At 37.0% G+C, this 72089-nt stretch overlaps 1 protein-coding gene across 1 annotated transcript; it reads right to left on the bottom strand.

Moving 5' to 3' along the window:
• Positions 1-23739: 23739 nt before the first annotated feature.
• Positions 23740-62633, bottom strand: LOC311170363 (cyclin-Q-like; the record flags this gene model as incomplete). Its single annotated transcript, XM_084232728.1, has 3 exons — positions 23740-23769; positions 23830-24481; positions 62470-62633. The coding sequence occupies 3 exons, from the start codon at positions 62631-62633 to the stop codon at positions 23740-23742; spliced, it is 846 nt and encodes a 281-aa protein (XP_084088854.1).
• Between the last annotated feature and the right edge of the window lie 9456 nt (positions 62634-72089).

Raw genomic sequence — 72089 nt, 5'->3', positions numbered from 1 at the left:
GGATAATTTTAAGTATGCAGAAAATCTTGATATTTCAAATAAATCTAAGTTGACCTCAGGGTAACATAGAGGTAGAATGCAAATTTCCCTTTTATTTCTAAGTTCTTCTCAGACTGAAGTAACTAAAACAGCATCAGATTAGTAGGAGAAAAAAGAGCAAGTGAAACTTATTTTTTTGGTACAGGTATTCTATTTGCACAGGGAATACACATAGAATTAACTAGATCAGTCTAATGCCAAAGCTATTTTGAAAATAAATTGTGCATATAGAAGAATATATCAATATTTTGATTGGGGACTATCAAAAATTTTAATAAAGTCATTTTATAAATCATCTTTTTTTTTAATGTTTCTCGCTTAACACCAGATGAATTAAAGAAGATTTTTTTTTATTTGAAAAGGAATTTATTTATAAAGATTCATTGTTGTGCCTCCCCTGGTGGCGCAGGCGGTTGAGCGCTGCGCTGTGAAGCTGCCCGCAGCCTCTGCAGCGCTGGATTAGATCCCAGGCCGCTAGCAGTGTCCCACATGGCGAGGCAGACCTCTTCTGTCTGGCCCGCTGCTCCCCTCAGCAGTGTATTTCGTCAGTCTGCCTGTTCTGTTCCCCGCTCTGTCTCTGGTGAATCCTCTCACCCTCCCGCGCATCTGACCTGTACCCCAATTCTTGTATAAGTAAATAAATAAATCTTTAAAAAAGAAAAAGATTCATTGTTCATTCTGACTCTCAAAAAATCCAGATTCAATATAATAGAAACACTTTTTTAAATAAAACCTCTCAGATTTTATTTTAATTTAAATTTTAATTAATTTAATTTTAATTTTATTTAATTTTTTTTTTCCCCCACCAAGGGAGGCCCGTAATAGAAACACTTTTATATGTTGGAGAACAAGGAAGTTGAAGGTCAAATATTTGGGCACTTTGATCTTAGACTGAACCTGAGCACTACTGAAACACAGAACTGGAAGTTCTGGATGGGTTCGGCATGCTGTCTCTCTTCCTTCTCTGTATTTTCCTAGGCAGGCCAATTGTCTGAAATACAGTGGGCACTCAGTGTAAGTTTGTTTGTTTGTTTGTTTGTTTAATTTATGCATACAAGAACTGGGGTACAGGCCAGATGTGTGGATGGTGAGAGGTTTCACCAGAGACAGAGTGGGGAGTAAAACAGGCAGATGGACTGAAATACACTGCTGAGGGGAGCAGTGGGCTAGTCGGGAGAGGTCTGCTGAGCCATATGGGTTGCTCCCTGGCGGGGCGAGGGATTGAACTAGTGCGTCAGTGGCTGTGGATTGCTTCATAGTGCTCAACCCCTTGCACCACCAGGGAGGCCCCTCAGTGTGAGTTTAAATGAATTAGCAAAAAAAGAAATGAATTTCTCTTTCGTCAAGAGAAGGTGTATTTTCAGAAATAATGGAGATTGTGTATTACCACATTTTACTGTGAAGGACACATACTTGATCAATTTAATCAGGACCACTTTTTGAAGTTTGACCTGTCTGATTCTGTAGGAAAAGCGGTATTAAGGTATTAGGGTGTCGAGTTAGAATTTGTTCAGGTCTCTAGTGAGCATTAAAAAGAAGGTGGTGGGAGGATTTGTAAGAAGATGATTACTTCTCCTTGATACCTTGAAAGAAGAGTTCAAAAGGAAATTGACTTTGATTTTCTTGATTTCTTGAGGGAATAGTGGAGGCCTTTTTCCCCTCTACTATAGTAAAATGAGGTTGCAGAGGTCAAAGACAATGATTTATGAGTGTGGTCTTAGAACGAGGTGTGTTGAATTTTTTTAAAAGTACTGTATTTCATGGTCTTTCTTGATAAACTATAGCAAGAAATGTTACTGATTCAACCCAGTGCTTTCAGACAGATTGCTGCCAGAACAGATTGTCCAAAGTAGACTGACTATATCCCAACAGCCGTTGCTGTCTTCTAAAAATTACCATAATTCTTTTAGTCTGTTTTTATTTTTAAGGCCATTTCCTTGGGATGAGGTAATTTATATGGAAAGTGCTATTTTATGTATACTTCTAACGATAGCAAGGTTTATAGTCAAATTTTGTGATCAAGTGTTAATTTTAACTGTTTTTCCCTAATTTATATAATTTAATGAGAACTAAAATAATGCATTTTTATTTTATAAGAGGTAATAATAACAAATTAAAATGATTTGCAAGTAATTTAGACAAATTTTGCCAAGTAGCAACTCAAAGTGCAGTAATGTTTAGATAAAAAGCAAGGTTTTCATTAAGTTGGCAATTTATTAATAACTAGATATCATCTGGTTTTTAAATACAGCATTATTAATATTCAAAATGTTTTCTTTTGTGATGACTTGGAGTCTTACTAAGAGTCTACAAATAGAATGATCTGAAATATTGAAAAATTATGTTTAAACATAGCAATTTGAACTGTTCAGGAATTTCAATACCCTGGAAAAAATTCTATGGGTACCTTAAGTTGTATGTCAGAGAATAAGATGCCCTTCTAGAGGCAGTAATGCAGATTCATTCTCTACAAGCATTCAGCTGAAATTAGCTGTAGGTACTTTCTGCTCTATGTGAGGTTTGTCAGTCTTACAAAACCAGTAATTCACCATTTTAACAATGACCCCAGGTGAAGAATTGGATACATGTTAAAGTTTTTTAGCCCTCTTCTTGACTTTCACCATGTAAAATAAGGTATCCACTGCAGAGGAAGAGTCTAACTCCTGGGAAAGACAATTGTTTGTCATTGCAGGCTTAAGACAGTAAGAAACAATATCATGTCATTGAGTTACTCTAATGACAATTTAAAATCTATTATGAACATATAAGATAACATACTCGAATACCCTATAATCTCACCCTGCAAATTCCTTATATATTTTATCCAACCTTTAGACTTCAAAAAATGTGTACCTATTACTCATTTGCAATATATGATTATGATTGATTATATAAATAACACATAATATACCATTATTTAATGATGACTGTAGAAGAAAATACTGTGGTTTTTGTTTGCAGGACAAGCAAATGTACACAAGAAAATATAATTGCAATGGAGTAAAGATTAGCTGTGAATGATGTTTTCATATGATATGTGATATGAGATGAAGGATGTGTATGTTTTTCTGTTCGTGTATTGTAGAAAGCTTAATTCATAACTTTCATTATAAGTGTACAGTAGAGCATGACTAATTTGAAAGACAAAGAAAAAAATGAATGCATGAGCATATTATTTATAAATATGAGGATGATTCCTAAGGGGAAAGAGATAGAATGGTTGTATCCATTAGAAGTCATTAGACCTCAATCTGCTAAAAACTTTAACTTTTAAATATATTCTTAAAGTTAGAAAAGGAAACAAAAAATAAAACACATCATGATTTATCTTATGGTTCAGAAACCATTCTAAAAAAGAGTGCACATCAGCTGATTTTGAAAATAGCACTTTGTTTTTAACTGACAATTTCAGCTGGGTGACTGGAATATGTTTAGAAGTATAACTAGAGGTGCCTCCCTGGTGGCTTAGAGGTTACCATCACCGATGGCCCACTACTAAGTCCTTAGTTCCATCCCCAGCCAGGGAGCTGGCCCACATGGCTCAGCAGACCTCTCTTGTTCTACCCGCTGCTCCCCTCAGCAGTGTATTTCAGTAGATCAGCCTGTTCTGTTCCCCACTCTGTCTCTGGTGAATCTTCTCACCCCTCCCACCTCTGGCCTGTATCCCAGTTCTTCTACACAAAAATAAATAAAATCTTAAAAAAAAAAAGGTATAACTTGAACTCATTTCCATTCAACACCTTCATAAAGCTCAGATGAGTAAGTGATTGTTTTTGGAGGATTTCCACAATTACCATAATCAAAAATATATTTTTCCAAAAAGAAAACCAGCAAATATGCAAATATTAAAAGCTTTTACTGATTCAGTAGGGGGCAGTAAGATTCCACTGAAATGGAAGCTAGAGCCCTGAGGCAGTCATGACTTATTTGTTCTCTTACTTTAACTTTAAAGGGAAAACATCACAAGTTTTGTTCTTTTTAAACTTTAGTACAACTGGTAGAATGCTTTTTTTAAGGCTTTCTAACAGGTAGATGCATTTAGCAATTTTCTTTTACTGGGAATGTATTTTTGTCTTCTATCTTCATAGCTGCTTTGCTTATCTCGTATTCAGCTTTCAGATGCAATAATTTCCTCATTTTGTCAAAAGTAATTAGGATTTTTAAAAGATATGTGATGATCTAATAAATGACATTCTGCAAGAAGCTCCAAAAAATGAAGCAAAATTGTGTGTATACAACCTGGGACCAAGAAAGACGCTGGAGGAACAAACTTTGCATAATAAACCCTTCTCCCCACCCTCAAAATCATGAAAATATTATTAGACAACTAGGCGCTACAAACTAATATTAATAAGAGAAGAAACCAAAGCTAGATCAATTCTGATTGGCTGTGCAATTTAAATTCAGGGTAAAAGAAAAAATAGTATTATACAGGACACTAGGAAATCAGAAAAAAAATCAACTTGTATAAATCATGAAGGGGTGAAATTATAATTGTATATTTTTGTGTTTTCTTTAATTCTAGTTTTTTTAATTATTAAAAAAACATAAAAAATCCAAATAGACTCTTTTTGAAGAATATTGCTAAAAGGTATTCAATGTAATATTTTGAAACTACCCCTTTATTTTTGTCTTGTATACTTGTGTTCATAACCAAAAAAGGACGATAAAAGAAAAAAAAAAACATTTAAAATGTGGACTTTGGTTTCAGTTATAATGACCATGGCTTTGCTAATTTGTGGATTCCTAATGAATGCCATGAAAAAATGTGGTTCATAATAGATTTACACTGACTTTGATTGTTTGTAGACCTAATAAACCTGCCTAAGGTCATAAAGTAGTAATCAGTGTCCCAATAAGCCTGCTATTTTACAAATGAGAGATCCCTAAGCACGAAAGGCACTCAGAAACCTTTATAAACAGAAGTGAATTATTTGACAGACTGGGAGAGAGTTGCAGATCCTCTGACTCCAATCCAGAGTTTACTTCTCCATGTCATGCAGCCTTTCTGTGTGAAGCATAATCGATTGTCCTTCAGGGCAATAGATTTCTCCAGCAACAATTTGGAGAACAATGTGGACCCTGAGGAAGACAAGAGAGCCTTGATCTTACATGCATTTGGATTAGTCACATTGTATGCATTGATACCTTAAAATAGATTGCCAAGATCATTAAGGAATGGCCCAAAGGAATGAGCATTCCACATATTGAATTATCTTATTGGTGTTCTCTATCGGTACAATTGAAGTACTTTTCCAAAGAAGCCACAGCAGAGATGAGTCATGATATCTAACAGGGGCAGAAACTTTATTTTATTTTATTTTATTTTATTTTAGATTTATTTATGCATACAAGAACTGGGGTGCAGGCCAGAGGTGCAGGGGGTAAGAGGATTCACCAGAGAGAGTGGGGAGCAGAACAGGCGGATCTACTGAAATATACTGCTGAGGGGAGGAGCGGGTAAGGCAGAAGAGGTCTGCTGTGCCATGTGGGTACTCCCTGGCTGGCCAAGGATCAAACTGGTGATGCAGAGGCTGCGGATAGCTTCATAGTGCTGTGCTTATTAACCCCTTGCACCACCAGGAAGGCCCCAGGGGCAGAAATTTTTAAATAAGATTGATGTTGCTAAGCACCATTTAGAACACTAGAAAATCGAGCACAGATGAAAATCACAGCTCCTATCTAAGGCGTATTACCTCCCTTCTGGTAACTCAATTTGAGTTGCTTTCCTTGTTTGCATTTGGCTGACTGTGCTGGTTGAGTCCATCTTCGCCCTCCTTCTCTTCAATATAATTAAATCAAATTTATATGCTGAGTCTGTGATGACTCAGTGTAGCTTTGTAAGCTGCCAGTAAAATGTTTTGCTCTCCACATTTCATGGTGGTTCTCTTTCTATTAACAAAAATGGAATTTTCAGGCTTCATTACAAGATTAAATTCTTGATAGAATTAAAGATGGTGGATCCGTCCTTGTAAGTTGCAAGGCAATTTTCCCCTTGGGAACTACACCCTGAAACTAAAACCTAAACCACTATTTCTCCAGTGATGTATTTTCTCTGCCCACCGGGGCAAAACTTGTCAGAGTATCTCCAAGCCTGGCATAGGAGTTAATACAAAATTTAATTGTTTTAAATGAATGAAGGAATCTTACATAACGATGTGTGTAACCACTTAAAAACCTGAGAGGTATGTGGAACTGTAATACCTGTGACCTCCATATTCACTTGTTTAAGATTTCTATAAAGTAGGGGCCTCCCTGATGGGGCAAGGGGTTAAGTCTCAGCACTATGAAGCTATCCACAGCCACTACAGCATGGGTTCAATCCCCGGGCAGGGAGTTTACCCACATGGCACAGATAGACCACTCCTGTCTCATCCACAGCTCCCCTCAGCAGTGTATTTCAGTGGATCTGCCTGTTTTCCTCCTGACTCTGTCGCTGGTGAATCCTCTAACCACCCCCACTCCCTGCCACACACACACCTCTGGCCTACACCCCAGGTCGTGTATGCATAAATAAATAAGATTTTTATAGTGATGCAAGATGCTATCCAAACTTATAAAGCAGGTTTTTTTTTTCCTCTTGTCTTTTGACATTGAAGATGCACAGAACGTGTTTAAGATGACATGAGACACATTGCTTTATCCCTCATAGCAAATATATATATTTTAAAGATTTATTTATTTATTTTTTTATTTATACAAGAACAGGGTACAGGCCAGATGCGTGGGAGGGTGAGAGGCTTCACCAGAGACAGAGCGGGGAACAGAACAGGCAGACTGATGAAATACATTGCTGAGGGGAGCAGTGGGCAAGACAGGAGAAGTCTGCTCTGCCATGTGGGATAGAACCGGTGCTACAGAGGCTGAGGACAGCTTCACAGAGCAGCGCTTAACCACCTGCACCACCAGGGCAGGCCCTCTCATAGCAAATATATTAAGATAGCATAGATTTTCTTGTTCTCAAATTGAGTTTCCAGTCAACTGTTCTTTTTTCTATTTAAGTTATAGTACATTCCTTGGGTTTCAGATATTCATTGTTGAGAATCAACATGTGTCTATTCTACATTAAGTTCATGACTAAAAGTCCAAATTTGTCCCATACCATATCATTGTCCCCTTTTTCATTATTTGCCAACCTCTACTACCCCCTTCCCTTCTAGTGTCCATGAATTGGTCCTACAGTTCAAAAATTCATTTATATTTTATTTAGTTCATCTCTCTGTTTTCTCTATCCTATGAGTGACCATATTGTAACAGGTGTATCTCCATAGAAAGGGGAGGTTCCCTATTCCCTGCCCCACCTAAACTGAGACAGAGAGGAGAAGTCAAGTGAAGACATAGAACATTGCAGGAAACACAAGGAGATATGTAGAAGTTAAATCAGCAAGAGAGACACAGGCAGAGACACATGAGGAAGAGAGACATGTAAAGGAAGGCGCACTTGTTTCCTGGCTTTGGACTTGCACCAGGGACTTGAGAGACATGAGGACTACCCATCTGCTCGTGGGTAAATGCCCAGGCAAACAGGGTTGGTCTGAAGCAGGGCCACTGAGGACCAAGAAAGAGCTTGCCAAAAGTGTAAGGCACCTTCTAGTGGGGACCCATTAAAAATGGGGCAGAAGGGCCCAGGCAAGTCTGTAGTAAAGAGCAAAGTCAAAGTCAAGATAAAGGCTGCAATTGTCAAACTCCTCATGGGTCTTTCACCCATGTGTGTTTCAAGTGTCAGCCCAAGGCAAGTGCAGCTTCTTCACATGTGTCTTGGCTCCATGTGCCTCCTCCAGGTCTCCTTCCTGATCCCATTCTTCTTTCTTCCTGTCTCTCCAGCTTCTCCCTACCCAGCTCCACCTTTCCTTGCATGGGCAGGGAACCTGAAACCTCTCCTTTCCCTGGGGATTACAATATTATATTTATTTTTATTGTGAGCCAGCCAAGGGGCATTATTGGGTTGGAGGCGGAAAAATTGAACTAGATTGGATGAAATTTGGATTGTAAATATTCTTGGAAACATGAGGCATTCAATAACAAGGCCCTAAAGATAGTGTTGACAATCAGATGAATATAAAACCAATGTCTGGGGAACGTGATGAGACAGAGCAGGAGGGATGCTAAGTTCCAAGTGAACTAAGGTATCACTTAAATCCCCACTGCATGTGCATCTGGGGTTCTGGAGACTAAGCGGGTCAACATTAATTTCTTTAAAAGATCATCAGTATTATATATTATCATCAAAGAAAATAATGTGCTTTCTCCCTTGAAAAAAATGATGTGTCACTCATTGCACGCTATTAAAATTTAGTGAGCCTGGCCTCCCCAGTGGCGCAGCGGTTGAACGCTGGGTTGCGAAGCTGCCCGCGGCCTCTGCAGCGCCAGTTCGATCCCCGGTTGCTCCCCGGCCACTGGAGGAGGGTCCCACATGGCGCGCAGACCTCTCCTGCCGCCCACTGCTCCCCTCAGCAGTGTACTTCAGTCCTTCTGCCTGCTCTGCTCCCCGCTCTGGCTCTGGTGAATTCTCTCACCCTCCCGCGCTTCTGACTGTACCCAGTGCATGTATAAACAAAACAAACAAACAAATAAATAAATAAAACATGCCTCTATAAAAAAAAAATCATCTTTAAAAAAAAAATAAAATAAAATAAAATTTAGTGAGCCTGACCTCTCCATCCCTCAGTCATCAGTTATGAGAGATGGTTTGGTAAGGAATTTTTTTTTTTTTTTTAGTTTTTTAGCTTTTGCACTTGCTCTTCTTTTAGCTGAAATGAGCGATGAAATTTAAATTCTAAAAACATGCACTTCTGTTCCACACAGCAAGTTAATTTTGAAGTTCATCAGATGTGTATTTATATGGTGATTGTATCTGTCACATAAACATTTTGTCAATCACTGCCTGCCTTCTGTTCTGATATGCCATCAGCTCCATCTGACATGTGATGAATGTTTTGCTTGTTCTCAGTGAAAACTAATTATGGCAATGACAAGTGTTTTGCCAAGACGCACACACTCTATTATAATATGGTGTTAACCAAAACAATCATTAAAGTTTTAAATTTAAAAATAAACACGTAGGGCAGAATTAGTTTGTTAATGATTTTGCTCAATTTCTTTAAATTCACTTATCTTTTGAAAGAGAATTTGCCTAAAACTAAAAAATATAAACTAAAAAAATATAAATTAGCCCTTGATCTTAATACCACAACCAGTTGGAATGATCTTAATATTACAACCAGTCCAGAGGATAATATACAAATCAATTTTCTCCTACTATTCTTGCATTGTTATTTTGTTTGGATAGATTGAGAGTGAAAGGGATTTATTTTTTTTTTCTTTTAAAAGATAATGGACCAGGAAAATGAATAACTATAAGAAAGTGAAAATCAAAATCAACAAAAAACTATGAACCAGAGACACTTTTAGGGGGGCGGGGGCGGGAGGGGAGGGATTGGGGTCAGAATGGGGGGCTGCAATTGTATGGGGAATATAACAATAAAATTTATAAAAAAAAAAAAAAAAAAAAAAAAAAAAAAATAAAAGATAAAGGCATAGTACTTGGAATTCACCATAGTGATAATTGCCTTGAACAAAAAGTAACAATGGATAACAAAATTAATGACTGAGAACACATTATTTCTTTGATGTTACTGCCAAAAATATATAACTTCAATCTAATTATGAGGAAACATCAGACAGACCTCCACTGGGAGACAGTCTATAAAAGAGCCTGTAGTCTTCATAAGTATTAAGAAAAGGACTGGAGACCTAGTCTATAATTAAGAGACATGACAATTAAAGGCAATATATGACTATATTAGATCATAAACAGACATATCTATGTACATTTCAGATTTTGATCATCATATATGTATGTAAAAGAATACCCTTGGTTTTAGAAAACATAAAGTGAACATCTAGAGATGAAAGAGAATCATGTTTACAACTTAGGCACAATATTTCCAAGAATAAAAGTGAGAATAAAGCAAATATGGGTTGTTCAAGAAAGATATATGAAAGTTATTTGAATTATTTTTGCAACTTTTCTGATATCAGATACTATTAAAAATGTTGTAAATATAGAAATGACACAAAGAATGAGTAGAAAGATTGAGATGTTATCAAAGGGAAAACTAAATCTACAGATTTTATTTATGTGAACGTAAACAATACAAATGATTTATGTGAAGATGATGTTCTTGCAGTACATTTTATGACAGTAACTATATCTGGAGCTCTACATTTCCTTCTAATTGTAGTCCTAAGAATTCATATATACTTGAGAAGACATTATTCTAAAGACAGCATAATTTGATTGTTTAATGTAGCCAGTTATAACTACATGAGGATAAGTAACTTGAGAATGTTAAATATTCAAGTCTAAGAAAAGCAAGCTTTGCATGAATACTGGGGAAAACACCCTTCTTTTACTGTTGTTTAATTCAAGAAAAAGAAATCACCAGACACTTAAAAAAGAATGCCAAACTTATATTACAGTGAATTGGATCTGGCATGGTCACTCTGTTAGGTATTATTAGTAATACAAGAATCACTGAGATAGTTCATCAGACACTACTCATAGGGGGAAAAGTAGCATTTCAATAATGCAGTAAACATATATTATCTCTAATTTAATTTAGTCTTTAATTTCTAAGCAATTTATATATATATATATATATATATATATATATACAAACACACACAAATATATATCATAGTATATTCTGGCATCTTATGTGAATTACACATTTTTTTAATTTCCTTCATTGGATTTGTAACTATCCATTTTTACCATTTGTCCTTGTGTTGTTTTAATTAGATTAATCACATAATGTTAGAAATCCAAGATTAAGTGGTTTATAATAAGATGGTGACATCGGTGAAATGATGAAATGCCCTCTGCTTTATAAAATCAACTGGAGCACCATACATGTGGTCAAAATAAAGAAAAAAAAAAACCTCTGAAAAGTAGGTAAACTTGCAGCAATTCAGGGAGAGTTTATTAAACAGAATTGCAGAATCTTGATAAAAAATAGAGAACTGGGGCCTTCCTGGTGGCACAAGGGGTTAAGCACCACACTATGAAGCAATCTGTAGCCTCTGCAGCAGGTCTACCAGGGAGAAACCCACATGGTGCAGCAGACCTCTTCCGTCTCGCCCGCTGCTCCCCTCAGCAGTGTACTTCTGTCAGTCCACCTGTTCTGTTCCCCATTCTGTCTCTGGTGAATTCTCTCACCCCCCCACACACACCTCTGGCCTGTACCCCAGCTTTTGTATGCATAAATAAATAAAACTTAAAAAAAAAAAACAAAGAGAGCTTTGCTTTTTTACCTAGTCTGACTCCTGTTCCCTCCTTTGCATTGTGGTTGCTTTGAAAACCAATACACCCCTCACCCCCCAAATCTGCTCTCCTCATCCCCCCATTATAGGGAACACCAGTAGTATAGCAGTGACCAGAGAGGACAAATGGCTTAGAATCCCTTTAAACCAGTATTCCTAATTGTTATCATTATTTGGTTTGTCTAATGACTCCTTGTAAGGTTTCATTTGCCAAAAAAAAAAAAAAAAAAAAAAGGTTTCATTTGCAAGATTATTTGACTGGATTTGTAGTTTTCCCAGCACGAATACCTTTCCAAGGATGATTTTTTTTAAACATATAAAGTCAGTCATTTAACATCATAAGTTTACAGTGGCATATATCAGTTGTAACAAAGTATGACTAACCAAAAAGCTTAAAAATAAAAGTTAGGAATGAGACGCCTGATGGTAGGAAAGATTCCATCTATTGGGGAAATCTGGAAGAAGATTCAGACGGCTGGATGGTGTGCACAGTCCTGAAAGATTTAGCTAATCTTTGGACTTTGTAAAGGCAGGATAGGCAAAGTTAGAAATAGTGTTTACAGTGTTAAAGGCATGTCCTCATATACACAACCTATAACCTAGCCTTCCACCTTAAAAAAAAACAAAAAAATATTAAGAAAGCAAGAAAAATTAAGCCCAGTACAGAGAGAAGCAAAGTGACAATAAAACTCAAGTCCTCACTTAACATTGTTAACAACTGCAGACTTAAAGGGAAACAAGATAAAAGGAAATCAGCATTACCACTAATTGAAATAATCAAGGGTTAAGTTCCACTTGGCACAATTATCATCACAAAAACAACACCAAAAGCTGGACTCAAAACACTTCAAATATTGTGCAATCATTTGTATGTATTCATTCATCTGATTTTTTAAATATATACTTATATATATATATTAAAGAGCTGGGGTGCAGGCCAGATGCACGGGAGGGTGAGAGAGGATTCACCAGAGGCAGGACGGGGAATAGAACAGGCAGACTGAGGAAATACACTGCTGAGGGGAGCAGCGGGAGAGGCAGGAGAGGTCTGCTCGCTGTTTAACTTATGATGTTAAATGACTGACTCTGCTCCAAGGCCAGTGGGACTGATACACAGCGCTGCGCTCAACCGCCTGCTCCACCAGGGAGGCCCAAAAGATTTATTTATTTATACATACAAGAGCTGAGGTGTAGACCATAGGTGCAGGGGGTGAGAGGATTCACCAGAGACAGAGTGGGGAGCAGAGAGGTGGATCTACTGAAATGCACTGCTGAGGGGAGCAGCAGGCGAGTCAGGAGAGGTCTGCTGAGCCATGTGCGTCAGCTCCCTGGCCAGGGATCAAACTGGTGCTGCAGTGTCTGCCAATAGCTTCATAGAGCTGAGATTTAACACCTTGCACCACCAGGAAGGCCCCTTATTGATATGTTTTGCAATCTGCTTTGACTAACAGAAGCTCCGGGCACAGGAGGGACCCACCAGTGGCCAGAACGGCCTTCGATCACAAGGCACCACACATACCCAGTGGGTCAATTGAGACGCCACAATGAACCTAACTGGCACCTCTGTAGCCTGTGGGAGGAAGCCTGAGCAACCACCCCTGCAGACATAGGAACTAAGTTTAAGTTTTTTCTCAACATTGTAACAACAACATGACATCGACATTGAAGAAAGTGACATTACTTAAGGAACTGCTGTTAACATTTGATTGTTTTTTCCAGAATAGAGTGAAACCTGTAACACCCTTCTCAATTAGAGACCCAAAGGAGGCAAGAAAAGCACATAGTCAATAATTCCTGCTTTGTATACAGGAGTATAGGAAAAGTCAGTTTCACTCTTTGCTGGAAGCTATAGATAAAACTCTGTTTCTTGCTCCCATTCTCATCATGAGCAAAGCCAGCTCTGTAGCTTAAGGACATTATCAGCCTGAAGATAAAATCCAAGCATAGCCCAACACTGCAATTGTTAGCATGTATTTCCAACTTTTAGTCCCATGTTAATTCCACTATTTATTGATGTCTTGAAATTTATGATTTACTCTTAAGTGAATATTTTTTTTTTTTTAATTCAGGTATAGGGCCTCCCCGGTGGTGCAGCGGTTGAGCGCTGGGTTGCAAAGCTGCCCGCAACCTTTGCAGCGCCGGTTCGATCCCTGGCTGCTCCCCGGCCACTGGAGGAGGGTCCCACATGGCGCGTAGACCTCTCCTGCCGCCTGCTGCTCCCCTCAGCAGTGTACCTCGGTCCTTCTGCCTGTTCTGTTCCCCGCTCTGGCTCTGGTGAATTCTCTCACCCTCCCGCGCTTCTGACTGTACCCAGTGCTTGTATAAATAAATAAATCTTAAAAATAAAATAAAATAAAATTCAGGTATATTCTGGTGCTGCAGGTAAGATAAACGTTAGGAACTTATGCTTAAACCCATGGCACATGAATTAATTTCATAGTATCTGTCAAGACTTTTAAAAGATATGCATAATTTGTGTGTGTTTACTATGTGTGTTATTCTACAGGAAAAAAAGCTAATAAATGGAAAGTTATAAGCTAAAAATAATGTGCTTAACAGGATGACAGGAAATTTTATAAATAAGTAAATAAGTCTATTATTCTCTAAAGAAAAATTGTGATATTATTCTTGCAATTAGAATCAAACAAAGCATGATTGCTCAGTAAATCTCTAACAAGTCTTGGATATAGAGAACTCTATTTCAAAAACTCAAAAATCTATTTATAAATGGTCACATAAAGCTCATGCATGATCACCCTAGCATGTACACCAGCCACCTAATTTTTATTCTTGTTTCCATGCTTAGCAAGCGATTTTCCAATTGCAATTTAAGCTTCTGTATAAATAGCAATATAAATGGAGACCATATTATTTATAAATATGAGCATGTTATTCCTCTAGCAGTGATCTTCTCAATGTAAATTAACCAATTGACATTTTGGCTCATGGATAATTGTCCTGCAGATTTGGTTACTGTGAACCAGCATCAATGAGCCGTAAGATCAACCTGTAAACCAAAGAGCAGTCTTGATCATGTCAGGCTAATGAAATTGTGAAGCCTGACCAGAGCAGACAGCTGTATTCTCAAGGTGACTTTGTTGTCTCAGTTCTTTCTACTTGGAACACCAGGCATCCAAAGAATCATAAGAACGATTCACAATCTAACAAGCAAATAGAATGTTCTAGGCCTAATAGTTTCTATTTTAACATTCTTTGGTTTTATATTTGATCAAAGTAAAAGGATAAAAAGAGATAGTGAAAATAGATTTATATAAATGTTAAAATATGTATAAATTCATATAACTCATGTTTTTATTATATTTGAGCATGGTTGTTATAAAGACTTAAAGAACTTATGACTTGTGATATTGAAAGATTCCTGGTAGATAAACCAAATATTAATTGAAAACTACTTTGGAAAAACATCATTTATTCTGAAATTTCTCATAGAAATTTCTAGAGAATTATCAGATATCTCTAGGACTCTATAAAATTCTGATCAGATATCTCTAGGACTCTATAAAATTCTGATCATATGTATGTGCACATGTATAATCCTAACCAGCTAAGTGTTCTCATTATTTGAAAAAGAAACATTCCTGGCAGTAGTACAATTTAGTATCCAAGGTTATCATATGCAAATATGCAAACAAAGACAGAAACTCACAGAGACATCTATGTGACAGTAAAGTGAACAGAATAACTACTACATTACTACAGTAAAAGGGTTAAGTTTGTGATGTATCTGGCAGATGACATTTTAACTACATAATGTTTGAGAAAGAAAGAAATTCCTATTTAAAGTATTAGTGATAAAATATGCATCTATCTCAAATTTTAAGAAAACACTTCTCTAATACAGTTTCAAGGATGTCCTAATTTTTTCTGTCATCCAGATTTTGGTTCTTTCAGTTTGGTTTACATAAAAATTCAATGAATGATAAAAGCCAAGGGAGACTTTACAACAACAAATAGGCAAATACAAATCCCATGTCCATTTCTTATGAAACAACTTGCCCATCAATGCCTCACTTTTATTTTTTTTACATTTAATTAAATTTGGAGATGCAATTATGATACAAAGAATGTCAGATAAGGTAAAAATGATGTTTACAGTTTCAATAAGAAGTTGGAGAAATCAATTCTTTACTAGTCTTCATGTTTCCAACATTGATTATTCTTACAGGAGTAACAGTTGCCAATGCTAACTGTTATGAACAGACAACAGACATGCAAAATATCCTTTTACACATATATCCCAGCTCATATCAACTTGATTCCATTACAAATTTATTTGTAACAGATCACAAAAAATATCAAGGTTATATCATTATTCAATATCAAAGAGTGTTGCCTGTTTTATTAATGTATGTGCTTAAGTCCCTGGTACATATTTATTTGGAGGCAAGTTAGGATTGCTATTGGAAGAGAATTCTTTTACACATATATGCGTTAATGAGTTTCTAAGTACTTAGGCATAGTTTAGTCTCAGAGATGATCTTCATCTCCCCCCGAGATTTTTCTACTATTTTTAATTGGTGTGCCAGTCTCAAACACAATTTCTGATTTCTTATTTTGAATTAGTCAGCTAATAGCACAACTTAACATTCTCACTCTACAATTAAAAAGAAATATGCTCCTATTAACATAAGTGAACTTTGAAAGAATGGTTTTTATTAAAGAGTTGGTTAAGAATTCATGGTTCGGCATTAAGATGATCACTTAGTCAATTTCATTTCTAAAATTAAGCTTGCAAACCTCCTTCAACATAATATCTTTTCATATCAAACATTCTTCAAAATTTAAAGATGGCATGACTTTAAAGAGACACATGGTTGATTATATTTTTGTACCTAAGCTTCTGTTTCATATCCTGATTCAGAGAGAGAGGACATTTAGGAATTTAAACTTTAAACTGGCACAATTCTGGCAAGTAAAATGGAAAAAAATCACATCAACTCTTTCCACATTATACAGTACATTGTTAAGATAATTATTGCAGTCTAGCTCAGGAAGGTGCAGAGCTTGGGTGTATGTAGCATTCTAATAAGCAAAATCAAAAGTATCGCTCAGGATGTAAACTTCTTTCAGCAATGCTTTTTAAACTATTCTTTTCTATATTTGCAAAAGCATACATGCAGACCTACAGTCGTTATGGTGATATGAGACAGAAGCCAAATATTGAACTTTAATCTCGTTTTGGTGAGCCAGAACTCAAAAATATTTTCAGTTACATTTCACATAATGACATCTCATCACAGAAAAAACAGACAGCAGTGACATGTGATCCTCACATCACATCACACACAAGAGTGGAGAATTTGAAGGCTATCGAGCACTGAATTTTCCAATTGTGCAGCAATTACAGGAACACCTGTGCTACCTAGCTGTGCACTGAGCCCCGTGAAATGCAGTGTTCCAGACCTGTCAAAATGTCTCATTTCTTGCCTTTGATGCAGACCTAATTGTGCTGGATCTGACACTTGTGTTATGCTTCAGTTATAAGCATCAAGTAGAAGGTCTAATAATTTTTAACTCAACCAAAGTAGCAGTTATAAACATTCAGTTCCATTAAGTAATACTTTAAATAGGTATATTTAAGAGAAATCTACATTTCCCTTAGGTATATTTACAGAGATTTAGGTATATTTACACTGAATAAATATGGTGGTTGTTGAAGTATGTCGATGATTAATGGAGTTACTGATCTGAAATCATATAATGCATATCAACATTTCATTCAGCTACTTAGTTTGCATGTAGTTTGAACTCTGTTACAAAATTCCTAGTCGTTTAGAAACTGAACTCCATTTACTACGTCATGGTCACATTAATGCATTAATGGTTAAATTTTGCATGTCTCAATTCAGGACAACTTTTCCGATAATATTGAAAAGTTACTTATTTAAACAACTTAAGAAGGTTGTTTATATTATTTTATTATTTTTATATTTTTATTATATTGTTACATAGCTAATAATTTATTAATGTTTTGTGTTTAATCAATCAGTTCAACTAAGATGAAAACAAATTTTCCTTAGGATAGATACTTCCTTATAAATCTCTCTAGAAACAGAAGTTCTGCTTTCCTCGTTTGATAAACCAATGGAAGTTTTTTGTTCTTTTTTTTTTTTAAATTGTGGCAGCATTGGTTTCCAACTCTTTATCTGATTTGGGGAAATAGGTTTATACCTTCTCAGATGTGTCACCACACCACCCCCACAAACACAGAAGACTATTTCTTAGAATATATTATTTATTGAACTACAATTATTTTACATCCTTGTTCATTATTTTCACACTGAAGAATTTCTCCCTTCAAGTGTGGTAACCATAGTTCACATAGAAGACTATTTAAAGATAAAATATATGAGTTGATACATACAACAATGGCATTAAGTTTTGAAAAGAGAAATATTTCAATCTGAAGAGGTGAGTTGTGTGAGAAATTGACTCTTGCTATTGGAAGTGTCTAATAAGCTCTGCCTCACTAAAGTCTTATGCTTAATATAAAATTCCAACTGTGTTTGATCTTCAGGAAATGAACTGAGTCTTAGTTGCATCTGTACAAATGTTCTTCCAAGTATCTGCCACATTCTATTATCTCAAATGTATGACAATTTTTGTGACTTGAAATAAACTTATATTTGTTTTTAAAATATTTTCAATGAACACATTTACCTCTGGATTTTTTGATACCTGATTTTAGACATTTTAATAATAAGTTTTCAAAACAAATGTTGAAAAGTATGGAATTGACTAGATTTATATTCAACAAAATTATACAGCTTGAACTTAATCATCCATGAATTCCAGGAGGAAAGTGGGTGGTTAGTATAAAACTAGTACAACATAACTCCTCAGCGCAACATTTAAAACTTTGTGGAGCTCTCTGTAAATATTGTACCTAATCCCCAAAGTAAAATTTAACAAGTTAAATTTACTAGCATCTAAAGGAGCAGTGTTTAAAAGGCCAGTATGGTTTATTCAAATAATGCATAATATTTCATAAATATTTCAACACAATTAATTACACTAATTAATGATAGGAGCAAATGGTCCCATTATATTAACAGATGGCAAAGAAACACTCAAACTTTATTCAAACCCTATTTTTTTAAAATTCACAATAAAAATTCAATTATTAAAATAATTTCTAACATTCAGAGAAAACAGAAAGGATCACCAATTTTATTCCACTAAGTTTTAAAAATTCACTTTTATTAATTTAATATGTATGAACTGGCTATTTACTAGAACTGTTTTTCAGCATTCTAAATCAGAGTTGGCAAATCATGTGGACTAATATGTCTCCACCAAATTAAAATATTGGTATGAGGAAGTAGGATCTTTGGAAGGTGCTTTGGTCATGAAAATCAGCAGTGCCCTTATAAGAGACCAGAGAACTGTCTAATCTTTTCACCATGTGAAGAAACAACTAGATAATGTGGCTGCAACCCAGAAGACCATCCTCACCAGAACCTGATCACACTAGCCCCTCATCAGTATCTTGAGACTCCAGACATGTGAGATAAGTTCTGTTGCCACTAGTCCACGGTTTTCTGTTACAATAGCCCAAACTTACAAAAATAGCAAGGCTTAATATAATGTATATATATGTATATATATGTATATGTATACATAAGTTTTTTAAATAATGCTGTTTCACAACACTGTATATGATTCAGTTATAAGTTCAAACCTCTTCAGATTTATGTTACTATACCACTCTCACCACACCAAGGCACCCATACTCCTCCACCATACCCAATGGGAACCCTCCCCTCTTTAATTTTCACCCCCATGTTCCACCTCTGTTACCCTCAAATCCAGTCATATTTCTAGAATTTGTTTTGGTTTAATTTTAACTGTTCCTTTCTTTTGCTTCTCTATGTTCTACATATATGTGAAATCATCTAGCATTTGTCTTTCTTGACTTATTTTGCATAGCATAATCCTCTCCAGTTTCAGCCATGTTTTTGCAAATGACAAGATTTCATCATTTTTTTTAAGCAAATTCTATTCTCTTGCACCACATCTTTAGTCCACTCATCTTTTGTTGATCATTTAGGTTGCTTCTATACTTTGACTTTATAAATAGTGCTACAGTGAACACAGGTATGTAGCTAGCCCTTCAAGTTGTCCTTTAACTTAATATGGATAAACTATTTAAATCCAAAAAGATCTATGGAATTAAAACCACCAATCAAATTTAGAATCCTTGTGTCTTCTTAAAGCAAATGAGTTTTTCTTGACTCTCTACATTTTCAGATACACAGTAAGACAGAGGCTAATTCTAGAGCAGTGGTTTCCAACCAAGAAATATTTGACAATGTAGGTGCACTTTTAGTTTTCATAACTAGCAACTGGTCTCAGAGGAACACTTGTGTCATCTAGTAAAAATCTGAAGAAACACATCTTCCAGCCCTTTTCTCTGCAACAACTTTCAATTGAACTTCAGTCAGATTCTGTTATTTCAAAATTCCCAAATCTTTGAACAACCTTTGCCAGTGAGATTTGGCCTTGCTAGTTTTCCTGCCTCCCCATATGGTATGTTCGATGACACTCCCCATTCATTTTTCACCCTTAATATATTCTTTCTCTTGTCACCTATGTGATATTTTCTCTGTAAATGTACCCCTCACACCTAAAGTTCAAGTTCGGTGTACCTACATGTCCTCTTCCTCCGAAAGCACCATGTTTCCAGAATGGTGGTGCTCATCACTCTGCGATATCTTAGGCACCTGTTAATTCAACCTCTGTGGGTGTAGGAACCATGTTCTCTCTTTCCTGTTTCCAGGGTTTAGTACAGTTGATGCCTGGCAATTAAAAGCTAATTAATAGATATGCTCAATGAAAAAATTTATTATACCATTAAGCTTATTTAATTTTCTGAATAAGCTCCATGTTGAGTTACACATTCAATTGGATTGAGTTTGGGTTATGGATGAAGTGTCTTTGTGAAATTAATAAACTAAAGCTCTTATCCCTGATGTGACTATGTTTGGAGATAGAGCTTATAAAGAAGTAATTAAGGTTAAATGAGGTCTCTAAGATGGGGCCCTAATCCAGTATGAGTAGTGTTCTTAGAAAAGAAAGGAAAACCATGGGGGGTTAATGCAGAGAGAAGGTCCTGTAAGGCCACAGCAAGAAGGCAGCCATCCTCTAGTCAAGAGAAGCAGCCTCACAAGAAGCACACCTGCTGATTTGAGATCTTCCACAGCTGTGAGGAAATAAATTCCTATTGTTTAGAATTCCTAGAAAACTAATAAAGTTGGTAGGTATTTGATAATGTCTACAAATATGCTTATTTAGGAAAGATTTATGGAGACCCTTTTTAGTTCCGTTTTACGTCAATTGAATATTTATCTTTGAAGTAAGAAAAAATAAATTTACTGAATCTATCATACTTATCTAGCTCCAGTGCTCCTATCAAATGAATAAAGTGCAGGAAGCCATCCACAATCTGTGGGATGTTAAATTTTGACATTAAGAATCTGGTTACTGAAGTACCCACAGGGCTTCTTTATTAAATCATCCAGTCACATAAGGTGACCTCACAAGTTGAGTTGCTCAAAGACTGTGAAGAATAAAGTCTTAAGAGTTCATTTCTTTATTTTATAATACAGAAAATGAATTATTCTCGTCATCTTCCTAGAATATGTTGCCTCCTAAACTTACTTGATCTCAACTGAATATGAATCCTCAAGGGTCGCAGTGGAAAAGATCATATGTGGTCATAATAAAGTCAGAGCATTTGATCCTATTTTGGAAGGTCACCCTGAATTACACATAGATAATAGGGGAAAGTACTATTAAGTGAACTCTTTTAGTTATTTTATCTAATGGTATATAACAGAGCTATAATGGTATATAATAGACCTATATAACCTCACTATAATTGTGAGGTTTATATTTCATATCCTTTCATCTTGTCATGCTTAATCTTAGGGTTGATATTTGTATTGAAAAAATATTTATGATGTGAGCAGTGAATAAAGCAATGGGAAATACCAGAAAATCAACAGGAAGCTATTTCAGAATTCAACAATATAAGAACTGAAACAGTTGCCACTTAAAAATCAATTCTCACTGATGAGCATTGGTTAAAATGTACCAAATTGCCCAGACTGAAGACTACTTAGTAAGTCAAGCACAGTTATGTGAAAATTGATGTTTTTAGTGGAATATATACACTTAGCTTGGATAAAAGTAGATCAGTTTTATATATGGAATAATGAATGTTTCTTGAGATGTGACTGAGACAAATGATGATCTTAAAGAGTGTCAATATGTATTTTGAGAAAAAAGGGGTGGGCTCTTGCACAAATTTGACTGGTAAATGCTGGAAGCTGAATTACTCTCTTGACAATTCAAAGCATTAGAAATATTTAGGCTCTGAGTATTCCAAAAGGAAAAAAAAAATCTTTTAACTGTGGTTACCATGGCATTTCCAAAACTCTTTCTTAAATATTATTTTAAACATTTTTATATTCACTTAGATAAAAATGTTTAAAACTTTACAAATTGTTAAAAGATAAGCGCAACACTTTGTAACAACTACTATGTCAGAAAATACAAATTGCCAACTCCCCACTATGCCCTCCCAATCACAGCCTGGTTTTTGAGTCTTTTTTTTTTAAACTATCATTCTATTGATAATCTTGTATCTTTTTAATTATTTTAAAACCCAGGTGTTCCCCTCGATCTTTTATTTTTTAAAGCTGCAACCTAATTAGCTAAGAAACTGTATCATTTTCTCTAGTTTCCCACAGACCCTCTTTTGCTGATTGGATCACTATGTTGTAGTTCAATATGCTTCTTTCTCATTCATCATTTTTGTTAATTGGTAATTGGATCACTCTGTATAATGAGATTTAGGGTCAATGTTTTGGCAAGATTACTTCATAGACAATATGTTTACTTCAATTAGGAAGAATACAGTATTTAATTATCCCTCTTGTAATATTAGCAGTCATAGATTTTCGATTCATTCAGTGAGGGTTGCAAAATGGATCTGCCTTAGTTCTCAAATTTCTTCTTCAATTAGCCCCTTCCCAAAATTAGAAAAGAGCTTCAGAAAAATATTACTTCATCAATGTGTTAGTTATCTGGTGACATTAATATAGAAAAGCAGAATGCTAAAATTTCCTTCATATATAACTGTCAAAATGGTTGACTTTCTAGATCCTCAAAAGGTAAACATGTGGATTGTTTTTGAAGTCAAATGCTCTATCCCTGAGCTACACCACCCCAAAACATAAGATTTCTTCAAAGCATTATTTTGAACTCCAGTTTAAGTATATTTGATGCAGTTTGATCTATTGCACTTTTTATCTTCTCTGATGTTAAAAGTTTTCTATCTTTTGCTGGTCTACATCTGAACTGAAAGCATGCACATTCATCAAATTATTTCTTTTAGTGGGAAATAGTATCAGGACAACTCAGCCTAGATACAAAGAGTGGCCATTGTTTTCCAGTCTTCCTAGAGAATTAAAACAGGAAATATAAATATGAATTCACATGAATTCTTAGATTGGTCTTTTCCTTTACTGAGATATATATATATATATATATATATATATATATATATATTTAATATTAATATGAATTTCTTTAATTTTAACTTTTATTTTTGTATTTTCCTGCTTTGGTGTTCTATAGAAATGTCTAACTTAATTAGGCTGCACCTTCTTTCACTATTTTTTTTATATTTATCATTTCTCTTTATAACTAAACTAATTCTCTTATGCAGGAGTATTGATTTATTTTCCTTCTCTGCTTTTTGTTGTATATATATTTTATTGAGGTTACAATGGTCTACAACACTGCTGTGACTCACAGCATCTCCACTGTATGTTACCACATCTCACCCACCACCAGGCCTCCCACAGATATTAATACAAGTATTATACACCCTTAAAGTTGTTATGCACTGTATTTGTTTTCCCATTTTGCTACTTCAAAATCCCCACTTTTTACTGTTGAATTGTAGCCTTTTGTTACACAAAATAGGTTTCGATGTTGCACATTTCATACTTGGTATAAATTTGGCTTAAAAAATCGTGTTGCAATCCTATCTTGCTTTTGATGCTCCTTCCAGTGATGTCACATCAATTCTAGTCAGTGGCTCTGAAAGAGCCAAAGCAGGCCCAGGTGCCTCAGATCAGGTGCATGCAGTTAGCCGGCCCGCTGAAGGCAGCTTCTGCCACCCTTTGTATCTGACTGCCAGACACAGGAAAGCGTGCGACTCAAACCGCCGCATGTTGTCTCTGCAGAAGTCAGCTTCCAGCAACACAAACCTCCCAATCTCCCAACTGATTGCCTGGGGACTGGGAGATCTTGCTTCTCTTTGGGTAGATCTGGGCCAGAGCCTTAGGGGAGCTCTGTGTCCATGGTGTAAATCTGAATGAGATCAGACACAATGTTATCCATGACGGGCTTGGTGAGGTCCTCACTAAACACCTGCCACCACGACTTCTCTGCATGCTCCTCAGCAGGCACCTTGATCCCATAAGCCTGCAGGGCCAGGTAGAGCACCGCCTCGGCTATGTGCTGAGCCCAAAAGTGGAGGCACAGCCCCCCATGGTAGCTGTCCCGCAGCAGTGCCCAGGCAGTGACAGAAATGGGGGCCTGCTGCCAGCTGTACCGATTCAGCCAGTTCTTGAGGGAAATCAGGTAGTGGAGCAGATATCTATGCGGATGCTGGCAGGAGACTTGGAACTGCAGAACTCTCAGCACCAGTAGCTCGCACTGGACGATGCTGTCCCGGAGCTCCCAGAAGCGGGAATCCAGCTGCAAAGGCTCGCTGCTGGGGTGGAAGTACGTGTTGGCCACATTTATGATGTCCCGAATGTGCAGGTGCTGCTCTTCCACTTTGCCAGCCAAGTAAAGGGAAGCCAAGGCTACCAAATAGGGGTCATAAGTGTCCAGGTTGGCCTCACAGAAGAACTTATGGTAAATGGTGCAGGCCGTGGCAATGGGAATGGACCTCAGGCCCAGCTTGACGCCTACCTCCATGAGGAAGCGGGTCACTGGGAAGTGCACTCTGGCCCTTGGCACCCTGTGCTCCCTCGCCCCCTCTGAGGCCCTCCAGGCCAGTGGACTCCATGGGGCCCTGCACGGTGAGCCTCAGGGGTCTTGACCAGGAGATGCTTCCCCAGGACGTGGGGGCTGAATCTACTGGTTTTCAGGCAGGCAGTTTTCTGTCTGTTGTTTTAATATCCGTGAGAGTAACTTAAAGAGTTAAAACTTTGTATTCTCTCGTAGGTGGTGCTGTGGGTCCATCTGATTTAGTGTGTGGTGGCCGTTGCTGGCTTCCGTAGGCCCTGAAACTTTACCTTGCACTTGCTGAGTTAGCAGGGAATGGGCGGGCCTGTTCCTGGTGGTAACTGACCGCTTCTCTGCCTTCTCTCTAGGGCTGCAGTCTGTATGTTACCAGTGTGCTCTGTGAGGTCAGCACTAGCCCCAAAGGGTGGGGAAGGTGAATTGCAACCTTTTCTTAGCAGAGACCCAACCTACGCAGGAAACTCAGTTCCTCCAGATGGGTTTCTCTTTTTCAAGAGTGAATGTGTTTCTGTTCTTCCTTTCCCAGGGTCCCTGGCTGATCCCTGCTGCCTGTATCCCCAATCCTGGGCCTGTAGTCTGCAGGTGACTCCCACTATTTCTTGCTCAATGAAGCATGAATCTCCTCTGTGTCCCCTTGTGGAGTCTGTGATGGTCTCCAGTGTTCAAGGGGTGCTTCAGTTTCACCCCATAAGTCGGACTTGGTGCAGGTTAACTGTTAGACGCTCCTCTCAGGTGTAAAGCAAGGACCTTCCTCTCTCAGCATCTTAGTAACATCCCTAAAAATCAGATCTCCAGCTCATTTCATAAGACTAGCATTAACCCATACAACAAAACTAGCCATCACATAAATAATATTACACTAGTGACAATATTACACTAATAAGCTTTATAGATATAGATGAACCAATGTTTTAAAAAATAGTAAATTGAATCCAGCAGTCTATAAATATAATAATACATTATAATCAAATGTATAGGAACCTAGAACATAAGACTTGTTCAATGTATGCACAACATGAAAAACTTTATAATTTACCATATTAATAGAAGAGAAAAACTGCATGGCCTTCTTAATAAAGGCAGTAAAACACCTGACAGAATTATCCACTCACTAGCTAATAGTAATAATAAAACACTGCTCAAACTATGAATAGGAAAAAAAATACTCCCTCATACTGATAAAAATATCAGGAAAAAACTGCAATTAACATCATACTTGAGAACTCTCCCGTATTTGTTTCCTCGGGCTGTCATAACAAAGTCCCACAAACAGGTGTTTTTTCTCTCAGTTCTAGCAGCAGTAAGTCCAGACTCAAGGTTTTGGCAGGACCACCTCTACTCTGAGGGCTTTAGAGAATAATCTTTTGTTTCTTTTTACAGTGTCTGGAGGCCCCTGGCATTGCAGCATAATTAGGCTCTCTGCCTGGATGGTCACAAGGCCTGTCTCCAAATCTCTCCTTTCTTGTAGGAACATCAATTATTGGATATAGAATTAACCCTAATCCAGGAAGGTATTATCTTAATGTAAATTAATGGGATACAATTCCACATTTGTTAAAATAACTAATATGAAAAAAAAAAAAAACCACACTCTGGCAAAAGCACAAACCAACAGACACCAGCATACATTGCTGGGGTATATGCCGAACTACCCAGCCACTTTGGAAAATATTCCAGTTTATTTTAAACTTAAATATATACTTATATCACCTGGAAAGCCAAAATTTATAATTTTATCCCAAAGTACTATATTGTGTTCTGAGCCGACTGGATGAGATCAGGCTTGTATTTGCATAGAAAAAGTGGGATACTCTTCACTCTGATCAGCTATGTAAATTAAGGTTAGAAGTCCACCAGGCTTTGATTTGTGGCCCATTATGCAAATTAAGATAAAAGTCTGTGGAGTTCCCATTGGTATAATAACATGCAAATCAGATGAAAGCAATGAATGGTTGAATTTCAATCCTGGGTCATCTGTGGTAGATTGCTTTGTTTCAGTGCCTTCCTGGAGGTAGACATGCCTGGTCATGTCTGGGGCCTGATTCTCAACAGCCTCCCTACTCTGTTTTACTTACCCAGACTCAAATGACCCTAAAATATTTATTACTTGTCAGTATTGATGATGACAGGTACTCTTAAGAGTACTGAAACTGTGGAGACCAAGACAGACAATTTTTTTTCTGTCTGAATGCGTGTGCTCTTTATATGAACACAGACTATAAATTAATGTGTACAAACTCAACAATGTGATTTTAAGTATTTCTGATTACTAAGAAAATGACAGCAGGGCCTCCCAGGTGGCACAGTGGTTGAGCGCTGGGTTGCGAAGCTGCCCACAGCCTCTGCAGCGCCGGTTCGATCCCAGGCCGCTGGGTGAGGGTCCCACATGGCTCGTAGACCTCTCCTGCCGCCCGCTGCTCCCCTCAGCAGTGTACTTCGTCAGTCTGCCTGCTCTGCTCTCCCCTCTGGCTCTGGTGAATTCTCTCATCCTCCCACACTTCTGACTGTACCCAGTGCTTGTATAAATAAATAAATGAATCTTTAAAAAAAATAAATAAGGCAATCACTTTCTTTAAAAAAAAAAAAAAGAAAATGACAGCAGGAATTGCCTGGCTGCTTTGAAGATACAGAATCAGATACCCTCACCCCCCAAAAAAAAAAGGTCAAATGTGATCAGAGTGATAAGAAGTGATATTTTGCACAAAAAGAAACTAGGGTTTCTATGAAAAAATACCAAACCGGAGCATGGGAAATACAAGATGAACTTGGACCGTCACATTCAAGGTTTTCAAAATTATTTTTAAACAATGAGTATATACAATTTTTTTTTTTTTTTCTTGTGGGACTCTCGCTGGTGGCCGGGGATCGAACTGACGCTGCAGAAGCTGCAGGCAGCCTCGCAAACCAGCGCTCAACCGCTGCACCACCAGGGGAGGACCTATACAAAATTTTTTAAACAATGAGTGGAGCCAATCTGAAAGAGCTCCTAAACTAGAAAAAATTAAGCAAAAAAATAAATAATTTAGTATTGGGTTGAAATCCAAAGTAATAAAGTAACAATTCACTTTATGAAAGGTTGAATAAATAAAGAACATATTTTTCTTACAGAATCCAAATAATTAATAGATAGGTAGATGGATATATAGTTTTGGACTATGTCACTTCAAAATTCATGTACTGAAGCCTTATCTTACAGTATCTCAGAGAGTGACTATTTAGGGATAGGCCTTTGAAGAGGTGATTTTAGAAAGGAAGTAAAAAAAAAAATCTCTTTATCATTCTGAGAACCATACCATTAAGAGACTGAATGGGTGTGGGCAGAAGTAACATATACTTACCTGGGAGTACAAAAGGGAAAATGTAAGGTAGGCTTCAGATGATTGACGTTTACCTGCCCTCTTAGGCTAAACAAAGGGAAAAGGGCATTTTGAGTTTCTGTGGAGGTGAGGAAATTTATGGAAACTGAGGGGAAGAAATGTAGGGTAAATAAAAGTAGTGTTGTCATTCAAATAAGTTTCAGGTGATAAATATTTCTGGGGTTGCTCTCTTCCTGCAGTATAAATATTTTTATAAAGGGAATTTTCCTTGATAAATAAATGTAAGTTTATAACGCAAAGATTTATTATTTATTTTTAGGCAATTAGGAATAGGAAAGAAATTTTGTTGGTATCCGCTGGTTCTCAATTACTTTCAGCCCCAATAATCTAAGGCCAATTTATTTTTGTGTGGTACTTTCTGGTAATTGATTAAATTAAAATGAGGCCTTTAGTGTAGAAGCCTAATCCAGTCTTTGTAAGAAAAAAAAAACAAAACAGAAAACAAAACCTCAGCAGCAACAGAAAGTGCCTCAGGGACGTGTGAACCTAGAGGGACAATTATGGCAGAGGCATCCAGGACAGGGTTCCCTTCTGAAGCCAAGGAGAGATGCTTTAGAGGAAACCAACCCTGCTCGAACCTTCATCTTGGACTTCTACTCTCCAGAACTGTGAGAACATACATTTTGCTTGTTAAGTTCACTCAATCTGTGTAATTTTGTTATGGCAGCAGTAGAAAACTAATATACTAGTATACACTCATATATGTTAGCTGAGATAACCAGTTAGATAACTAGTATATAGCTAGAGATCACCAGAGCCTCCAGTAGGGAGAGTTTAATCTTAAACCTTGAATATGGGCAGAACTTAATGATTTGGTCCCAATATAGAATATGGAATGAAAAAATATGGAAATGGAAAATAGAATAAGGAGAGAAGAAACCTGGCAAGCAGTACTTTAACCAAGTGACTGAGTTTACCATCACTGATGTTATTAGGTTGATGTTGTGTGTCTGCTACTGCTACATGTCATCAGAAAGGCATTTCATCTCTATGTTGATTGTTGCTCCAAACTCCAAAACACCTCTATGATAATGAGAAAGACATCAGATAAATGCAAAGTGAGACACAACCTACCTGATCAGAACTTAAAAACTTCAAGTTCATCAAAAACAATGAAATCTGAGAAATGCCATAGGCCAGAGGAGGCTAATGAGACATGATGAATAAATGCAATATGGAATCCTCAATTTGAATTCTGGAACAAAAAGGGGAATCAGAGGATGGACTAGTGAAATCTGAATAAATGTTTAAGTTTACTTTATAGCAATGTATCAATGTTGACTCCTTAGCAGCAATACACATAACCACAGACAAAGCAACAGGCAAGGACCCAACCTAGGGAAAATCTGAAGGCCACCAAATGAAACTGAAAAATTGTGGCTATGTTTGAGCTGGTGATAATTTAGAAGAGCATAGCATTTACTGCTAATTTATGGTGGATGATGCTTAGCTTTGTTTTTTTTTTTTAAATTTTGTTGAGAAAAATTATAACAGTGAATGTCTTACTTTCTAAGAACCGTCTATTAAACAAACCATCACTAGGTTCATTGAATTTTTTTGTGATATACTTCCACACTGAAGAATATATAATATGTTTTCTTAAATAATCATGTAGCTAAAAAGCAAATATTATACTTTTCATGCATGATCAATACAACTGCATTGCCTTTTTTTTTTTAGATTTATTTATGCATACAACAGCTGGGGTGCAGGCCAGAGGTGTGGGGGATTCACCAGAGAGGAGATTCGCCAGAGACAGAGTGGGGAACAGAAAAGACAGACTGAGTGAAACACACTGCTGTGGGGAGCAGCGGGCGAGTCAGGAGAGGTTTGCTGTGCAATGTGGGTAGCTCCCTGGGCAGGGATCGAACTCATGCTGCAGATAGCTTCATAGATTGCATCTCAACCCTTTGTGCCATGCCGCCAGGAGTCCCTGCAATGCCTTTTAAGAAATACGATAAAGTGTCAAGACTTAAGGGTGTCTCAATATTATGGTACTGATAATAATAATATAGTGATACAGTGATGCAAAGTTATGTTGGCAGATGCAGTTATCTCAAATTAGCAAATTAACAAACTGAATTAGTATCAAGACTGCAAAAATACCACTTAACCCCAGAAACCCCACAGTAGTTCTGTATTTTTTTTTATTAGAAAAGGGTTGCACAGTTTTTGTTAATGTGTGAGAACTGGTCATATACACACAATGATAGATAGATAGAAAGATAGATAGATAGATAGATAGATAGATAGATAGATAGATAGATAGATAGATAGATAGATAGATGCTAGATTTAGATAAACTGAGAAAAATCAAAGGAGTGACTTTAAATTGAATTTAAAATCTCTAAAATTTGAACAAGGGAAAGATCATATTTCCTTATTCCTCCAGTTTTAGATCAAGTACACATGAAAATGCCAGAAATAAAAATGATTGAATTAGTCATGTAAGTGTGATCTGATGTTTGCTATATAAGTATCAGCACATATACAGATGATTCATACCATGGAGTAGATGTCTGTGTAGCGTCCTCCCAAACTCCCCTGCCCCCAAAATAAAAGGAATCCTATGAAGTCCTATCCCACAATGTGATGGTGTTTGCAAGTGAGATCTTGGGGAAGTAATTAAGTTTAGATAAGGATAGAGTCCCCATGATGAGATTAGTGTCCTTATAAAAGGAAGAGTTCAGGGACTTCTCTGTCTCTGTCTTGTAAGGATACAGCAAGAAAGATGCCAATTGCAAGCCAAGAAGAGAACTCCAACAGATAGCAAATTGTCTGGCATGTGGACATTAAACTCAACATCCAAAACTCTGAGAAACAGAAGTCTTTGGGTTTGGCCTCCCAGTCACTGGGGTTTTGTTGCAGCAATCTGCTTCTGTGCAGTGAGGACCTAAGTGGCAACAATGAGAGACTCTCATTGCCTTCACTTCAAACTTGATGACAGTATTTCTCTGGGAGAATGGAGAGGTCCTAAGTTGAGAAAGATGGAGCCTGCTGGGTGAATCATGCTGGGAAAGACAAGACTTGGAGCAGGAGGAAAGATGTTGCCCAGAATTATGGGCGCCATAATGACCATGAATAGTTCTGTGAATTAGAACTCTGCAAAATGAATGATCATCTCTGCTTTTCTATAAATTTCTCTTTGTTATGGTTTTAAACATAAACCAATAGTTGTAAGACTATATAAGGATATTACAAAAAAATTCCCATCTATACCTTACCCCAATTCAACAGTTGTTTACATTTTGCTTTAATTATTTCTATACTGTAATTTATCCATTCTGATACATACAACTTCTGGGGAGCAGAGGGAAGCAGGAGGGTCTTTGTGTTAAGTCAAACAAATAAGAATCAGATGGAGAACACCAGAAAGCTGATGAAGGAAGTATTGAACTCCTGATAAAGGTGCAGTTCTTAAATATAAATCTGAAATGTGGAGAAATGCTTGAAATTCTGATGGGGAAATGTAAACTGTGTTGTTCATAAAGGAGAAGCACATTGTCACAGCATTGCACTCCCACAATCATCCTTGGCACAATTACTACCAACTGTGTATCAGGTCATCTGAATTGAAATAAAATGCAATATTAATAATTACTGGGCTTTCCACTAATATAAGGAATTATAAAACATTGGATTAACTTTTCTACATTGGTCGTTAATGAAAATTAACTTTAGTTTGCTCAACAAATGTTTATCAATCATTTACCATAGGAGATAGAGCATTTAATTTCATTTACAAAGATCCTCAGAAGCTCTCTTGATGACAACAGTTATAATATTAATATAATTTGACTGTTAATATTAAGAAAAAACAAATTTAGGACTTTATTCAAACTCAAAATTTGCTAAGGCCTTCCAGTAATACAGCCACACCTTCTCAAACCCGTATGCACTTACTCTTTAAGTCAGTACTGCTGATACGGCTAATTGACTTTACATAATGAAGAGTCAATATAACATCTGATTTTCCCGAAGTTAATAGTGTGTTTCTTATGATGATCTTTACTTCACTTTTATGCAGTCATTTAGAATTTTAAGCACAGTCATATAAGCCAGGCTTTGTGGAAACTTACTTATTGTTGGTAGCATGCAATTGTAATAGTATAATCTGTTCTAGCAAAGAAAACTTCCGTATGGCATTTATAATCATTAATGAATGAAAAATTCATTTTATGCTGTCAAGTTGTATTAATGCTTTTCTGGCTATTTCCAATTGTTCCATGATCAAAAAGCAATTGTTAGAACCACATTATATCTGTCTGTTACCCATCAAATTGGTCTCATTATTACCATGTATCAAAACTACCAAACAGCTCCAGAAATTTTTAAAGTCATAGTAATAGCTATTCAATATTCAATGTACAAGGACTTTGTAGCAGTGTCTGTCATAAATAATCAAAATTGCAAATCCCTACAATGAACTGAGATTTCTAGAAGGCAAAATTAGATATAAAATATTTGGATTCTAAAAATGTGCTGGGCCTCCCTGGTGGCGTAAGGGGTTAAGCAATCAGGCCAGAGAGAAGCCCACATGGCGCAGCAGACCTCTCCTGTCTTGCCAGCTACTCCCTTCAGCTGAGTATTTCATCAGTCTGCCTGTTCTGTTCCCCACTCTGTCTCTGGTGAATCCTCTCATCCCCCCGCATCCCTGGCCTGTACCCCAGCTCTTGTATGCATAAATAAATAAATCTTTAAAAAATAAGTAAAAATGTGTGTTGTCCATCAAATAACTAATATTTAAATTTAATTTATTGAGTGTTTCTCTCATGTATTAAGTAAATTTTATTTTATTTTATTTTTTTATTTTTATTTTTTTTAAATAATAAATTTTATTTTTATATTCCCCATACAATTGCAGCCCCCCCATTCTGATCCCAATCCTTCCCCTCCCGCCCCTGCCCCCCTAAAAGTGTCTCTGGTTCATAGTTTTTTGTTGATTTTGATTTTCACTTTCTTATAGTTATTCATTTTCCTGGTCCCTTATTTAAGTTTTCTAGATTCCTGCTATGAGTGAGACCATCCGGTATTTTTCTTTTTCTTTCTGGCTTATTTCGCTGAGCATGATCCCTTCCAGCGCCATCCATGTTGCTGCAAATTGCATGTGTTTATCTTTTTTGAATGCTGAGTAATATTCCATGGTATTTTAAAATATCAACACTGCAAGGTTGTTTTAGCGTCAAATGTTTCATGTCTTCATGTGAAGATATCAGCTATAAGACACCATGCTTAAGGTATCATTAATTCTTTCTGTGTGGGGGTTAATTTTTTTTTTTAAAGATTTATTTAATTATTTATACAAGAACCAGGGTACAGGCCAGATGCACGGGAGGGTGAGAGGATTCACCAGAGACAAAGCAGGTTGCAGAACAGGCAGACGACTGAAGACACTGCTGAGGGGAGCAGTGGGTGAGACAGGAGAGGTCTGCCAGGCCATGTGGGACCCTCGCCGGCCAGCCGGGATCCAACGGGTGCTGTAGTGGCTGTGGACAGCTTCACAGCGCTGTGCTCAACCGCCTGCACCACCAGGGGAGGCTCTGGGGGTTAAATTTACAATTTCTGTTAATTGATTATATCTGTATCATTTCAAACTGTTTTATTTGAAATTTGTATTATCTTAGGGGCAAAATTGTAAAAGGTAAAGTAAAATTCCTCAAAACAGTAAAATTCCATAGGTACTAATCAAAATACACTGACAACTGAATATTCTACTTATAGGAATATTCTGATAAACTAAAAACACACAATGTGTCTTTGGGGATTAGTGATTTGTGATTTTTTCAGGTAAATATTTCACTGTGCATAAGGTACTGCAGATGCTGGACTAGGCATTTCTTCTAGGTTTGAAATTCTTATGACACCTCAAACCCATTTCTCACTTGAAGAGGAGAATGAGAAATTGCAAAAGATTTTAAATTCAGACTGTGCCTGGGGCAAAGATGGAACTGAGCTCAGCTGGTCCTATTACTCATGGTAGACAAAGCTAAAAATTGAAGTTGGATTTTTATTAGAGTGCATTAACTTTTCTCAATAAAAAAAAATGTCTAACTGGGGAAACAAATTTCATCTATTTCAGACTGTCCACTATAGTCATGAAAGAATACTAATGATGAGTCAAATCTTAATGAAAAATGCATTGTCCTAAGTTCTACATGAAAATTTTAAATATAATATTCTTTTATAACTAATTCTCAGTAAGAATAATCATATCTGGGTTGTAAACTCTTGTCATTTCAGGAAGAAAAAATGAGTCTTCCATAATTAAAGATGAAAAATAGAGAAAATCCTAGAAACTGTTTGATAAAGATTTTAACTAATAATAAGAAAATCGGTTGAAGGTATTACAAGAATATCTTAGAAACTTAAGAGTTTTCATAGCATGGCATTTAAAGGGCAAAGGACTTTAAATGTCATAAAGAATTGTTGTTTTGGGGAGATCAACACGCTAAGAAATTTACCTGTACTCCCTTATTTCCTCATTATCCTTTAGGCTCAGGGGAATGTTCCCCCGGACCCCCCACCCTCCAGACTCTTCATCCCCTGGTAGAAGAATCAAAACAACATCGCAAGTGTTAGCAAAGGAGAAATTCAATTTAATAATAGAAGCAAAATCAAGTTTACTATAATCACGCACATCCCATCATCATCAACAAAGAGATGAATCTATAAATCTATAACCTGAGTTAAAGAATGGGGTAAAGGATAAGGGATGCCTTGATGAGAGGCTAGGAAACCACCTTAGAGAAGGGTGCTAAAGAGTGGTGATCATTTCTTCCTTGTTAGGGGAGGAAGAGACATAAGGTAAGGTGATTAATTCTTCCTTGATTAAGGAAAACGTGAAAGGATTAAGGTAAGGTTAAGATCTGGACTTAATCTTCTAGAGCTTTCATTGTCCTCAATTCAAAATAAACCGTACAGGAGAGCTGAACTTCTTGAGGTCAACTCTGAGAATCTTGGGGTGGTCTGATTTGAGAAACTTCATTCACAAAAAAAAAAAATAATAATTTATCATTATTAGAGTGAACAGTTTATTTTGTTCTTATGGTGATGCTGGCCTTAGAGCCTGGAATTCTAGAACCTGTGTTCCACACTGCCTTCCTGTTCTGTTCCATCTGTGCCCTTACTTCCACACTTATTTTCAACACTCAGTCTTCTGTACAAGCTCAAGTTTGCAATGCTCAGTCTACAGATACACAATTCTGTTTTTAGGTCTATATCTTACTTTTTATAGCCTTGTGTACTATTTATCAGACTTCCATAGGCTTCTTTTTTTATAACCTTTTTCCTTTTCAATAAGCTCATTTTCATCGAACACATCGGATTATAGGTAGGAAACCCCAATTCCCATCAGCAACCCTTTTTCACCAAAGAAAATGCCACCAATGCTACATATATTAGCAACTTTATTTTTATTACAATGATGAAATTGTATTTATTCACTTCATCACTTGGCTAACATGTTGAGTTTTATCATGCACTGTGGAAAGTAGGTGAAGTACAAAAATTATGATTGGAAACCTATGGAGACACAACTTATGGATCTCATTACTGGCACTTTCTTCAACATTGACTTACTGTAGAATATCACAGGTTAAATCAATTATGATAGATATATAATAGTTTCGTGGTTTGACCCATGTTCCCAAATGAATATTTGGAAGTCTACCTAGTGAACAACTTTGTCACACATTTTTTATTTATATACTTGTTCATTCGCATATTAAACTCTTTTTGAGCAATTACTAAATGCCAGGTCCTGTTTTGAACATTGTGACTCTATCATTGAACAAAACAAACAAAAATACTTGCCTTCTTGAGGGAATGAGTTAATCGGGATGAATTGACAGTGAGTGAATTGAAAGGAAAATAATTTGAACTTAGATGATCTAGGTTGCACTGTGATTGCAATGTGGTATGATCACAAGTCATGGCTTTCTTTTTAATGTCATTGGTTGTGTATTGAGAGTAATTTGGGTGATAATGATGGGAGATAAACCCTGTTTAGAAGATGTATAAGAAAAAACAGAAAAAGAAGAGTAGCAATTAGTTGCAATAGAAAGATCTTTGTTGGTATGTTGCAAAGGAGGAAAGAGTTGAGGAAATACCTAAATAGGTGAGTGGGTGAAGAGAGCTTTTTCTATTATGGTGAAAAAAAAAAATATATATATATGGGGTGTGTGTGTGTGTGTATGTGTATTTAATTTATGATGATGGAAACTGTCTACTAGAGAAGAAAAATGATAATGGAAAATTTCTAAGATAATAGTCTTAAATAATAGAAAAAAATAGAACCAGATTTATAAAGGAGGAAGTGGCTTTATATGGGTGTATGGGTAGTTTCATCAACAAAATGTGTGGTAAAGATGATGCGTATGTTTAGAGGTAGATGTACAGTGTTACATAGAATTTCTTTTTAGTCTGAGTGAAGTATGAAGTTTACTTTTTTTTGCAAATTTAAAATAATGTTTTATTGCATATCCTCGCTTTGCTCCCAAATATGTTTCTGTTTAATGATCACTGGGTTAATATTGGTTTGAACCTTGCTTCTTCTTAAGAGCTTGAGTTCAAAATAAAATGTAGACAAGCATAATAGCTAAGTATGTGGATTTTTGATTAGGTTACTTCATTTTGAAAAGTTTTCTTTGTCATTAATTATGATGCTGAGCAAACAATTTAAAATCCATTAGCTTCCATTGCTTCATTTGTAAAATGTAATAAAAATTAAAAGATAATAAATATAAGGTTGCTGTAAAGAACCAATATTTTATGAAGGTATGGACTAAAAAATGTCTTTTACTGTGTCTAATAATAGTCATTCATTTTAATTAATTTAAATGCAAAAATATTAATATTGATTGGTAATTAGTTAGGTAAAAATTATACTACCTTCAGCTCTTTACCTATTTTATCCATGTCTTTGTTTTAGTGATAAAATTGTGATTGTAGGATTGAAAGCCCACATATTCAGCTCTTGATATCTATACTTTCTTTCATTTTTCTGCATTGTTTGACTTAGTCACATTGCATGTCAAAGAACTTTCTCCCCCGGCTTCAAAGTTATTTTTCTACTTCAGTTAATAAACTGTAACTACTTCTTAATCATCATTTTGTATATGTATTTATTTATATAATTAATATGTAACATATTTTAATGATCTGTACTATATATATTTTAATTATATATATTTAATTTTATATATATATATATTCCTCATTTTGGAGAGGTAAATTTTACCTGCAACCAAATACATAAATCTTTAAAATAAAATAAAACATGGAAAAAATGTTTGGAAAAATGCTTTCTTAAAGAAATGCTTTATTTCTTTCCTGTTATCGCTCATTTTGTTTTAAATCCTAATATTTACATTCAAAATATTAAGTTCAATTTTGTTTATATTTAGATTTTGCTTGATTCTCAAAGTCCCATTCCTAGTTGCTTTTCTCTTGTTTTACCAAACTTTTCCTCTTCCAGGTAGCAGGAAGAACTAATTAAGAGTATGACAAAGAGACTGCCATTTTACTCTCAATTCCCTTGGTCTAAAATTTGTTTTTTTCCCTCTCTCCACAAGGAAAGATTTTTAAAAAGACACACTACTTGGGAATATAAGGCCTACCATCTAAATTTCTGGCAGTTTCCTATTTCACTTCATCTTTGTATCTTTGCTCAATTTTTCCTTCCCAGGAAGCTACTTTTTTGTACTTAGGGTATCTCACTTAAAATCACTTTCCTTTTTGAAATGATCTTTTAGCAAACTTCTTATTCCCTTAGCAACACCCCTGGCAACTTCAGATAAAAATCACATTGCCTGTTTTATAACAGTTTTCCAAACCTCATTTAAAAGCACAAAATGCAGACATGAAATGATTTGAACTACAAGTTAATATCTAATTCAGCAGTTATATTTGTGGCAAAAAAAGGTGTTTGCTTTAAATATAACTTCAGTGGAAGAGCTGATTAAGGCTTATTATTTGTTTAAATAAATTTTTGCAGGTAGAAGTAGGGAAAATACTCTTGTCAGTTTTACATGCAAACTTAAAAATACACAGGGAGGCAGTAAGTTCTTCACATATAAGTTTAAAGAAGGCTTCATTATGGAAGGATATTTTCATGAGCCTTTGAAAAAACAGGGAGAATAGAGCTGGCAGGCAGTGGATTTGAGGACAAAGGATCCTTTTCACATGCAGTGTCTTAGCGGTTATGAAGGTGGGAATGGATTGAACTGCAACAAAACTTTCCATGATGTTGTTGAACAATTTCCAAAGAAAGGACACACTTGATAGAGAGATCTAGGTAAACACACATATATGCACAGCATGTGTGTACATGCAGGCATAATAAGAAAGAAATACCATGCTGCTTTGTAACCATTGACATACTAGATAGATTGTGGATCATACTGAAATTACTGCCAATCAGTAACAATGCATCCTTGAAAAAAGAGCTGAAAAATCAAAAGGTAAAGAGCTGAAAAGTCAAAAGCGAGAAACAGGTAATCAAAAAACACAGAGAGAAATACACAAAATGAAAGAAAAAGTACAATGAAATAAGGATACTAAAAAAAATGATGATTATGTTGCCATGTCTTTATATAACAGTAGAAACTGCTGGCAGAACATGATAAATGTCCAGTACATGATAAACTCTGCATATGTGGGGATAGATGCCAAGACTGAGCCTGGAGGAAGCTTAGGATTATTTCACTAGTTGTAAACTGGAGTGAATATATCATCAGCAAATTTTGTGATTCTGGAACGTTCCTGTGGAAGAAGGAATCTGTCAATGCAGGATCCAGAGGTCAAGGAACAGACCACTTTCCCTGACACAGAGTAACACTCCCCGGCTTGATGAGAAAATATTAATCATACATGCTGGGCACCCATCCTCAGTCAGCTCATTGCCTTCTGCCATATTGTTTTGCAGGGATTTACAAAACATGGCAAAGGTGATGAATCTGCAGCAGATGGAGGCGTTGCCAACCCCCCACAGGTTTGCTTGTCTCTGTGTTAACAGATGATGGCAGGGGAAAAGACGCCAAAAACAATCAGACTGTTCTTAAGACAGGAAAGAAAAACACAGAGAGAAAACTGTATCTTGCCAGAACAGATGATAGAGAAATTAAAACATCTGATGATAAAATGTTTTGTCCAGATGGCATTTATCTCTGACTTCTCAAGGAAAAAGAATAATGATGGGTAGAAGAAGGACAAAAAAAAAAAACAAAAAAAAACACTAAACAAACAACTACCATTTCCAGAGATAATTTAGTTGACTATGAAATCAAAGGAGATAGTCAGTGCAGGTAAATAGAAACCAAAAGCTTCAAAGAAACTTACCAGGAAATAATATGAAAAGCTTAGCATTTATGAACCCTTCTGCCTAAATCATCATAACATTGTTTATATTTACTATGTATTAGCAGCATATAAGATAATGGCCAAAGTTTAGCCGTGCCTACTTAGATATTATTTTTCCTCTATAGTGAAATATTAAATATTATCATAGCGATTATCAGTGGTTTCCATCAACTATTTCTAGTTCTGTACCTGATACAAGACAGAGATTTTTTTTTTTTTCCCTTCCCATCCTTTTGAAGTTCGTTGGGAGAGAATAATTCACCTGCCACAAACTTACTGATAGAGGAATTAATGCCAGGGGTGTCTCAACTGGGACAGGACTCATGGAGGATTGTCTAGTGTCCTCAGGATTTTGACTTTGCTGCTCTTTTGCTGATTTTGCTTGTATCCTTTTGCTGTAATTAATCACTACTATACGCTGAGTCCTGTGACTACTAGCAAATCACTGACCCTTGGGGGTGGTCTTATGAGCCTTGATACCATGTCACTGCGGGTTGGAGGCATGTGTTTTATGAATGAATGAGTTGCAGTGACCTTGAACTTGGGAATGTAAATAAGGGTGATATAAAGCAGAGTGAAGCTCTCTAGTGAAGTGTGATAACACTTCATTGTTTTAAGTCATGGAGATTCTGGTGCTATTAAGTCAGTGTAAATATCTTATCTGATTCATTATTAAGCAATAAAGTGAGGAAATTCATAGCACACACAGTTCTACAAGTTAATTGTTTCTAGGACATAGTAAGCTAATTATTTAAAGCACTGTAGAAAAGACTAAGCACCCAATGAGAGAGAAGTAAATACAATATTTGTGGTATATAGATATATGGTGGAATCTATTCAGCAATAAAATATTTTAAAAAAGAGATGAAACCTTAACCTTTTCAACAACATGCATGGAACTGGAGAGAATTGAACTAAGTGAAATAAATACAAAGGAGATCATGGGGCTTGGAAGAAATGAAAAGGAAAATCAGAACAGGAATGGTCCTCCCTGCAGGGTCCGTACAAATCAGAAAAAGGAGAAAAGAAAAGACCACAACTGAGATGCTTAAAAACACAATTAAAAAAATTAGTTGCTTGAGGGGTACTGCTTCTTTTATTTTCCCTTCCTCCTGCCATCATGATTCAATGTCACATTTGAAAAATTTTTAAATTCAAAGCAGTGACTAAATATAAGACCATGTAGTGTTCCTACAAATACAGCTCTTTAAACTCCCCTTCACCCAAGTCACTTATTTAATAATTACTCATCTGATAAATATGGTAGGTGCCTAGTAGGTACCAGAGAATGCTTTAGATGACAGAATTATGGCCTTATTATGGCCTAACATTCCATTTCTTGGAAAGTTCCTGAACACTAATTTCTGAACACTAAACAGCTCACACATCACTTCCCAGTAGGACCTAACACATTTTAAGTGTGAAACCTGCCTATGATAACCTGCATCCACCTTTTCCTACTTAAACTCTTTAAACATCTAAAACACTAAGTAATATATTTACCTTTTTTTAAAATTAATTTTTAAACATATTTCTGCCTCATAAAATGCAAGTCCCATCACTTCAGGCATTTGTTTTTGTTGTTAGAGAATACAGTATGTTATTGGAAGATCTTTTTACTATTGAGTAAGACTTCAATTTCTATGTCTAAGAGTAACTGAGCTTACTAGGCTGTGGAGAGCAAGAAGGAAACGGATGGTGGATAAGGGACAGGGGAGTGGGACAGATTAGGAACTCTGCTCCAATGCCTGCTTTTCCTTCTTTGCTCATGGACTTCATCAAATAATAGAAAGCTTTAAAAAGAAAATTTCTTTTGCTCAAAATAATTTTCTCCTCTTTTCTTGGAAATCCCTGTGGACTTTAGAATCAGAATCAGGAAGCAAAAGAAGTTCTATTTTGCACTGTAGTAACTGAATTAGACTCCAGTTCAAGAATTACCTTTTGTTCAAGCTTTTTTCCCTTTGGTGACACATAAGTCTTCTGAAATTGCATGAAACATTGTGAATTTCATCTCCAGGGCCTTTCCTTATTATACCAAGCTTCATGGCTTAAATTTTGTGCCAATAGTGAACACCCTGTACCTACTTGAGAGTTTTGGTTTTCATATAAAGGTCAAATATTGTAGGAAGAGTAGCTGGTATAATAATTCAGATTTAACTAGGGCAAGTTATTTCCTGTTTGCAAAACTTATATGAATGTCTGGTTTTGCTCTGAATACAGTATATAAAATCACAGAATGAATTTACCACAGTTGTGCAAGGTGTTTTTTGAATAGATGGGAGTATACGCAGTAAAAAGCTGTTTTAGAAATTTATTGTTTAGAAATATCCTTTAGAAAATGATATCCTTAGAGAATAGTTAATTTTGCACATTATAAACTTGGTGTTTATTGTAATATTTTTTCATTTATATTATTTCAGTAGAGTAATATAGACTACTCATATATTTTTCTTTTCAATGACACAGAGAAGATGTGCATCTTTGTGTCAGATGCTTCAAAAGACATTTCATCATGAAGCTTGCTCAGAATAATTTATAGCTTCTAAAGTTTATACACGCATTGCCATGGCACAAATTTTACAAAATTACAATCTCAGGTCACTTAAATATGACCTTAGATTTACTTTATTTTCTTTCTTTTTAAAAGATTTATTTTATTTACTTACCCATATAAGAACTGGGGCCTAGGCCAGAGGTGTGGGGGTGAGAGGATTCACCAGAGACAAAACAAGGAGCAAAACAAGTGGATTTACTGAAATACATTGCTGAGGGGAGCAGTGGGCTGGACAGGAGAGGTCTGCTGTGCCAAGTGGGTCAGCTCCCTGGCAGGGGATCAAACTTATGCCTCAGTGCCTGGTGATAGCTTGATAACACTGCGACTTTAACCTCTGCACCACCAGGGAGGTCCCCAAGATTTATTTTCTTAAAAAACAGGCTATGTTTATTTTAATAAAGGTAGCTAAAAAAGACCAAACCTGTGAGTTCAAGACAGTCAAACTATTTTTGTACATATTTGACTTAGGTCTGCTCTTTCTCTGAGAATTAATCTTAAGTTGAAATTTTGCCCACTAAAAATACATTTGCATCTGTGTTTTTAATAATGTGGAACTTCAGGAGCCTCCTTGGTGGCCCAAGGGGTTAAGCACCGCACTATGAAGCAATTACAGTCTCTGCAGCATGAGTTTGCCCCCAGGCCAGCCAAGGAGAAACCCACATGGCACAGCAGACCTCTCATGTCTTGCCTGCTGCTTCCCTCAGCAGTGTGTTTCAGTCAGTCTGCCTGTTCTGTTCTCCACTTTGTCTCTGTCGAGTTCTATCACCCCCCACCTCCGCATCTCTGGCCTGTACCCAGCTCTTATATGCATAAATAAATCTTAAAAAAAATAATGTGGAACTTCAAATACACAAGATTAAGGCATCTAACTGTTTCATTTTCTTTTCTACTGGAAAGTGGTAATGAATTGTGAAATAATGATGCCTTTGTAATAAGAAAAGCTAAATTTATGCACAGTTCAAAAAGACTCAGTCCTGGGCCTCCCCGGTGGCACAGCGGTTGAGCTCTGGGTTGCGAAGCTGCCCACGGCCTCTGCAGCACCAGTTCAATCCCCAGCCACCAGGCGAGGGTCCCACATGGTGCGCAGACCTCTCCTGCCTCGCCCGCTGCTCCCCTCAGCAGTGTACTTCGCCAGTCTGCCTGTTCTGCTCCCCGCTCTGGCTCTGGTGAATTCTCTCACCCTCCCACGCTTCTGACTGTACCCAATGCTTGTATAAGTAAGTAAGTAAGTAAATAAATAAGTAAATAAATAAATAAACAAAAAAATAAATAAAAGACTCAGTCCTAATTGATTGATTGATTGATTGACTGACACACCCAATATTTATTGAGAATATGCCAGACTTTTACAACATGCTGGATTTGGGACATTTTTCTATGAACAAATCAATAATACTAGAATTCAGGTAGCACCTATAGAGTAATAGAACATGACGAAGATAGTCAAAATAAACATTTCCCAGTTAGTCATGCTCTTGTAAACAATAAATATTTATATTACCTTTATTTTTCTGATTACATAGAAAAGGTATAAACAAAAGACCCTCAGAGCTTACTTTTATATAGCTCGTGATCTACAAACATTTATTAAATTTTTTAATGGTTATATAAGTAACCACATAATATTTCGGACTTTGCCTCTGGTCTCAAGACCCTATTTATTATCATGTCTTTGAAAAAAGAAAAAGTTTGAACCCAAAGATAGAATAAAATATAATTTTTATTTAATAAAATATATGTAATTCCTTCTCTGATGCCAGCCTATTTATCTTCCTTGATCAATATAGATAGGCTGGATAGATCGATAGGCAAATAAATATATATACATATATATGAATTGATAGAGAATATGAGCTAAATATATATTATTACACACCTGTGGGTATCTGTTTATGTGTGATGTAGATCATATTCTGTGTGTTGTGTTGTATGTCTGCCTTTCATTTTATAGGATACTATAAGCATTTTCTCATTTATGTAAACATTCTTACATGATTAGCTGACCATTAGCTGATCTATGGTTATATAAAAATTACCAATCTTATTGTTGACCATTATGCTATTTTCAATTTCTTGCTATTATAAATAACAGTTGAAAAACTTCTTTGCACATACTGACTTTTTTTTTTTAGAAATACTATATTGTATCTTCAGAATAAATAATGATGTGGCTTTTCGTATAAAATCATGAGAGTATTTTTAAGACTTTTGATGATATTTCTGATCATCCTACAGAAATACTATACTAATTTGTAAGAGTAATGAATCTATTTTAAAGCTATTACTTTTGATTCTTAAATCATTGAAAATTTAATTTTCTCTTTCATCTTGGTTGTTGGCATTGTATTGGATATAATTTAGTGCTAGTTTATAACCCTGACTGCATGAAGAAAGCAACATTTTTCTAAAATATTTTCAACCTGAAATGTTCCTTTGGGTGAGTAGCTTACAGGAATAGTTTATAAAGCAACACTGAGCAGTGATTCAGTCATTTCTATACTATCTATCAGTATCAAGCAGATGAATTAAATAGGAATGTGATAGGTATCACTACCCTTGCACATTTCAAGTCTTTTATGGTAAACTAATCTCTGCCTTACTCCCAATATACAGCATTGCTTTTGATAGTATATCTTGATAGGGAAGGGAATACCCACTGGCCCATTCTATCACTCTTTGGGTCAGAAAAGTGGATGGGTATTTTGCAAGTTGCTGAAGAAATCTATTTCAATTACATATTGCAAAGCTAAGGAAATAAACAAAATGAATTCTCAGAATTAATGGACCTATTGCAGTTCAAACTTGGGTCAAAATTAGATTTATCACCCAATCGTGTCTACTTTGATGTACATTAGTAGTTTTGGCATCCACAAGAATTAGTGATTCAGAGGAGATATCCTAAAATCCTTGAAAAATATATATTTTCCCCTTGCTGCAGTGAATAACCACAATAGTAAAGACTCAAAGAGGTTTGATAGCTTGAAAGATGCAAGAAGATAACATATGTCTATAGGAGTATTTCCTGATCATTCTAAGGTAGGCTGGTTTTATCTTCAGTAAAAGACTCCAGAGTGAACTGGCTTAGGCATAAGAACATGACACACAGGCCTCCTTGGTGGCACAGAGGTTAAAGTCTCAGCTCTATCAAGCTAACACCAGCCACTGCACAACGAGTTTGATCCCCAGCCAGGGAGCTGACCCACATGGCACAGCAGATCTTTCCTGTCTCTCCCACCACTCCCCTCAGCAGTGTATTTCAGTTGATTCACCTGTTCTGCTCCCCACTCTGTCTCTGGTGAATCCTCTCACCCCCAGCACTCTGGCCTCGACTCCAGTTCTTATGCGCATAAATAAATAAAATAACTCTTTAAAAAAAAAAAAAAACAACAACACATGACAGGCAACTGCTCACCACTGAAACAGTTTTCAGTCAAGATCTGGCTACCCACCCACCAAACTGGACATTTCTCATGAACACAGTCACTACCACCAAAGATATCTGCTCTGTTCCTGTCACCTTTGTCCCTGTTACATTTTCCTGTTTCAGTTTATGATAAATCTTTGTCCCTGAGGGTTGAACACTTCTTTTGGTTCCTACTACTTTAAGCTCTTCCTTTCCGCTTTTTGAGTCATTTCATGTCTTTGAAAAGCAGAAGCCAACACAGTATTAGAAGTGCAACAGATTTACCTGGCAAAACACCTATGACATATAAAAGGGTGAGGTGGTCAGAGTTGGCACTGAGAACATTCAGACTTGACACAGATGCGAACTCTTCTGAGAGGATAGGTAGTAGCAACAAATATTGCCTAGAAAGAGTCCTAGACTGTACAATAGATCTGAGAACATCTTGGTCAGAATGATGGGTAGCCCTCGAAAAGGATTGTTCATTAGAGGAATTCTACATTGTGTTGGACTGGCTAGTATCTAGCAGTCATTGCCTGGAAGCAACCTGCAAAAATGGTGGTCATGGTGTGAAGTCTGCTTTGGATTCCAAAGTTGTGGAATCTGGAGGCTACCAGCTAATTACACTAATGTAGAGTCTATTTTGAATTGAAATTTCAACAGGTACCTCCTTTGGCAACACCAGTGAAATCAAAGAATATATTTCAGTGTCAGCGCATCTCAGTTTCATACATGGACTAAAGCAGAAATTCAACACACAATCAATTGTCTGTGAGTGTTGGTGCTCCCTTCAGTAATGGAATACTCAGCACAGTCAATTGAGAACTTTCTTCTGGCCTTTGTCAGACATAGTTGGTGGGCATAGGAGTAGACAGAGCTGGTGTTCTACAGACTATTTGTGATAAATTCATTCCAACAATATTTTACTACGTCTTTGCATCCTATATCTACCTTATGCCAAAAAAAAAAAAAAAAAAGGCATTTCAAACCTATTGAATGTAGTGGCCAAAGATCCAAGATTCAGTGCAATAGCCTAGTAAACTTATAAACGCACTTCAAGCGACATGAGCTAATTTATCACTGTTAGAATTTTTGGTCTCTACCCCTATCAGTATATCCCTATCAATCCAGTAAGTGATAAATTCCATCCTCTTTAACACTTCTGGAATATATTCCCACATATATCTCCCAGTTTTATGACAATATAAGTTAGCAAAAGCCTTGTGATTTTTTTAAGTATACACCGATTTTCTCTAGGGACAGATCCCCCCTGAAACAAGCTGACATTTAACCTTAGTGGTCTAGCAATACTAAGGGGTGGTTTTGACGCAACTTGAAAACAATAGGCATGTCCTATTATCTTTTTTCCCCCTTTATGTATTTGCTATATCAACATCTAATTACCCAAATTAAGAGTAATTTTATCTTTTAACCAGAAAAAAAGTAAAACTATTAAAAGCATGTGAAGAAACCCAGTCTATCTTCCTTTTTTTGTAGAAAATATAATTTTCCTTAAATTCCACATTTCAAGTAAATAGTAGGAAAGACAGAAGCGTCAGTTAAATATTGCACCACACACAACACTTTGCATCTAAAATAAGTCGGGGTTTAGTAGAACGATTATAGCTTTTGGAAGAATAATGTAGAAATAAAGGTGATTAACTCATGTATTGCTGTTAAATGGAAGCCATCATTTCTTTTTCTCCCCCAAGCACTTCGAGCAACACTTAATGCTGGCCTATTTTACATGGAGCTCAAATGACCTTTATTTGAATTCTGGCTTTATCACTAAAATGGTAATTTTGTCAAGTTACACACAATCTCTCAGCTTGGCTTTCTTGATCTATTGGAAATAAGGATAATGAAAAAATAAAATAGTTTGAGTATGAACATGTAAGAAGAGAGAAAGAGAAAGAAGAGAGAAGAAAGGGGGAGGCAGGAAGGAAGAAAGAAAAGGAGCGAAAGAGGATGGTGGACCTGGGAATTGATGTGCTCTGAACATACATATGGCCATGACATCAAAAATTCATGTCAGGTTGAGCTTATTTTCACTTATTCCCCTCTCCATTTTGCTATCTTTTTTAGGGAATCATTAAAAAAGAATCAAGTTTCTTTCATAAAGTGATCAATGTAATGATTCAGTTTTTGCATTTTTCAAACTCAGGAGGAAACACTCTCATTTGTTTTCTGAGGTTTTGGAAGCAGAATCTTCCTCTTACCTATTCTTCAATTCAGGTACAGAGTGAGGAAAATGTGGGTCATGAGGAAGGGATGTGGGATTGGTTAGTTCCTGTTTAAACAGCATGTGAATATCTGACTTATAAATTGCTTTAAACAGGAACCATGGCTGGGTTTCCCTCATGGCTCAAGGGGTTAAGTCTCAGCACTATGAAGCTATCCACTGCCACTGCAGCACCAGTTCGATCCCCAGCCAGGGAGCTGACCTGCATGGCGCACCAGACCTCTCCTGTCTTACCTGCTGCTCCCCTCAGCAGTGTATTTTAGTCAGTCTGCCCATTCTGCTTCCCACTCTGTCTCTGGTGAATCCTCTTACTCCCTGTACCTCTGGCCTGTACCCCAGCTCTTGTATGCATAAATAAATCTTTTTTAAAAAAACTAGGAGCCATTGCTGTTCGTGTTGGAGATGCCAGCCAGGTAAAGATTTGCAACTGCAGACATGCCCTAAGCATGATGTACTGCCAATTTTCAACCCACACAAACAACTCTTCTGCTATAATTGAAAAATGCAGGTGAACTTTCATACGTGCCAAAACTCACACGCAGGTTGAACATTAGATGCCCAAGAAGCATCTATGAGAAACTATTTTCATTCTTTCTATTTTCACTCATCATACTTAGAAACAAAACACTGACATCAATATATAACATCAAGAGATTTCGAAGAAAGTGCCAAAATGAACTACAGCTTCACAACATACAATAAATACAAATAACAAAATATAAAATAGTATCTAATGAAATGGCAATCTCCTTTTTATAAGCTTACTTATTCATTGACCTGCCATCAGCTTACATCATTGTTAATATTTTGTAAGTGCAGGACCCCCACTTAGTCACTATAGCACACCCAACCCCAACGCACCCGCAGTCCATCACCATAGTTCACTGTGCTCCCCCGACTTTGTTCTCATACTGCCCCTCCCCCTCCAGATGTCTCAGTTCCAAGGTCATCTTTCCAGGGTTGGGTATTAAGTGTGGCTTTATCTGACCCTTTGTTTGGTTTCCTCTATATTTCACACAAAAGTGAAACATCCAGCATTTGTATTTCTCCTGGCTTCTTTCATATACGCTTATTTTCAAACCTATTTCAAAGTGAAACAAAAAATATTTTATCCTTTGACTCACTTAGATAGAATATTAGAATACATTTTTAAAAATGTCAGTGGTTCTGGTTAGAACTGAGTATTTCATTTTTCCCCTCATCACAGTCTCAAAAAAGCATTCGAAGATTTAAGGTCAGGGACTAGAGTTCATTTTAATTACTCAAAAGATATCTATGACACTTAGAGTAATGACCCAGAAACCTGCTTCAGGGATCAGACTGCACTCCCCTCCCTTACCCCCACTCTGTCCATGTTGTTCTTTAGAACCCATCTTTCCTTAGCTCCAGATCATTGCTAAAGTGGAGGTTCATCCCAAAACATCTTGGTTCCAGGGTGAATACATTCCCTAAACATGGATCACATAACATGATTCAGGACTCTTGCATATTCTTTCTTTTTTTAAAGAAAAAAACTCTGATTTTTTTTTTAAAGATTTATATATTTATACAAGAACCAGGGTACAGGCCATATGCGCGGGAGGGTGAGAGGATTCACCAAAGACAGGGTGGGAAACAGAACAGGCAAAATGACAAAATACACTGCTGAGGGGAGCAGCAGGCGAGACAGGAGAGGTCTGCTGCACCATGTGGGTTGCTCCGGCCGGCGGGGGATGAATTGGTGCTGCAGAGGCTGCGGACAGCTTCACAGCGCTGCACCCAACAGCCTGCACCACCAGGGGAGGCCCTCTTGTATATTTTCTTGGATGAAAATTGGTGGGCATCTATCTTGCACCACGAAGGAAGGGTCTGAGTGATAATGAAGAGCAGAAATGAGCTGAGTCAGGAAATGACAAAGACATGGATGCTGATTATATCATTTTAGCTTTTTATTTTCAGCCATACTTGCAAGTAGCAGGTCTGAGATCCCTGCACTCACCCAGTATATGAGTCAATAAAATTCATTTTTGTTTCATGTGGTTGCAATTAAGATTGCTGTCACTTGCAAGTAAATGAGCCCAACTCATGTATAGCAAAATAAGAGTTTTCTATAACATTGTGTTATTTAAAATATTATCATATTTATACTGGAAACATTTGTAGTGTATAGAAATAGTTCAAATAATAACATACCTCGATGTACAAAAGATAATCCTGAAAGAATTACTACTAGCATCACAATTTAATAAATCTCATCATTATGATTTGTCACATATATCTTAGGAAGTAGTGTTTCTTTTTCTCCCAAATCTGACAGTATGTATTTTTAGTAGGACCTGGAAATCAAGTGGGAGTATATAAATATACTTATTTATAAAAATGTGACTCTTTTATAAACATCTTTGATCTATTCTGTTATTCATAAATAAGGGCACTGAATAGTGCTGACATTTAGACTTATGAAAAGCTTTTAAAGAATGAATAAAATGTAAAAATGGAATTATGTCCTTATGTCTTGACTTACGAATGATGCAAATCTATTAGCTTGTTCATTCATGAGGTCTGAATAATTTCTATCTGCTTCTTCTTTGTTCATTCATGAGGTCAGAATAATTTCTATCTGCTTCTTGTTTTTTTAAGGGCTTTAATAACAAAATAAAATTATGCATTAATATTGGTATATTTAAATTTACTCCAGTGTTCAGAAATTTGTGTTGACTTCATACATTAATATATTGCAATATGATTACCACTGTAGATTAACACCTCTATGTCTCATAACTATCACTTTCCTTTGTGTGTATGTGATGAGAAAATTTAAGATCTAGTCTTTTGGCAACTCTGAAATATATAATACAATATTGTTGACTATAATTACATTGCTGTACATTAGCTCTCCAGAATTTATCCATCGTCTAACTGCAAGTTTGTACCCTTTGACCCACATCTCTCCAATTTCACTTTAATAAATGGAAACTGATTCATTATGTTTGACATAGCCAAAATTAAAAAAAACAGAAGCTATTGGAAAATAAGAAAATGATAGCCATTAAAAATGACAAGAAAACTATACTCATTGTTTGCTCAATAATCTTCTAGTAACTTTAAGGGCAAAATAATTGGATGCATTTAAAACTTTAATATGAAATCAAAATTAGCACTTCTTTGCTCACTACTGAACATAATATTTTTCAAAGCAACCACCCGGAGTGACATTACTGGAAATGAACGCTCTACGTGAAACAGTGAATCAACTTTTTCCCTACCTATAGGTTGGCAAAGTAACTAGAAAAACTTCAGCATCTATTTCTTGTATTAATGCATGAATAAGGCAAAAGTTCACTAGAACTGTTGACTTATCTGCGTTAAAATGTTGAGTGCTATCCAGGAGAGAGTGCTAAATGTTCCACAGCACTGCAAATTTACATAATGAAAAAGAGAGTGCATTTAATTTACCATTAACTTGTTAAACCTCTCTGTAATATTTTCTCTCTGTAATTTATTTTTATATGCATTACAAGGTAATTGAAATCAAAACTGCAATAGGTTAATGTAGTAAAGGAGGGGAAAAAAGGAAACTACGAACTGGATTTGCCCTTAAATTGTTACCATAAAGACCCAGAATATTAGAGTCTCTAAGTATTGAAGGCTACTCACTGAAAACCACCACTGGACTTCCAGATGGCAGGTAAAGCACTTCTTTTTTTTTTATGCTTCAAAAACAGTTTTATTTATTTATTTTATTTTAAGGTAAAGCACTTTTTTAAAAAAGATTTTATTTTATTTATACAAAAGCCGGGGTACAGGCCAGATGCACAGGAGGGATAGAGGATTCAACAGAGACAGAGTGGGGAACAGAACAGACAGACTGAAATACACTGCTGAGGGGAGCAGTGGGCGAGGCAGGAGAAGTCTGCTCACCATGTGGGTTGCTCCGAGGTCAGCAGGGATTGAACCAGAGGCTGTGGACAGCTTCGCAGTGCTGCGTTCAACCCCCTGCGCCACCAGGGAGGCCCCTAAGGTAAAGCACTTCTAATCCATTTTTATTTATACCTTTTGTAGATATTGAGCATAACATGCAAAGAGTACAATCCACTAAAGGCTACTCTCTTACATTTTATGCGATGCTCATAATAAGTGAAAATTCTGAAAAGACCAGATTAACCATCAAATAGGAATGAAGCATGTGGGCAAACACCATTCTCAGCACTGAAATTACATGGATTTAAATATATTAAGGAGGGCCTCCCTGGTGGCCTAAGAGTTAAGTCTCAGTGCTGTGATAGTCCATCCTGGCAGCCTGAGTTTGATCCCTGGCCACAGAGCTGGGAGCTGACCCACAGGGAGCAGCAGACCTCTCCTATCTTGTCCTCTGCTCCCCTCACAGGTGTATTTCAGTAATCTGCCTGTTCTGCTCCCCACTGTCTCTGTTGAATCCTCTCACCAACCCCCAACATTGGGGTGTCTGGCCTATACCCCAGTCTTCTATGCAAAAAAGAATAAATAAAATATTTATAGGAATCATGTTTAAGTGGCTTAGAAATATTATATTAGTGTGTAAGTGATATGTTTTAACATGACCTTCATTATGAATTTAACTCTGTCAAATCCATCCCTGTAAATAAGGATGGGATTACTCATATTTTTATGCTCTGTATATGATATTAAACTCATCTTTGAAAATATACATCCCAGAAAATGCATTTAAACAATAGCTAATGAGAGATCACATTCTGATTATTCTTATTGTGAAGCTAAAGCTTCTTAAAATTCTCCAGAGTGGTGTGAGCAGATTCAACTTATTTCCAAATCTCCTTTTCTTATCTTAAATTCACATTTAAAATATTACATATTTTTCATTTTTCAAAATGGGCATATTTCCAGATAATACCTGCAAATGTCATCAAATAAACATGTTTTTTTGCAGATTAAACTAACCCAAACTAGCAGTCATTATTAAACACCACAGTGCAGGCTCTTTAAATATAGAAACATCTCTTTCCATCTACTCCCAAGTATTTTTTCTTAGTTTAAACACAGCATTTGGTAATTAAAACTACTTCCTGCAGCTCTGTAAAGTTCAGTTATTTTAAGATACATCTTTTCTTTCCCTTTTCTGCCAATTGCCCCTCAATCACCATCCTGTGATTCTTCACCTAACACTAACTTTTAATCCAGTAGATTCAGCCCCTCCAAAACATATTCTATATTTAGGTATAGAAATGAGCTCCTAAATAGTAGAAACAATTTCATATAAGCTGTTTAAAATGTCTATTAAGGGCCTCCCTGGTGATGCAAGAGGTTAAGACTCAACCTATGAAGCTATCTGCAGCCACTGCAGCACCAGTTCGATCCCCGGCCAGGGAGATACCCACATGGTGCAGCGGACCTCTCCTGACTCTCCCGCTGCTCCCCTTGGCAGTGTAGTTCAGTCATTCTGCCTGTTCTGTTCCCTGTTCTGTCTCTGGTGAATCCTCTCAGCCCCTGCACCTTTGGCCTATACCCCAGTTCTTGTATGCATAAATAAATAAATTTTTAAATAAAATAAATAAATAATAAAATGTCTATTAATTAGAGAATATATTTGTTCATAAAGCTTCTGCTAGTCCATACGTTGTCTTCTGACAAATTATTAAAAGTCACCTTCCCCTTCAGCTGCCTGGGTCAATTTAGTCCTGTACTTCCCAAGGGAGCTCTGGGTTGGCTGCTTTTGTAAAGAGAAGAAAGTATTCAGTATACATGGTGCCTCTGCTTGCTTGCTTAAGACCATATAAATCACAACCTACTACTTAAAAAAAAAAGTTAAGAACAATTACTAAAAAGGGTAAGTGAAACCAAACTGGAAGCAAGCCTGTTTTTGCAAATGTTTGATAAATTTTTAAAAAAAATTATTTATTTATGCATACAAGAACTAGGGTACAGGCCAGAGTTTGGGGGATGAAAGGGTTTCCCAGAGACAGAACTGAGAACAGAACAGACAGACTGACTGAAAAACACTGCTGAGGGGAGCAGCAGATGAGAAAGGAGAGGTCTGCTGAGCCATGTGGGTAGCTCCCTGGCCAGGGATTGAACTCAGTCCATCACGGTGGGCCTTCACAGTGGTAGCGCTGAGTCTTAACCCCTAGGCCATCAGGGAGATTCCCCCCATTTTTAATTTTTTAAAATAAATCCAGATTGTTTTCCATAATGGTTTCACCAGTTCACATTCCCACCCACAGTGTAATGGGGTTCCTTTTTCTCCACACAGGACAGGTACTTTATCATGAAACTCAGTGTCTTATTCTCAAGGAATTAAAAAGGATGTATCTTCTCATAGTGTAATGTTATATATATTAAGCATATACTCACAAAATAAAAGCTACAAATGAAAGAAAATAACTCAAGTGAAGATTGTATAACTGAGAACTAAAACAGTGCTGCATTATTTAATATAATCAGCACAAGTTTAAACTTATGAATGCGCAAAGGAATGTATAAAATTATTACTTGATTGAAAATATCCCTATATAAGAGTATAAAGGAAAACACTATTGTCATTTTTTTTATTATAGTATTTCCTGTTTGAAAAAGACTTCTTTCTGAAAGAATTTTTTACACCATGGTCATTGTTTTTGTATTCATAGCATCTGTAAAATTACTGGGACACTTCATCAAAGAAAAATAAATCTAATCCTGTAAACACTGTAGTCATAAAGAGCAACATTTTAGATGTAGATGGATATTTTTAAGCAAGAAGTTCCTTCTTTTACATTTAAAGCTCCTTCTGAACTTGGGGCCTCACTGGTGGTGCAGGCAGTTATGCACAGCTCAACTGTGAAGCTGTCCGCAGTCTCTGCAGTGCGGGTTCGAGCCCACCAGCTGGGGAGATACCCACATGGTGCGGCAGGCCTCTCCTGTCTGGCCCGCTGCTTCCCTCAGTAGTGTATTTCAGTCAGTCTGCCTGTTCTGTTCCCCACTCTGTCTTTGGTGGATCCTCTCACCCTCCCGCACATCTGGCCTGTACCCCGTTTTTTGTATAAATAAATAAATCTTTAAAAAAAAATCCTTCTGAACTTGAAATTGTGGTTCAAACTATTGTAAATGAAAGTTCTTTGTAGCTACAACCAATTGGTTTCATAATCCAAAGAAACCCTTTAACAGATAACCTATTTTTCGCAAAGTGTGTGGTCATATTTCCACAATATAAGGAAAGAACAGAGCGACTGATAAAGCCCAATTTTCTCAATCCTCAGACACTAATAGAAACTAGTTGTAGTTAGATTATAGCAAGGTCACTGCTAACAATACAAGAATGCCTAGTCTTTTGTAAAGAACCAAACATTTGCTTCAATGCTATTATTTCCCACCCTGGTGGCTGAGATATACTCATTACTCTTCAAAATGACAAAATCTTCCATGCTCTAAGCTGTTAGCTTTTCTCCCTGCTAGTAGGAACTTAAACAAGCATGAGTCACCCACTGCTTTCTGAGCAGTCTTATTGCTGAACTTAGGCCCACTCCCTGGTAGCATGAAGCCAAAATCATGCTGTTACCTTTTAAGAAAAACAAAATAGTTTAGTGTAAAGACAACTTGGAAGAGAGTGGAGGCAAGGCTTAAATCAGTAACCCCAAAGATGGGGTTTTGAGAGGTATTTATGGGGTTGAGAAACAACACACAAAAAAGTGCAAGTTGGTAGTGTCTGACTTATTGCTTAATTGAAATTTGGCCCAGAACTGCAACAAACTGTGCACCCACTCACTTCTGAATATTGTCTGTCTGATGATGAGTCCAGCATTTAATTCTGTCTCATAGACTGTTTTTCTGTACCAACAATGAGATGTCATTTCGAGGACAGCAAACACTTGCTGGGCCTGCACGCTGAAAAACAACTTGTAAACTTGTGAAAAATCAGGGACTTTTTTTCCTTATGTAAAGTGGGTATGGGGGACCTCTGTGGTAGTGCAAGAGGTTGACTCAGCACCATGAAGTTATAGGCAACCACTGAAGCATGAGTTCAATCCCCAGCTAGGAGCTACCCACATGGTGCAGTAGACCTCTCCTGTCTCACCAGCTGCTCCGTTCAGCAGTATATTTCAGTAGTTCCACCTGTTCTGCTCCCCACTGTCTCTGATGAATCCTCTCACCACAAACCCACACTCTGTCCTCTACCCCAGTTCATATATGCATAAATAAATAAATATTTTTTTAAAAAGGGGAGGATAAATGCTGATGTCCTTTTATTCCTCTGAAATGATTCCAGATGTCATGGTGAATGATGCAATCCTACCAGCTGGTACTGGGAACATGTGGAATATGCTGTTTATGGGTAGAGTGTGAACCACATAATTCTCTCAAAGTGGGACCATAGGATGAGCAGGGAATTAGACTTAGAATGTCCAGGATAGGTAAAGGAGGCAAGAGATTGAAGGCAGGTATGACTTGGTAACCAGGAGGCACTGTTGAGTCAACTGAAGTCACTCTATGAAACCGAGGGGAAAAAAAAAATCAACCTGAAATTTGAGTATGTAGTTCAGGTGCAGCTCTGGCTCCGGAAGCTATGCTCTCTACCTGGGTCTGAGGAGACCTTCCCTGAGCATTTAGTAGGCTATATGCAAACTCTGCAGAATCAAGTGTTTCCTAAATCTTTGGGGATGAAAATAACCCCATCCATAAAATTATTTCTTTAAGAAAATATGCTGGTGAAAAAGCAGAGGAAAAATTCACCTCAAGGTTTATGTGTCCAACTGCCCAAGTGGCTGGAGAGACCTGGGGAAAAAGCTATTTTCTTAAATTTATACTTTTATTATCTCTATAAAAGGCATCTATAAGTTAAGAACCATGACCCTAATTTTGCCCAAGAGCTCATGTCTTGGAGTGGAAATAGAATCATGAGGGAAGATGAGGAATTAGGTCTACTTAGTCATTTTCCATGGCTTTTGCTCTATTTCAAAGGTTTAAAGGAAAGAAAATGGCAATTTCAGTTCTTCAGTTCTGAGAACAGACTGTATTTCAACACCAGTTGAAATGTTATAGATCAATGTTATTCATATATTTTTCAAAAGGCATGATAGAATTGTTTAACAGTGGAAGCCAGTTTATTTTATATATTACTTGTTATAACCACACCCACACCCACTGCTAAATAAGTAATTACAATCTCTGTGGGTGTGCTAGCTCTTTATGGAAGAGCCAGAGAAATTAGGCTCACCATTTGGGGTTAGTTGCCAAGGAGTAGCCAAGAGAGGAACAAAAGGGACCATTTTTTTCATGTCAAGATATGCAAATTCCAGGGCCTCCTTGGCGACACAAGGGTTAAGTCTCAGCACTTTCAAGCTATTGTCAGCCACTGAGACATGAGCTTGATCCCCAGCCAGGGAGCTGACCCACATGGAGCAGCAGACCTCTCCTGTCTTGCCCACTGCTCCCCTCAGGAGTGTATTTCAGTACATCTGCCTGTTTTGCTCCCCACTCTGTCTCTGGTGAATCCTGTCACCCCCTGCACCTCTGGCCTGCACCCTAGTTCTTGTATGCATAAATAACTAAAAATAAATCCAAGATATGCAAATTCCAGATTTTTTCCATCAAAGATATTTCCATAGCATAAAGAACACCATGACAAATACCTAAAATTTATGGACCAAAATGGGGGTATTGGGCATTTGCAAAGTCTACAGCAGGATCTTTGTGGATAGTATAATTGGCTTTTTTTTATATCTAATCATGAGTAACTTCTTTATATCAAAGTGTTCTCCCCAGTGTTATTTGTGGTGTACTTTTCAGAGCACTAATAGAGAAACAACAGTCTGACAGATTTAGAGGAAGTAGTATCAACTTTTTAAACTACTCCTATGATCCGGAGTAGATAAGAGTGCTCTCTACTGGAGAATAGGCAGAAAGAAGTGCCAAAATACTTGGCTGAAGGCTGGGGTGTAGAATGAACTCTGTAACTATGTTTTCTGGATGCACTGGATCATTTCTAAGAGCCACTGCTGCGGGGTGCCCATCTAACAATGAAAGGAGTGAAGTGTCAAAGCTAAACTAATGCTCTTGTGTTTAAAGATACCATGAAAGTGTGAGGGATGAAATTGGAGAAATGGGCATCATGATGAAATGCCAACTCTCCTGAATTGTCAGGAGCAGTCCAAACTCAATAGAAATTACCTCAGGCGGAAAAGTCCTGTCTACTTGAAGGCATAACTCATTCATATGACTAAAGCCCCTTGTCAACATGCTTTGTTTAACTGTATCCAGTATGGATGACAGAAGACATTCCATATAACTCTATTGTAAGAAAAGAGTAATTTTAAGTTTTTGATGTGTGTACTGTGGTTGGGTTCCCACAAAATGGTGAATTGGTGGATTGGGTCTAAACTATGATCCAGATTCAAAAAAGAAGTTAACTGTCATATTCTCCCAAAAAGGTAGAGCTGACATTTTATTCTTTAATTCTCCCACCTATATTTGCATGACAGCCATTTGCAAGATAATATTGTACTCTATCACAATAAAAGTAAACTAAAAAACGATAGGCATGTGTTTTTCAAAGTGCATGACAGAACTGATTACCCATGGAAGGTAGGTTATTTAGAACATCATATTTTAAATTTTAAACCCGAACCCACCCCCACTTTTTAGTCATATGCCAAAGGAAGAATGATTATTCAATTAGTTTTAGATCATGCAAATTGTCACTAATTAAGTGATTCACCATGTAGTTTAGATATTGAGTGATATTCAGTCAGATGTTTAAAAATATTTGTAGATCTTATTGGCAAATTAATAGCAAGGTTGTTCTGAGATTAAAAAAAAAAGCTTGAAAGAAGTGCGAACAAGTTGAAGTTTAGGTGTTGTGAAACAATAACAAAGCTTGTAAGACGGTTTTATAAACTCAGATAAGGAAGCAAACCCACTGCTACTTAAATTTGGCCTAAGTGAACATGCAGTAATTAATTTTGCCTGTTCAATTTTATTTCGTCTAGTTTTTGATATAGTCTATAATTGACATTTGGGAATTCTTATTTTTTTCTAATTTTAGCAAGTTTCTATATAAATCTTAAAAACAAAATGCATTATGTTGTTCTCTCTCTTCAAACTAGATTACTTGTAAACTTTTGGGAAGATATAATTGCTTTTTTAAGAAAATTGATTGGCTCATTAGACCTCCATTCTGAATAACTTGGTACAATCCAGTTCAAAGAAGAAAATGTTCCACCTTTTAGTTGACAAAAAGGCAGGTAGGCACTCAAATCTCACAATTTTTTGGTGTCCAAGTAATCAAAGTTCAATTGCTTTCAGATCCTTGTTTTGATAGATTTTTTCATTATGTGTTTTGATTAAATGTCTTGCTGATTGGTTGATGGGCATTTTCTTACTGGGCAAATTGATTGTGAAGGTGTTTGTAATAGACACACCATGTTGGGTATTTTGTGAATGGATTTGGCTGTTAGTTCTTTTTATACAATTACAGATCACTTTGGCACTGGGATTTCAAGGTTATATTCCAGTTCCATATTGTTTTCATAATAGTTTACATATAATACTTAAAATATATAGTACATCAAGTGGGAAGTCAATGTTTATGACTATAAAATTACATCAATATTTTTAAACATCTAATTTTTTATGATAACAAATGTTTTATCAATGGGAATCGATCAACACTCACCTAATTCTTCAACCCTGTAAATATAATTTTTTTAAATCTAAAAAATAGAAATAAAACAACTCAACCCAAAAGTTTTCAGTTTTTACTTTGTAGGCAATAAAAGGAGTCCAGATAACCAGAACTGGAAAGCTGGACACATAAACTAGAATCTTCAAAGATGACTCTAGAACAACTGTGAGGGGGGTAAATATTGGCTCCATTTTACAAACCATTCTTGTTTACAAAACCATTCTTGTATGTCAAATTCCTTATCTGTAGAATGGGGATGGAATGATGCTTATATCATATTGCTATCAAGATAAAATATCATGGTTCATTTGGATATTATTAAAGAATTATAAAATTGAACTTTAACAATATTAAGAGAAGGACAGTGAAGTTCAGAGTCCCTTACTCTACCAAGCACTGGATCCAGGTACCTAAGAAATACCCTTACTCAACAGACACGTCTGACTTATGAACAGTCTTAATGGAAAAATTATTAATATATTTTGAGAAAAAAGGGAGAATCCCTGTGATTGCTTAAGTTTTATAACAAGCATTTACAACACTCCTAAAGATTAATGTTGAGAAAGCAGTAAGGGTATAATTATTTTACAGTAGAATTTGGACATTAATTTTTTTTAAGATTTATTTAATTTATTTATTCATACAAGAGCTGGGGTACAGGCCAGAGGTGCGGGGTGGGGAGGGTGAGTGGTGAGAGGATTCACTAGAGAAAGAGTGGGAGCAGAACAGGCAAACTGACTGAAATACACTGCTGAGGGGAGCACAGGGCAAGACAGGAAAGGTCTGTTGTGCCACAACAGGGTCAGCTCACTGGCTGGGGATTGAATTGGTGCTGCAGTGGCTGCCCACAGCTTGACAGAGCTGTCTTTAAGCCCTGTGCCACCAGGGAGGCCCCAGTTTGGCATTTTGAAAGCAGAAATTGGCTGTATGTTTCCCCTCAAAATTATATTATTATTAATTTTTATTATTTATTTTAATCATGAGTATTAGTCATCTAGAACATTTACATCCAGGCAGTATGATTTTGAAAAGGTCTTTTTCTATTTCTTATTCCACTTTTATGATCAACTACTGTTGCAGCTACATGACTCTAATTTACCTGAGTCTAAGAAAGCTTATTTCCAAATGTAATGATAACCCCATTGATCAATAATGGCTCAAATCTCACTCTCAGTCATATCTAAACCTGTTCATCATAGTCTGCAAGAACCCACATAATCTGTGTTAATGGCTATCACTTTGTTTCCTGTCACTGGCTTCATCTGCATTTACCTTATTTAATGCTGACTTTCTTTTTTTTTTTAAGATTTATTTATTTATGCATACAAGAGCTGGGGTATAGGCCAGAGGCGTGGGGGGTGAGAGGATTCACCAGAGACAGAGTGGGGAGCAGAACAGGCAGATGGACCAGAGTACACTGCCAAGGGGAGCAGCAGGCGAGTCAGGAGAGGTCTGCTGCGCCATTTGGGTGCTCCCTGACTGGGGATCGAACTTGTGCTACAGAGCATGTTGACAGCCTCATAGGTTGTGCCAAAACCTTACGCCGCCAGGGAGGCCCAATGCTGACTTTCTTGATGGTCTTGAAACACAGAGAACGTGTTCCCATTTCTGATCTCCTCCCCTGCCTCCAGCCCCTGAAATCTATGCATGTATTTTATCTGCAGATCATTCATGACTCTACTCCAGTGTTACTTCCTCACTGAGGAGTTTCCAGACTACCTCATATAAAATAACCTTCCAGCTTTCTCTCTAACCCTTTCTTAACTCTATTGTCTACAGAATTTATACCTACTTGAAAATTATTTATGTGTTTACTTCTCTCTTTCCTACTAAAATCTAAGTTTTCAAAGAATAGGTAATTTGTCTTATTAATTAAGTCAATTACCTGGTTCTCTTAACTGGCACAATGAAGAAGCTTAATAAATATACTCAATATGCATGTGACTAAAGACATGGCTTATTGAGTAAGTGCCCAAGTGGATGTGCTTAAATGGATCTAACTTCATGTTATTCATCAATTACATCACTCTAGCTGAGTTTGTTTCTAAGCTTCAGTTATAATTACCATTCATACACACCTATAAAACAATGAGGCTGTATATTGTGATTGAGTAGTCTTAGGGTAAATTATTGAAAAGTATTCAAAAAATGTGAGAAGTTTATTTGCTAAGTAGTTTCAGATGATACTCTACCTTGTAGCACCCGATCAGACATTAACTGAGGGTCACCTGGGGAGGAGATGGAACTTTATTTTTGTCAATTTCCTATGAAACAGAGCAACTCCTAGTGAAGATGCAACTGGGAATATTTGGCAGCTCCCATTCTTACCATCTGGGGTGTGGGGGTGTCAGCACTGTGGGTAGCCATAGGGTGAGAGGGAAAACTGAGCACCAGAGTTTCCACTTAATTCACCCCTAATAATAATTTTGCCTAATCTAAGTTTCTACAAGTATTTTTTAATGTTTAGTGAAAAGAATTAAACTGCAATTGACTCTGAGTCCATTTCTGATGCTCACCATTTCCTTCGTCACTTAAGTTCAGGTGTTCCCTTGCTGAGCTGGCATCCTGTTCATAAAGCTGTCTTAATAGGTGGAGTGACCCAAGCTTACATCACTGAGGACTAAGCTCATGCAAGTTTAGTAAGACTGTTATTGGGATCAGAAAATACAGACCCACCAAAAAAAGGGATAAATTGCCCATGTGTGCCACTTAGAGCCATGATAATTGATTATTCTCATTTTTACCCCTTTTTTCCTATTAATAATTATTTCCATGAAGAATACAGCAACAGAGCCTCCTTGGTGGTGCAGGGATTAAAGACAGCACTATCAAGCTATTTCCAGCCACTGCAGCACAAGAGTTTAATTCCCAGCCAACCAGGGAGCAACCTACATGGCACAGCAGACCTCTCCTGCCTCACCCGCTGTTCCCCTCAGCAGTGTATTTCAGTAGATCTTCCTGTTCTGCTCCCCACTCTGTCTCTGGTGAATCCTCTGACCCTCAGCACCTCTGGCTTACACCCCAGTTCTTGTATGCATAAATAAATTCATCTTACATATATTGGTCCATGATTTACAGCACATATCTTCTACTGGAAGATATCCATCCCTCACAAGTTATTCTTAGCTGGTATCCCAGCTTTATTTATAAGACATCAATTTGTTATTCAGACAAATGGCTACTGTATGATGTGGCTACTGTCTGATAGGACCCAAATATCTCAGGTTTATTTACCTACTGAACTCCCCACACCTCTCCCTTGCTGTTAAATGCATCCCTTAGTCTTAAAGAATGTTATATGGAATCTTATGTTAATGATCAAATTTGTTGTATGTGATTCTTCAAATAATGGCACTAGCCAAAACCCTGCAGGTAGGAAGGCCAAACCCATTTCTAGAATATGTGTTGACCCTAGTACACATAATTCACTGTCTTTGCTAGGACTGAAATGATTCAATGCAAGAAACTTACCAACAGGTGGACGGTTGATTTCCTTTAAAGGTGAATATTGTAGAGACAAAAGGTTGAACTTGTGGAGTGTTGACTGAACTCTGAGCAGTGGCAATAACAGGATCAGTTTCAGTGAGAGGGAACACATGTAGTAACACTCTATATACCCTTCTACCTGACGTCATGGTTACTAATTCACAGCCCTGGTGTCAGCACTTAGGGTCACATCACAGAAGTGCAAGCACCACTACAGAGCTAGCGCCACTATCCAACTGTTTAGTCCTGGTTAATTCTTTTTGGTCATCATTGACATCAGTGAAAAAAAAGATCCTTACCCTTCATAATCTTTTCTGTAAGTTCATCCGCATACCTCTTTCTCTCACTTTTTTTTTTTTATGATTTATTTATTTTTTATACAAGAGCTGGGATAAAGGCCAGAGGTGCGAGAGGGTGAAAGGATTCACCAGAGACAGAGCTGGGAGAAGAACAGGCAGACTGACTGAAATACACTGCGGAGGGGAGCAGCGGGTGAGACAGGAGAGGTCTGCCACACCATGTGGGAATCTCCCTGGCAGGCCGGGATCGAACCGCACTGTAGAGGCTGTGGACAGCTTCACAGCGCTGCGCTCAACCTGCTGTGCCACCGGGGAGGCCCTTCTCACTTTATTTTTATTTATCTTCTCAATCTTTATTTTCCCTTTAAGACCAATAGCCAATTAGCCTTATTGATATTCCTTGCCCATACGTTTATGCGTGTACTTCCTATGTACCTGTTTTCTTTACCTACATATTGTAAATATAACCAGCTGCAATACTTCTAATTGCACGCTAGGGGGCCTTCTCCTCACTGCAGTCTTTCAAGGCCTCCCAGGTGAGGTTCTACTACAATGGCATTTATTTGGATCACACGCACACTTACTGAACTGGCCCATCTTTGATGTAAGATTGTTTTCACACTGCACATCATCTGGTAATATAGAAACCCGTAAGAAATCATAGACACGAGCTGTATTACAGATGTTAGTAGAGCAGTAATGGAGATGTGTGGGATTCTTGCCATACAGATTGCGAGTGCCTAGTAACTGGCCCTGCTAGTGCCTAATCCAAGATCTAACATTTATGTCATGGGCTAAATTGCAGTTCAACCACTGAAATTATGCCACAGTGGGTCTAACTAGCTGCATATGTCATATGTCATTCTCTGGTTGTGCAGTCATTTAATAATGCGTTGTCAGGTGCCCAATTTGTGCCATGACCCGTATTCTAGGACTGATTGTCAAATGCTGTATCATTTTCTGCTGCAAATGGCATATCCTTACTCCAGATTTCTAAGGGACTGTGTTTTAATTTAAGGCTGTATCATCACCACCACGTAATACTTTTTCCAACCATAGAATATCCTAGTATTATAAAACCTACATGGTTGTAGGACTCAAAAGGCAAGGTTTCTAGTACTATGGGCTGCCCTGCACTTTTCTGCTGCGGTGCTGACACAAAGTTGGAGAGCCGCGTTTTCCATGTGAACCATTAAATGGGTTTGTCTGAACATGAGTCATATATGTGGAATGGGACCAGAAACTGAGATTATACAAAGTTATATGCTGACTTCTTAATGGAAATAAGTAATGCATGCTCTTTATTTCAGATTGATTATCATGCCTAGCATGCACATTTGTACATTTCTATGTGTACTTTCGCATTACAATTAAGTAGCTGCAATAAAGAACTTAAGGACTGAAAACTTAGAATATATGCTGACTCTATCTGTAAACATTATCAACATCTCCCCCTTTCCATTATCAACATCTCCCCCATCTCACATTTAGACCCTTAAAAATTCCACCAAGGGCCTCCCCAGTGGCGCAGCGGTTGAGTGCTGGGTTGCGAAGCTGCCTGCAGCCTCTGCAGTGCCAGTTCGATCCCCGGCTACTCCCCAGCCACTGGAGGAGGGTCCTACATGGCGCGCAGACCTCTCCTGCCGCCCGCTGCTCCCCTCAGCAGTGTACTTCAGTCCTTCTTCCTGCTCTGCTCCCCGCTCTGGCTCTGGTGAATTCTCTCACCCTCCCACGCTTCTGACTGTACCCAGTGCTTGTATAAATAAATAAATAAATCTTAAAAAAAAGAATATTAAAAAAAAATTCCACCAACTTATTAGATCCCTACATCTTTGTAGTGTTGTCTTCTGCTGCACTAATTAATCATGTTGTTTTGTGACAAAACTACCACAAACAGTAATTTTAAACATCCTACATTCATTCTCTCATTAATGTGGGAGTCAGGATTTGGAGCACAAGGAGTTGAATGTTTTCCAAGCCTGCAATCAGGCTGTTGACTGGGTCTTTAGTCCCATCTAAAACAAGAGATATTCTTCCATGTTCATATGGTTCTGGGATTTTTTGAAAGTTACCTTACTGAGAACCCTATTGTCCAAAGGCCTCCTCATTTTTCTGTTAGCTCTCTCCATAAGCAGCTCACAACCTGACAACTTCTCTTAATTCAGCACAGTGAGGAAAAAAAAGCTAGCAAAACAGAAACTACAGTCTCATGTCATATAATCTTTTACAAGTAACCATGTGCACTTTGTCACATTTGCCATAATCTATTGCTTAGGGTTAGTTACAGATCCTGCCCATGCTCAACAAAAAGGTGATTACACTGAAGAGTTAATACCAGGAGGTGACACTCCTATGTATCATGCTAAAGGCCCATTCATCACACTCTGGAGCAAGTGTTTCTGATTTCTCCACTATCTAGCATCCTGCAGTCCCTTTAGCCATTTGACACATAAAATTAACCATCACAGGGTGGAATGAAGGGATCAGATGAGCATGGATATACAGAAGAAACAAGAGGGAGAGAACAGGAAGGATTTTATTATAATCTTCATTTGTTGTAATGTATCTTGATTTTTTATGGTTATTATACAAAGTTACACATGTGAAATCCACACAGCTACACACACATTGCACCAAGGTCAAGTCCTTGGTTTTGACATTGAGTATCTTTTGGGAGAAACCATGTGACTATTACAGACCTCACTGCACTATTTTTGAATAGTACATAAACATAGCCCATATATAGATATCTATCTATCTATATTTTAATGAAAAATAACATAGATTTCTTATTTACAGTAAGATTAAATTGCTATAAACATGAAGAAAAAACTAGAATTGCCCCAAAAGTATCATACTCAAGATTGACTCTTTATATATACAGCAGTCTAATATGTATGTACAAATGTGCATGCTAGGCATATTAATCAATCTGAAATAAAGAATACACATTATTCATTTCCAATAAGAAGTCAGTATATTATTTTGTATAATCTCAGGTTCTGGAAGTGTCCTATTCCACATGTATGACTCAGATTCAAACAAATCCAGAACAGGATGAGACAAGGACAATCAAAACAGCAGCTGCAGTGGCCAAATGACCCGACGAACGGCCACACTCACAGCTCAGAGAGGTGCCCGGCTCCAGGACCTCGCCTTCCCTGCCAGGATGTAACTGCAGCAAAACAGGAACAGTTTCAGTGGCTCAGCTAATTGCAAAGCCTCTGAACTTTTCCTCTGAGGTTGGCTGCTGGAGGCCTCCACCTTCCCAGGCCCACACCAGCCTTCTGGAAGATTGGTATGGTGGGGACTGAAATCACTAACCCCGAAATCACTGAACTCACTAATCCTGAAATCACTGAAGATTTGAAAATGCTGACTCCCAAATGCTGAAAGCTCCAACGCTGAACATCAACATCAGATGCTGAATACAGAACACTAAATTATCTGGGGCTGTTTCAGCAGTCCCTTGTATTTCTTATTAGTCTCTCCACCCCAAAATGGGATATTTCTTAGCATTTTCCCTGGGGTATCTCTCTTCAACAGCAACTCCCTCCAGGGTGCACCACCTGTTACAATCTTTGGCTTCAGCCACAGGTTACACTAACTGAATGATTTGCTAACTTCTGCATTTTCATTTTAATGTATACCTGGGGGGGGGGAGGGCATTGGATTATAGGTAGCAGATAATTTTTTTTGGTAGAAATAACTTTCAAATAGATGCAATTGAAAATGGGAATATAATTTTTTTGTAGATTTAAAGATTAAAATAAACACTACTTTAAGGTATTCTTTAGAGACATCAAGTAAAGAATTAACTAGAAAGTATTGCTAAGAAAATTTCACATTCTACCCCTAGCCCTAAGCTGCATGCTATCTGGGAAATGCTATTTAAATTTAAGAGTAGCCTCTGGTATTAAAAAGCTTCAGCCATTCTCTTTACAAATGTCATATTCCTCATAAGTCTGAATGTGTATTTCTGAAAATCCCAAATTTATTAGGCTTAAAAAAAAGATTCATTTTTTGAAAATTTACTTCCTGAATGATACATAACTTGCAGCAAATTCTTGATAAACAAGTATTATTTTATTTACTTTTTTGTGACTAGAGGTGAAATATATAAATATTCATCTTGCTAGATAAGGTAGGTTTAAAGGCTCCTTGTGTCAAATTAATTTTACTACACAAGTCTCATTTTGACAGTGTACACATTTTAGTAACTTTATTGTATTTTAGTAGGCTATAAAATCATGCTGGGTCATGTATTTTATATTCTAATCAGGTCTGGCCTGACCACTTCTACCAATTGAGTAATTGTAATGTCCTCCGTCTGGATTTGCTACCATTACACATTCTCCTTCAGTATGTCTTGCCTGGAGGAATGACTACTCTCTATCTTCATAACAGAATCTATCAAAATGGCGTACATCATGGCCTGTCCTGTGAGAGTTATTCAAGAAAAATTTCTGATTGAAAATAATGTTGGGGACTGCTGCTGATCACTGCTCTGGTAAATCTTTCTTCTATAACGAAGGGCCACTTGGTAACAGCATAAGGTACACACATCCACAGAGCTAGAGTTCAGAATATAGCTTTCACAAAATGGCCCCTTTGAGGTCTCACACTGTATTTTGAAAATATTTTTTAAAAGAACTTGGAAATCTGATAATATTTTCATGATTGTATAGAAATGGTGAAAACTCTTCAGACTGCTCTGCAGGGCCATTTCGTGGTCTTTTAAACATTATTTTTCAAAGAAAATTACAGCTTACATAAAGAAATGTGGCTTGATCTTAACAACGCTAAAGGCCAAGTACCTCAGTTTTAATTATATATCAACTGGTGATTTGACTGGAATTGCTTTGATAGTTGTAGCTACTTAATTTTGAGTTATTTTCCTGGAGAAATGTTTCTCATTAAATCACAGGTATTTTAATATTCATATCTAGGTGTAAAGGTGTTTATGTATTTTACTGTATACTACACAAGGTAAGGTGGAAATGTTCAGAAATTAGGATACTGATTAAATTTCTGATTGGCTTTCTGTTTCGTTTTAAATCAATTTGAAAGGATGATAGAACATTCTTGTACAAATTAGTGACTAGCTTGTATATTTTATCAAAAAAAAAAAGGTCAACTGTTTTACTCTCTTCACTAAGTGTTTTTTTGTTTGTTTGTTTGTTTGTTTTTAATGTCTTATATCCACTTTTGTCTTAGGCACCAGTACATACCTGGTGTGGAGCCCCATAGGAACTTTTTTTTAAAGATTTCTTTTTATTTTATTTATGCATACAAGAAATGGGGTGTAAGCCAGCAGGGCAGGGCAGGGCAGGGAGTGGTGGTGAGAGGATTCACCAGAGAGAGAGTGGGGAGCAGAACAGGCAGACTGACTGAAATACTTTGCTGAGGGGAGCAGCAGGCAAGACAGGAGAGGTCTGCTGCGCCATGTGGATAGCTCCCTGGCAGGGGCGCAAACTCATGCTGCAGTGGCTGTAGATAGCTTGGTAGTGCTGAGAGTTTAACCCCTGAGCCACCAAGAAGGCCTCACAAGATTTATTGAGGGAAATTCTGTTCAACATAGTGAGGGAGTCAAAGAAGGTGAGAAGAGCAAAGGGACAGAGTTAAAGTTCTGACCACTGGGAGAGAGGGGGGTGCTGTAGGCCTGTGCAGAGAGTGTCGTGGACTCCAGCACACACTTCAAGAAAAGTCTGATGAGGTCAATTTGGGATCCTTAAGCCCAAGTCCTCTATTTAAGGAGTTTCCTGCCTTGCATCAACCGGGCTGTATTAGAATTCCTCTGTGCAGGGCACCTATGGGAGGCAAGACCTCGTGATAAATATGCTGGCAGGTGCAGGGAGCAGCTCCAGGGCTGGTGTCAATCTATTCCCTGTAGCAAGAGATGTGAATAATGTCTTTCTATAGTTGTTACATCATCACAGGAAAGAAGGTAAAATGTCTTCTAGTCTATTTTCACACATAAGATATCAGAAACATTAAGAATCTCTATTGGGAAGACAGAAACGAAAAGTCTGTATCTCCCTCCCAACCCATTATTGGTAATGTTTAATGACTATTACATCTTTCAAGATAGAATTATGCTGCCTGATATGTGTTTCAAATCAGTTATAAAAATTCTTATTTGCAAAAACATGAATTAATATTAGCACCCATTATGCACTGTTAAATATAGAATCCTGAGTGAATTTTTTGAAAAGATAACTGAAAAGAACACTTGACTTGAAAGGTGGATGAAGACTATATTTAATAATGCAATGATTACCTGACAGGCAAAAAATTTACATATGCCCATAATTTCTGCTTGACAGGTTTTAAAAAGCCCTTTAACTTATTTTTTTTTAACTGAAGAAAGTTCTAGAAATGTTTTTATGACAATACTGAGACTCCTACCTCTCAGATCTATGATAAACCAAAGATTTTTACTAACAGAGTTAGATATAAAGCTATGTATATTGTATGGTGGTTTTGGCACAATTTGATTTAGGCCTGAACTTCACACCAGATACTCATGTATTTCACTTTTCCTATTATGTGCCTCTTATTTTCTTCCACAATTGCTTTTCTCCACAATATTTTACAAATATCCGTGAGTGCTGTATCTATACTAATTGGAATCATAATGCATCACTGGCCAGATTAATTAGAGTCTGATGTAATATCCCACTTCCTTTTGATATTTATCTCCAGAACACTAATTTTGCTTTATCCTTTGAAGCAGTCTTACTTAGATGTGAACTGAGCATGTTGTTATTCTCACTGAGAAAAGATTAATGCAGGAGGAAAATGAAGTGGACCAGTACTTTAGGGCACTGAAAATAGCACCCCTGTGACCACCTACTGAGATAAATTCCTGGATCTACCATTTACAATAGATTGCCATCTTTTGCACTTTTGTATTTATGCTGTTTCCAACACCACCTTTTGTCTGCCTTTATTCTAACTTACTTAATAACTAATGGATGTATTTTAGAAGGCAAATTAAGAAAGCTCAGAAATTCTATGTGCAGCTGTATTTGTTATCTTATTTCTCTCAAATGTTCAGGTTATTTTTATCTGGAATTTCTGAGAAGGTATTAGCCTCATGTGCTTTCACACCTTCTACTTTCACTAAAGTGTAAAAAAAAAATCAAAATACAGTCATAAGAAAAAAGCAGTATGACTTATCCTAATTTATTTCCATATTCCATAAACTTTAAGAATATAGGAACCAGGCCTCCCCGGTAGCGTAGCGGTTGAGTGCTGGGCTGCAAAGCTGCCGGCAGCCTCTGCAGCGCCGGTTCAATCCCCGGCCACCGGCGAGGGTCCCACATGGTGCACAGACCTCTCTTGCCACGCCCGCTGCTCCCCTTAGCAGTACATTTCATCAGTCTGCCTGTTCTGTCACCCGCTCTGGCTCTGGTGGATTCTCTCACCCTCCTGTGCTTCTGACTGTACCCAGTGCTTGTATAAATAAATAAATAAATCTTTAAAAAAAAAAAAAAAAAGAATATGGGAACCTATGACTTCCCTAGGAATGCAGCAGTCTTTGAGGATAATTATAGAAACCTATAATTATAAGAAACCTATAAATCTGGTGGCTTAGGGATTAAGTCTCAGCACTATCACCTCTATGGCCTGAGTTTGATCCCCTGCCAGGGAGCTGACCCACATAACACAGCAAATCTCTCCTGTCTCACCAGCTACTCCCTTCAGCAATGTATTTCAGTAGATCCACCTGTTCTCCTCCCCACTCTGTCTCTGGTGACTCCTCTCACCCCTAGCACCTCTGGCCTACAGCCCAGTTCTTGTATGCATGAATAAATGAATAAAACTTAAAAAAAAAAAAAATCCCTCTTCAACTCACCTCATAGCCTTCTGCATGGCAGGCTTTGGAGAAACATCCTGTCTGCATTTTCACCATTTTTACTTCTTTAGACATTTTCTTTTTTTCCCACTTTCTTTCTGATATACTATACTTATATTCTCATTCGCTCTTACTGTCAAAGGGTGTAGAAGGTTAATGACCATAAGTATGCTGACACAAATAGAACCTTCAAAATTCTATCTAGGTGATAGTGTCAGATATTATTGAAACATTTTTTATATCATAAGTAATTTAATCTTCATAAGAATCCTCTACTATAACCACTGTTGTTTTCCTCACTTTACAGATGGAAATTATGATACTCAGAAAAATTAAGACAGCTGCCCAAAGTTACATAACTATAAGTTAGGACTTTAACTCAAGTGCAACAGATTTAAAGCTTGTGAGCAGAAACTCTTAGAAAATCTGTTTCCTTCTTCAAGTTAAAGTCTGGCAATGGTTCAGAGTAATATAGTAAATGTATTATAAGGAAACATGCTATTACTTCAAAGTGGAAGTAATTCTAATGCTAATAAGTTAAACTTAGATATTAATAAGTAAAGCCTTATGCATGGATAGAGGATAACGCCCAATAGCTTACATGAATAAATATTCACCTGAATTTTCCCTTCTACATAACCTTGATTATCAGAATAAACATCATATTAAATATTTTAATAAAGGGCCTCCCTGGTGACACAGCATTTGAGCACCGTGCTGCGAAGCTGCCTGAAGCCTCTGCAGTGCCAGTTCGATTCCCGACCAGCCAGGGAGAACCCCACATGGTGCAGCAGACCTCTCCTGCCTCACCTGCTGCTCCCCTCAGCAGTGTCTTCGCTCTGTCTGCCTGTTCTGCTCCCCGCTCCGGCTCTGGTGAATTCTCTCAGCCTCCCACGCTTCTGACCTATACCCCAGTTCTTGTATAAAATAAAAACAAATAAATCTTAAAAAAAAGAAAAGAAAGAAAATATTTTAATAAAGTAGTGGCTAGCATACAACTGAAAATTGCATAATTTAATTCACATCAAAATTGGCCTAGAAATACGTCAAGAATGGGAATAGAGTGTGATTATTTTCTATTGTGGAATATTCCCCAGCAAGGTATTAATAAGTCCTTGGAATCAGTTTTATTAGGTTATATTTATGAGAAGACATAGTACCTTATTTGAGAGTAACAAATATTTATTCTATTTCAAACATTTCAGAGCAAGATTACTAGTCTTTCCTGAAATGGTCTCTCCTGAGATGACTCACTGTGGTCTCTAGGCAATGGCAGGGCATTCAGCACTACTGTGGCCACCGCAGGAAATTCTAAGCACTTCTTCATATAACAGTTTTGTATTTTTCTTGAACCTTGATAAGTGCTTGTTTGAACAAAAGAGTTATGTGCTGGAGAACAAGGAGATGGATTTATGACTAGATACTTTAAAAGTCCATTATCATCA

This window comes from Talpa europaea (assembly GCF_964194135.1).
Source record: "Talpa europaea genome assembly, chromosome: 4".
In the NCBI taxonomy this organism is placed as follows: Eukaryota; Metazoa; Chordata; class Mammalia; order Eulipotyphla; family Talpidae; genus Talpa; species Talpa europaea.
Note: the sequence above shows the minus strand (reverse complement) of the source record. Positions and strands in the feature narration are given on the sequence as shown.